Consider the following 72,089-nt stretch of genomic DNA (forward strand, 5'->3'; position numbering starts at 1 on the left):
TTGTAGTGGGAACTATCCTTGAATCAGCATGGTCTGCAAAATAAATTGTTTTTCATTTGCATCTTTTGTAAGAATGCTATTTTATTCCTGAATTAGTTTGATACCTCTTTCTGCAATATCATTCACAACAACTCTGTCCTCCAGTTTTTTAATTGCACTTTTGTAACCAGCATTATTCTTTCATATTGAAGGGTCTTTGTCGAGGAAATCGGTGCTGATAGAGAATCTCATAAAGAAAGTTTTAGTCACGAGAGTTACAAAAGACAAAAACTCGTTGTTTGTAGAGGGAGAACAATTATTTTGATGCTCTATGTACCTATTTAGTTAATTTTTTCTTCTTCCTCTTCTTAGCCTTTATCTGCTTCTAGCATAGCTTGAGTAATATTTTTTTAAACTGTGATTGGAACATTGTCATAAAATAAGGATAAAGCCACAGTTTTGGGAGCTAAGAACTGCCGATGGTTTGAAAACGTTTTAACTGCGGCCTTACTGATTTCTGGATCAATATCCTGATAATTTAACAATTGATGCATGAATAAGAAATTGTGATAAGGTGCTTCTGATGATAGAAACCATGCTCAAAAGTAAACTCCTGCAAGAAAAATTCATAATGTTTTTAAAGACGTCTTCTCCTCATCAGGCAGCTGGAATTGATCTTGAAATAGGTAAATCTTGGGTAAATAAATCCACTTGGCCATCCACCTAGCATGACTCACAGCTCCTGGTTTATGAAATGATATCTCGCTCTTCGCAATACCACCAAGATAGATCATAGTTAACTCCAACAATTCTTGGTAATCATCTATCTCGCTGTTGTTTCTGCTCATAAAGATGGTTTTCAAGCAATCCAAGAATGGTAAAGTGGACATCATCTTTAATCTCTAAATCTTATGAAAAGCACCATATCTGGACCAGAAGTTGCACCCATCACTGAGTTGACACAGCTCCTCAAAACTAACTCATAATTATGATGACGGCAAGAGGAACAGAATACGATTGAACATTTTTTTTAGATTTGTGCAGGCACCATTTATTCTACCTGTGTTTCTTGCAGTCGTATCACAGCAAAGTACCAGAATTTTATCAATTATACCCCACTTCTCTACTGCTTAGTAAACAGCCATGGCTTGCTCTTCTCCTGAAGATTTTGGGATTTCAGAGACTCCCAACAGTTGCTCCTTACCTTCAAAAGTTACCATTATTGTCAGCCTATCAATCTTTTCAACACTTGCAAGTGCTGGAAGTAGCTTTCCATCCCAGTACAACACTAATTCTTGGCAGTCGTTGCCAAAATCTTGTAACAAAAATTCAACAAAAACTTGGCAACAAACTCCGACAACGTCAACAAAAACTTGGCAACATGCCCAAAAGCTTCTGCAGCAGCCATCAATATGTAAACCCCATATCTATCAGTGGTTTTGTACCTATCAAAAACCTCAGAGAAACAGGAAGTAAAAAACTGCAATGTACCTTGAGTTTCAACTCATGTTGCTACTGTAGTTGCTGCTGTTATTTGATTATCGATGGCGGAAGAACTTTCACTGTCATCATCACCATGAGTACTTTTGCTGCAAATTGATGTAGAATCATCAGTTTTGATGTCTCAAAAATGTCATTTCATTTCTTCATTAGTTCTTTTTTTCCTGGCAGCTTCTATTACAGTGTCCTTTAGTGCTTTTCTTCCTTGTGTTTTAGTTTTTGATCTACACCAAACATGGAGCCTGGTCGTCCTTTTTGGTGCTGAAGCATCGAGAAATTTTTATCCTCTTCATTTTTCATTTGTTCCAAAGCATCTGAATGAGCTAGGTCAAACAAATCATCTAGAGTTTCCATGAAAAGATTTCTTTTTTTTTCTTTGCCTGTAATTCTAGACAAATTTTTCTGTAAATGATATCATTCATCAAAGAATTTAACCAACTTATCAATGCAGTGGTCAATTCTTAAAGTAGGAATTCGTGCTTTTTGCCATAAAACACAAACTTCTTGAACCACCAATACTGCACTTTCTTTTGTTGTAATATTTACCACTCTTAGATTGTAGAAAAAGACACTCAAAACCTGTCTGTTTGAAGGAAGTTTGGCTTTAACGATTTGATTGGAAATGTAGCCAAGAAGAGAGACATAAAAATCTTTTCTTAACTTGTGTGCTGAATGACCTGAAGAAGTTGATGCCATTTTACAAGTCTAGGAAGAATAATTCATAAAAGTCACCTTATACCAGCAGCATAAACAGTTCTGAAATGATAATTAAAAAATCAATTATCATACTTGGTTGAAACTAAATGAACAAAGCACACAAAATAATAGTGTAAATTTATCTTTATTGATAAATCACATGACATAACTCATGCGGCTAACATTTATTGATTTTTTATATTAACTTAGTCATAGAAAATGGCATGCTACGGCAAAAAATTACATGATATATTCCAATTTTCAATAATTTCCTTTTCTAATTGATTAATAAAATCTGACAAAATAACAAGTGACAAAGCTAATCCTCCAGAAAATAAAATAACTAAAAAAATATATGAAAATATGACATTCTGAGCAAAAATTTCAAAACTTCATGGTCAATGACAGTCGACTCATAGTCATTCGATTGAGCTAAATGTTTGCACATATCGTTTTTTTATTGTTTAAAACAAGTTTACAGTACAGTAACATTACAGCAATGGCATCTTGTGTGCCTCTTCCCTACCAGAACACAAACTGATCAACCCCAAAGTAATCATTTTCATTGCTCTCCATCCACTTATTGATGATCCTGATAACCTCTTTAGCTTTACATGAAACAAACTTATTTCTCTGTAGCCCTCACATATGGTTGTCTCTCCCTTTTCTGGAAAACCAACTAACAATGATCTGATGAAATCTTCCAACCGAATTCCTCCTTCATAAATGTGAATTAGTCTATAAAAACTCTCCCTCCTACATTTTTCTAATCCTTTTAGTAGTTTCACTGGAATGTTCTCTACCCCCATGTCCTCATTTGATTTCAAATCCAAAATGCCCTTTTAATCTCATCATCAAGTATATCTGAACATAAGCTATACTCATCTATGTCATATTTTCCTTTAGCATCTAAAATTTCTGGCCTAATGTCTTTTCCATATAGTTCCTCTTTATTTTCCTTCTAACTCTTGAATCTTTTCTTGTTCAAATCATATTTTTCTTGGTTTATCTTTGATTGCCAGAATAGATCTTTCTTTTTTACTTTCTTTCAGTGATTCCATCTTCTTTTATGTGAATTTATTTCACCCTTCCTTTGTAAAATTTTCCTATCCTCACCCTGTATCTTCCACTATGATGTTTTTGCTCTTTGTTCCCTGTCTCATTTAATTATTCAACTCATTCTTTCATCTACCCATCTCTTGGTTTACATCCTCCCATTTTTTCCTCTGGCATATCTTTCTAATCATCTCATCAATAATCCATGGTTTCCTTGTCCTTTTCCTATTTAGTGTTTGTATAGTTTTATTTGTGGCTTTGAGTATCCCCTTTTTGTTATTATTACATTTTTTCTGTGTATTACCCAGCTTCCAGTCCTCACTCATAATTTTCTATAAAGCCTGCTGATACCCATTTTCTTAACATTTTTGTTAACTTGTTCAATTTACTTTTCCTAAATTGTGCTCCCAGTTTTGTCTTTTGGAATCAGAGGCAAATCTCCAATTCCTTATTTTGTTCAGAGTGCACATCTACTTCTGGGAAACTGCGGGAATTCAATATTATGTTCCAAAATATGCGCTCCAGCACAGAATACCTTAATTTTTCTTTCTTAATCTCCAGCCACTGTCCATGTATGACTAAAACTACTGGGGTGTTTTCTTCTATGGGGTTATAGTGAAATGCTTTTTTAATGATAAATCCATGCTGAACCGGCCAATGGTGAATAAAGCTATATATAAATAAATATGAGCTAAAATAAATCTTCATATTTTGAATCATAACCTGTAGATAGCAGTTTATACTAAGTTTCCTAACATGTTGCTTCCTATCCTTTGATGTGTTTAAGTATGTTTTCCACTTTACCAACAAGGAAGCAATTATATGTAAATATTTCTTGAAATCAGATATTACTGTTGGCTCAGGTCATTTGCAAATGGAGTGTTGAGTTTAATATTCATATCCTAGATTTGTGTGTTTGACTTATGAATTCTCTATGTTCTTCAACTCACACCTCAAATGGAGTTTAGTTTAATTATGCAAATCTTAAATTGTATAGGGAATTTGGAGCACCAAAACTAAGAGGGAAAATGAGGGAAGAGACTTATGAATGTGGAAAGGGGCTAAAACAGTCTGCAGGGGTTGGACTGGATGGGAAAAGGCAGGACAAGGGTGAGGCAGAGATCATTCTGTTAGCAGACCCTGGAAGGGATGCAGCATCATGGTAGACATGTATTTATGTATGCACATACTGTGATAAATAAGATACAGATGAAACTGAGTTTCAATCATGGATATTTGTAGCAATTGAAAGGTTATTCCAAGCATTGGCTGTGAGTCTAACTTTTTAACTTAATTCCTATTTGCAGACTTTAGCTTGGCTTGTATAAACTCCATTTAGAATCTTTTATTTATTAAAAATTAAAATGACTTCATTATTTTACATTAGATCCATTTGGACCAGAGCCTGCAGAGAGTGTGGCCTGTGTTTTCTGCCATGCTATTATTTCAACAAGAGTGGAACACGTAAACACATCATACACACATTTCATGTGTTTTGAACTCTGCCTTTTTGGGTAAGTAAAAGAGGCCACTCCTTTTGATCCTTTGGCAGCCTTACCATTGTGAAAATCAAGAGTTGAAGGGAGAAAAGAGTGCAAATGCTTTGAACACTCATATTAATGTGATTTTACCATTATTTCAGTCCACTAGCATGGGCTTACATTACCATGTTTTCGTAGTGATAGGGTGAAACTGGTTTAACATATAATTACTAAGTAGATACGCTGTCCTAACAAGGTAATTAATTTTTCCCAGTCTCATGAAATTGATCCTTAAGTAGTAAAATCTACCAATTGAAACTAATGACAAATGACTACCTAAATCTGCCACATTTTATACAATCCTAAACGTCCCATTCCCTGAGGCTCCAAACCACTGCAGGTGGTCATCCCATACAGTGGAAGAAATGCAGATTGATAAAAAATGGCTCTTATGTGCTGCAGAGTCATCCTGTTCTCTCCTCATTCCCCTAGACTATTTCAACAAATACATGTGATTCCTTATTTAGTCATTTGGAGTTAAGTTGCTTTGGTAGAAAGTCTTCAAGTGTGTGTACACTGTAAAGTTACTGCTAAATAAGAGGAGAAGTTGCAAATGCCACAAAGCATTCCTCTATCCATCACTGGCAGAGGTATTCCTAGGAAGGGGTTGATACATTGATGATCATCTTTGGAAAAATATTAAAGAGGAAACTTGATATTAGGTACTTCAATAGAAAAAAATTCACACATAGGAATTCAAAGGTTTTGCCTGAGATTGTGCAATATTACTGGTTATTGATTCATATTGATTTATGTTAAAAAAGAAAAAAATGGTGTTCCAAAAAACGGTGGTGGGGTAGATAGACATTTGTCCATGCATATCACCTTTTGGTATAGAAACAGAATAGGTAGTTATCTTAAAGTATGCATGTAAAAAATACAGTTCTCCCTGGTGTATTGCCTAGAGTAGCTGACTTGACTTGACAGCTAACAGTGCTTCATTTTATTCCTCAAACTTCTCTTTATTGCTATAGGAATTAACCTAACTTTGCAACTGAAGGTTGGTTTGTTAGACATGATTCACTTAAGTTTGCCAGCAGATTGAGATCTTGGTCTGATTTGGGCCAATAAATAACTAATATAGCCAAATATTTTGTATTCATAATGTTCATGTGGCCTACATGTAGTGGACTACAGAGTGGACTGCAGGTAGAGACAAAGAGTGGACTCTTTGAGGACATATTCTCTTAAAATCTTTGGAATAACTACAATGTTTCCCCACATGATTCAACCCTGCTCAGCAGTAATTTCCTTTTTGTCTTGAAAGTATGACTTAAATTCATTGAAAATCTCATCTGGTCACCCTGTCATATAAAATTCAATTAATCTGGCCAGACTTATATCTACTCATGACTATTTGGATAGCATCTAGGAGTGTATGGGAAGAAACTCCTCTTTATCAACGTCTAAGTAAGAAACTTCCTCTATTTTATCCCTTTATTGTTCTAGGGGAACCCGCGGCAGACTATCTACCAGGTTATATCATTGCATCATCCTCTAAAATAAAAAATAGGCACTAAGCAGCTTAAAATTTATTTATATTATAATTTCAAATGCATTTCTTTTCCTTCACCTCTACCCTCTCAATTTATTTCCCATTGCTGGCCATAAACAACTTGGAGTAACATTTTTTCACTAGTTGTGTATTCTGGGTTAGATCAATAATATTACAACTAATAATTGATAAGAATAGCATATGAATTATGTCTTTTTGAGTAGCATAATCTCATAATTTCTGTGATGGCAAGATTATATCTTTCAAAATGTTGTTCTTAAATTTTTATTGGCAAAGAAAGGTCCGTAGAGAAGCAGTGATATCATTTGCTTTCTTTATTGTGATAAAACAAAGGATGGGGAGGTCCAGTGAGTAGAGTGGGTTCTATTCCAAGTGATGCCTCTGCCACACAGCTTCACCTAAACTGTGTGAATATTCAGGTACCAGATCTTCACAGGAAAACAAGGGGAGTACAAGGAAAAAAACCCCTTACCATGATTTCTGAATTTCACTTGATGTTGGGTTTAGTACTTGGACAACTCTACCCTCAACTGTCAAATCAACCTTTGCGTAGAAAACTATGTTTTTGCTATTATGATAATGCATTGTTATCTTTGGGTAAGTATAATGAAAGAAAGACTCGTACTAAAGACTATTCACTAATATAGCTACCAACAATGGTTTCAACCCCAAACTAGTTGACACATTACTACGGAAAAAACAAAAAGCAATGGCCATAAAAAGCATTTTCGTATCTCAGCCCGCAGTATCTAAAGATTTTAAGTGGTGCTCGATCCCGTTTCTGGGAGATCTTTCATATAGGATTTCCAACTGCCTACCCACCTCACTCAAAGCAGCCTTCTACCCACCCATAACCCTCTCCAAACTTCTAGCCAATGGAAAAGACACCCAGGATAGCCTTCTCAAATCAGGCATTTATAAACTGAAATGCGAGGATTGCAACAGCGTTTATGTCGGTCAGACCGGCAGGAATATCAAGTTACGAGTCAAGGAACACGCTAGGTGTCACAAAAATCAGAATAACAACTCTCTCTTCGCCAAGCATTTACTAGAATTCAACCACAGCAGCGACTTTGTCCCAGAGATATTACACACACTCCCAAAAGGATTAAAAATGGACGCTCTCGAGCAATTAGAGATTAGAAGGCACTTGGTGAACCCCAACACGACACTTTGTAATGAGCAATTATTCCCATACCCCTCCCCACTCCTCTCCGAGAAATTAGCCTGGAAATGGTCAAAACAATCCATCAACGCACCTGCGAGCCCCCACCCCCCTCAAATCCTTCCAACCCTCCCCGCCCCCACTCTGTCCTGAGGGTATATATGCTTGCTCTGTCTGTTTTGCAAATTTGTACCTGATGATGCCGCAAGTCGGTGAAACGCGTTGTACCGTATAATAAAATCTGTGGAAAAGTACGAGCCTTTCTTTCTATTTTAATAATCGATATCAATTACTTCCACGAAGTGAAGCCTGAAACAATAGAATATAAGTATAATGAATTTTATTATTTCAGGCTTTGGCCATGCTGCCTACTTCCATATTTCCTGAAAGCATGCCGTGATACCATTCATTATTGTCCTGAATGTGGAAAATACCTTGGGCGCTTCAAAAGGAATAGGGAGGTAGATGCTACAGTTTGATCAATTTTTTAAACCAATTACACTTTCAAAGTGATTTTGAAGTTTTGGTTTAGCCTCATTAGAGGGCCACGTTTTTTCTTTGAGGAGGTCATAGCAATAACTATTTCATCTCCATTCCATTGCACAGGCTCACTAAATTGAGAATGTCTGGATTATTTTATTATCTGAACAGTCATTAAAAGAAGATCTTGGCATCATCTCCTGCTTTATCCTTCCCTATGAGCCTCCTCATCCACTTGAGGAGACAAACACTTGCATGCTTTCTGCCCAGGTGCATTCAATAAACTGCATACTTGTCAGTAGTATTTTCATTAATATGCAGATACCCTGACTATTTCACAGATACCCTGACTATTTCACATCAATTAGGGATCATTTTGATCCACAGTGATTCATAAATTATCGTATTTCCTTGTTCAATTGATGCACTTTTTCGATACCAAAATGTGCTCAAAAATCAGTCTGCAACTTATGGGCTTAGAGAATATGAGTTTAACTTTGCCATATAAGCAAAAGCCAATTCGATGGAAAAATACTATTAAGTATTTTTTCCCTCTTCAGGCATAGGATTATGTTGCCTTCATTACGAGTTTCAATAAAATCACTCTTTTGAACCAGTAGTAAGCAATTAGAGTTTTAATATTTCCTTGAAAGAACTTACTAAAATAATTCCCAAATAAATTTCAGGGGATGTCGCTCCTCTGCTAATAGATTGCATTTATCCTGATAAAAACTTTGTGCTCATGGACACCTAAATGCCCAAAGCTGGAGTAACATATTAAGAACTGGATAATAAATGACAGAATGAATGGGTTTGCTGTTTCAACAAATATGACATTAAATAAAACAAGATTAGCAACAGGTATTTCCATTGCTGATTTTTCTGGAATAACATCACAGTTGGAGTGATTCATGAAGGGAAATGATCTGAGCATACATACCAGTTCTACAATACCATAAAAAGGGCTAATTGAATACAAATGCCGACCCCGGTGGCAGCGGGGTAACGTCCTCGGCTGCCATTCTAAGGGTTGCGGGGTCGATTCCCGCCTAGGTGAGTTTCCCTCCATCTAGGGCTTGAGTGTTTGTAAATGTGACCATTGTTATCGTTGTTAATAGTTCGATGTAAAGGCCAAAATGTGCTGTTTTCGGACTAATACTGAATAAATAAATAAAATATATAAGGCATCAATTCATGGTGTCACACCATTGGAAAGAATCAAATGGTCATTGATTTCTAGTGTCTCTGATTGGTTGAAAGAGTCCTGGTAGGAAGTTAACAGTCATAATGACTTTTTAAAAATGTGGAATTAGCAATGTGCACAATGCAAGTGAAGATGAGCAATAAGCTGGATGGAAGTGATGGGAAATTTATGGAATTCTGCAGTGAATAAATATTGATATAGCTGCTAATTTTTTTCTGCAAAAATTCCATTTTCTTCATATTTAGTGTTGATATAAAATATTTTGATTCTTTCCAGTCAGATCCAAATATTTTTTGTAAATTCTAACCTGGAAAATTGCAGCACGTCTTATATACTTTATAGGCTGGGATATACAATTATTACTTTTTTGTATTCTACCTTTCAAGGTAGGATTTGAATTGGCACAACTGCACAACAGTACAATGATACATTTCCTTGCCTCTCCTAAAAAAATGCACCCTGATATCCAAATTTACAATACAACCTTCTTCAATTCTGCATACTTCCTTCTTCTCTACATAGATTCCAACATGCCTATCCTATCCTACCCCTACCCAGCTTGCCTGGTATGAATGAAAATGTGTACATTCTAGAGAACCTTTAAATGCTAGAACTGCAGTTTCAATGTTCAAATATGATATACAAGTTGGAAACTTTTTCAACAGAATTCATGATAAATGCATTTTGTCTCATTTCCCTAACATCCATTTGATGAGGTGTGTGAAGCTGACTTTGAACTAACTAGAAAATTTTGCTGCCCAAGAAAATGTTTCAAAAGTTTCATATTTAAATTTGATGATGTAATTGTGAAAAATGTATTAAGAATCATTGTGAATTGCTGAGTAGATGGCTATGCAACTTGTCTCCAACAGAAGTTTGACCATTCTCTTAGTGACATTTTCAACTCTGAATAACTTCCCATTTAAATCAACTTTGAAAACATTCCTGATTAATCATACATTGTTTTATGCATGTAGATGATACAATTCACCTAATCTCCTCCAAGAACCTAAACCATGCTGTAGTTCAAAGTAACATTGACTGTAAGAATAAATGTTGTGAAGGTAAATTGGTATTCATGAGCATTGAGAAAACAACACTTATCCAATTTCATCCCCATCAAAGGAAAATTATAGGATTAATGGGTCATTTCTTAAATCCTGGCAGTGCATATCCATGAGATTATATCCTTGGAAACTCATGTTGGCAAAATAGGCTCTGAAGTTGCCATAAGAACCTTGTATGTGATCATGGATGATGATATTATGGTTCTCTTAGCTTATCATGCATTCATTCATTCATAGTCAACAGAAAAATAGAATTGCCATTAGGAGGCACTCTTATCATCCCATATACCCCTTAGAGCTGCATAAGTGGACAGTGAGAATCCTAGGTAAAGTTCTAAGGGCATTTAGTTGTCAAATTTAGTTTAAAAAACTTAAAATTTTAACTATTCGCTGTATCTATATTTTCTATGCTATTATTATTGTACAGCAAAACAAAGCCACGTATAATTTGATTACCAATGCTGATTTATGTAGGCACAGCACAAGAGGGTGTAATGACTTAAGGGTAACTACTTACAACTCGGCTATGTTTGCTAAGAACTCTTGCTATTGCAGTTACAAATTCCTTAAAGCATTACCCAGAAAACTAAGGGAAATAGAAAATTTGTGGTAATTTATATCTTAACTTTATCATTGTCTTTGCTATACAGTGGATGAAGTCATGTCTCTCCCTTTTGATACATAATTTTATTCTTATGTATGCTGTTTATGCTCATGTTTACTGTTTCTATTTGTGAGTATCATATGTATTCAAACTCCAACTGCATTTGTATTTGTGACAGTCTGGAATATTTGCAAGCAATGTGACAAGTTCCATAAATGTCTTTTAGGAACCAATAAACATCAATTACTTCATTAATCAATTTAATTTATCTTTTACTTGGCCATCATTTTGCTCTATCATGCTACAAGCCTACATTTTTTTGTAACATAATCAGAAAGGCAACAAATTTTACATGCAGTAGTTTTTCTGGACTGTTCACCTACAAACTAATTAATATGTTCACCTGAATTGCGCTGAAGCAATTAGAAATTCTTCAGCACATGGATTACGGAGATAGTCTGACCAACGAATTTCTTTACCCTTCACGTTCCCCGTTATTGTATTTTCCTTGCCCATCTGCCAACTAAACTGACACTAAGCAAAACTTTTTCAGCAATATATTAAACCCTCCCAGCCTAATTACCCAGTGCCGTTTGCATTACCCATTCCCCCACTCCCCTGCCAACTAATTGACGCCAAGCAAAACTGTTTTCAACAATGTAGTTTTTTTTTTCAAAGATGTATTAATTCCTTCTCCCAGCCTAATAATTTATCAATATTACCAATCCTCCTCCTTTGCCCCCCTTCCTACCACAACCAATCCTTGCTTTCCTCCTTCCCTCCTCTTCCCCTCCATCCAGAGCTATATCTACTGTGTTTGACTTGTATTTTTACCTGATGATGTTAAACCATAACGAAATCTAGGTCGTAAATAAAAATTTTTCCATGTGGAAAAGCCAAGTGGTTTAATTTTAAGTTCAAAATGTATAATTCATATTTAATTCTTGCCAGAATGAAAACCAAAGGTTTTTCATTGAAATACCTAAGTCTACTGTTTCTCAAAATGGAAACCCAACCAGTTACTTGGACTCAGGGATAAATCTGATCTATTTTCTTTTGGTTTTACTGTTTAATCCTATCTCATTCCATTGATAAGGTAGCAGTTTTTGAATACAGGTATTATTTATAGTATATTATAGGTAGCAAGCACTTTTTATCATAAACGTCCTTTCTGGTTCAAATTTCCTTGTGCTCTTGCAATTTCCATTATTGGTAGTGACCTATTCAAATGGGACAATAATGCATAATAATCTATTGCTCTGACAGCAACGATTATGATAAAATGCAGCCTAGCCAAATGGGTCACCTATTTCCGAATCTCTATTAACGTCAACGCGGCCATGGGAATGGAGTACCTCCTAGGGGAGACAGTCAGCACAGCTGTAATGGGCGTCTACTGACTCGAACTAGTTAAAATTCCGGTCAACTTCTTCCTCTGAAGGTTCTGCGTCTCCGAAGTGATCCTCTTCATTAGTGACGACGTAAAATTCAGCTTTTTAGAAGCAGTTCTGCATCTTTAGCGGCGTTGTTTTATCCCACGGCTCTAACGAGATTTGTTAGACAGGATCTCGGAATCACCAACAGATGTCAGCGCATGCACAACGAGTTTCCCATGAAGTAATAGGTAATACTTTATGAGCAAACAACTAACGCGCCGCTGCTCTGGGAGGAGATCTGTGGTGCGGACGCCTCTCTGTTGTTGTCTCCGTCTAGTGATTTGTGAATATGGAAACATTAAGATTCGAGCATGATTAAATACTTAGTAAAGAAGGGTATGAAAGCAAAGAAAATTCATGCCAACTTTCAGAACAATCTGGGGAACCCGGCTCCTTCATATTCAACTGTTGCTAAGTGGACTAACGACTTCAAGTTTGGTCGGTATGGCTTAGATGATGATCCGCGTAGAGGTCGACTAAATTGTGCCACTATTCCAGAACTCATTGCAAAAGTGCATAAAATGGTCATGGAGGATCGCCGACTGAGAGTACGAGATCTCGCTGAAGTTGCATGGATGACATCTAAATGAGCACATCACAGTTTAACAGTGAAATTGGATATGAGAAAATTATCTGCTAGATTGATACCGCGACTCTTGACGCAGGATCACAAACGCATCAGAATGGAAATCTCCGAACAATGTTTGACCCGTTTTAAGAGCAACTAACAATTTTTTTCTGAGCCGGTTTGTGAGTACTGATGGAACTAGGATCCAGTACTGTACTCCAGAGAAAAAACAGCAGTCGAAGCAGTGGAAACATGTTTAATCCCCACCACCAAAGAAAGCAAAGGCCATTAGGTCGGATGGAAAGGTGATGGCTTCAGTTTTCTGGGATGCGAAAAGGATTCTGCGGATAGATTATCTACCCACTGGTCAAACAATTACCGGACAATACTACGCTAACCTCCTGGACCAACTGCGGTAAAATATACACGAAAAAAGGCCAGGTTTGGCAAGGAAGAAAGTCATCTTTCATCAAGACAATGCACGCCCACACACAACTGTCATTGCCATTGAAAAAATATGTGAACTATGATACGAATTGTTGCCACACCCGTCTTTCCACCATCATATTTCCATCTTTTTCTCAAGCTCCGAATTTTCCTCGGTGGACGGAGATTCTCTTCAAACGAAGACGTATAGCCGAAGTACAGGGTCCGTACAATAAGTATCGTGACTGGTTCGCTGTAGCCTTAGCGGAGCGGTGGGTGTGGGTCCGACCGGTGGGCTCGGTTGAGGGATCCACCACCACTCAGGCGCACTTCAGTTCAGTCGCCTCCGAGCGTGCGTTGAGAAAGGGGGTGTATTTTTGTGACGTGTGATTGTTTGTGGTGCCGTCGCGCCAGCATGGAGCGCACCGTCGAGCAACGCTGCGCTGTGAAGTTTTGCGTTAAACTCGGAAAATCCGCGTCGGAAACCCTTAAACTCATTTAAAAGGCTTATGGGGATGATGCCTTAAGCCGCACAAGAGTTTTTGAGTGGCACAAAATGTTTAAGGAAGACGAGCACCGCATCGGACGCCCGACGTCCGTTCGAACCGATGCTCAGGTGGCCAATATGAAAAGTTTTGGTCTCTGACAGGTTTTTAACCATTGTCCTTATCAGTGAGGAGACCGGCCTTTCAGTCGGAACCGTTCACACTATTTTAACAGAGGTTCTTGCGATGAGGAAAGTATACGCGAAGCTGGTGCCGAAAGTCTTGAGCGAGGAACAAAAACTGTCGCGGGTGGAAATTTCGCAAGAAATTTTGAACTGCGTCCAGGAAGATGAAGATTTTCACGACAACGTTATTACCTCAAATGATAGCTCAAAAGGAGATCAAATGATATCGATTCAACTCCATCGAGGTGGTTCAAGCGGCGACGACAAAGGCTCTCAACAGTATTCCGGAAACCGACTTCCAGTGGGCTTTTGACGAGTGGTAGATGCGCCGAATTAAGCACGTATAGATGTAAGAGGAATGTAGTATGAAGATTATTGAGTAATTGTAATAATAACTGCAATAAACTTTGATTTTTGAACCAGTCCCGATACTTATTGTACGGGCCTGGTAGATGGATAATTTGCAGGCCTAAAGGAATAAAATTTTCGAGATGGGATGAAGACATTGTAGCATCTCTGGACCAAGTGCATTAGTGTAGAGGGAGACTATATTGAAAAATAAAAACGTTTCACTGAGGTAAGCCGTTTATTTCTAATCCATTCCGAGAACTTTTCTAGCTACCCTCGTATCACAAAGAAGGGAATATAAGAGACCATGTAGAGCCTTAATTTTTTAAAGATTCTTGGTCCCTATCTCAGGTTTCTTCAAACATTCACTGAACACAGTTCCAGACATCCATGCCTTGTTTTGGTGCTTATATTGACATGGAAATGAATTTATATTCTTTAAGCACATACTCTTGGCGGTTTTATCAATATCAAGTAGATTTAACTTCTCTGATCTGTCCATATTGCAGCATAGAAGAACAATGACTCGCGCTTTGCTGCGTTTACCTCCTTGGCACGACTCTGTTTGGAACGCCATGCTCTTATCAGAAATAAGGTTAAAAAAAGTCCCACTTCATCTGTATCCGTTGCCACCAGGACAACGGCCTAATTGCAACGAGATTTATATATTATAATAATTGTACAAGTGGTGTCGGTAACATAATCTTCCTGGAAATCGAGGATTTACAGTAAAAGAATCTTAACCGATCCAGCCAATTATTGGTAGCCACAAATCCTTAAATATACAGACGACTGCGGACTATTTTCTCCGCTTTTTATTAAATATGCTGACCACTAAGATGGTTACCGTTGGCTCTAGCATGATAAAACTATTCCGCAAGCACGTCATCTAATTTGTGATTCTTCCCTATTTTTATTTTCTTTCTTTTAACGTTTCCTTCAACTGCAACTCTTTTTAGCGAAACGCGGTGGAAACGAGAGTAGCCGAAGAGATCTTGTATTTCATTGCTATTTTCTCATTTGAAATCGTAGGATTATTGTCCACGTTGTTAAGAATTTGCAACCTTCACTTCGAAGAATAGAGATTTTCTCTTAAGCTTTATATTTTCAACTTGTAGCACGCCTATATTAGTAGAGGGAGGAATATGTGTGACTAGGGTTTCCAAATTCCCGACATTTTCTAACCTTCAAAGAATCGGAGCGGGAAAAGAATTCTCGATAATTGCCGAAATAACCTTTTTTATGTAATTTTCATTTATCATCTGTAATAATGGCTGTAACAGTAAATGCTAATAAACAGAAAAGCTGTAGAGAAAGTGGGGTAACCAGGTTCCTGGGCCCGGCGCAGTCTTTCAGAGGTTTCTGGTGAGTTCTATATGTAATAGGCAAACGCAAAATCTGAGTAGAAAATTATAAATTATAAAAAAATAAGAGGTATCAGAAGTCATCTTGAGGCGAAATGACTAAGGAACTCTAATGTCATTCACCTGAAGATGAATTTGTTGACAAATCCTGGGTAGTGAAAATAACTAGTTCTCTGTGTAAATAAAAACTGTTTTCCGTTCTCAATGATCAAATGTGCTCGATTTACTGCACTTGGGCTAAAATATGATGGTCATGTGATATCTGATTCTGGAGTCGCGCATGCATGTCTGGTGGTGTGTAAAATTGTAACTTTAGGCGGCGATAAATAGGAAAATGTCTACATTGATCTTGTGGGTAGTGCGTTTATTTCTCATAGTGGGTATTGATCTGTTCAAGAAGTTGATTTTCCCAATTTCCCGACCAACTTTTCTCGGGATTCGGAACCAGGAAAGTGAAACAATTCCCGAGAACGGCGGAAAGGAATTCCCGCCCGGTAACCCAATTTGTGACCGATCAGCGTTTTTGGCCTCATACTATATATCAAGTTTCCTGACGTGTTCTTTCAGTTCTTTCTTACAATTTGCATATGAAAGACTGATCTTGGTTGGCACGACATAATTCTTCACTTCTGGTTTGATTTCCGCATTTAAAAGTTTATTAAACAAACGGTACCTGTAAAATTCACATGTAGATTTCCAATGCCATAGCCCACGCGTGAAATGCAAATGGCGTTACACTACGTAGAGATAATAAACGGATATCCATTTTATTATTTTGCATTCCCCTGCCTGATTGACGGCCCACTGGCATGGGAGGAATCCTTGTAAACCCTGTACGAGTGAGTGGATGCGATTCACAAAGGTCTAACAAAACCAAGTGATTGAGTGACTGCGAACGTGAACTTGGGCCTCTCTTTATTGTTTTTTTTTATTTTAATTTGTTTTCCGTTCCTGTGTGAGTACAATGAGTCCCTGACATAAAAGATATCCTTGCAAACACTGAGTGTGTGTGTGAATACGATTCACGGAAGTGACTATTATTCTTACACACCCTAGTGATCGAATGGTTGTCTGTTTCCTTATATATTTTTGCACTGTTTGTATATGAATGAGGAACACGTCAGTCACTGTTTGCCAAACACACCCGAGTCTGCATTTCCCATCTTCCCCTCACTCGCCACTTTGTTTTTACCTTCCCCCCTTAAACAAACTCAATCCTAATCAAGTTTACGGCCACGGCTATTTCGTTTTCCATATAGAGATCGTGTGGAGAGGGGACTATCTATCCATTTCAATTACTAAAAGGATGAGAGCAAGGCAGGCTCATACAGCAGAAGACGCGGAAGACATTTTTAATTTCTATCCATTCAGAATTAAAATTCCAAAACAATACTATGCTGTGAGACAAAGTAACATAACAAAGTATATTGTTAAGGATCTATTGCGTCTATTCAGACGATTAGCGGCAAAAAAGCCTACGATCCTACAAAGTACACCACAAAAAATGCCTCAGTTCGAATACAACGAAATCCAGTTTATAACGAGGTGGCTGATTCCATCAAATTCGTTTTGAACAACTTTTACTGTACTTATGGTTTTCCGCTGGTATTTTAAACCTTCCAAAAAACTATTTTGTCGTGAAACTTTCAAAATTTAAGTCAAAGAAATAGACACTCCCTAAAAAACATCAGTAGGTTAACCGACACAGGCAAAAGAAATGAGACTCCGAAGCCAAGTGTACATGTAGACACCCGTTCTACCTTCGGCGATAGCCGTATGACCACGGTAAAACACAAGGTGGAAGTTAAAATGCATAAATTTTAGAGTATAAAAATCATTCACCTTGACCGACACTCTGAAATTGTTGCATTGAAATGCGCATATTGCGAATGATTCCGTTAAATGTTACTGTCGCGGCATCTCCCGCGTGTTCTTGGAACAAGATGGAAGGACCTTTGTGCACTATACATAACACGGAGACTTCACAGAATAATGTTATTGCATCATACCAGATAATATGATTTATTCTGCAAATATCATTATGTTAGACATGAACTGAAATGGTATAGACGCGAATGTTCGAATGAAAATGCTCATAACGGTGACTCAGCTATTCTCGAAAGTCATCAATCCAAGCCTAAAGTATTTAGAATCTTTCCACCATAGAAGACAGAGTCATAGTGAGAACTTATCTTGACCCTTGGCATTGTCAGTCAGTTTTTTAATCATGAAGGACGATGTTTATTCGTTCCTCCATTAATGCTGTTTGTTTCATTGCGTAAATGAGGAACTTTGCTGGGGTATTTCATGAATTGAGAGCTTATATTACAAATTATTGCAAGTGAACTCAAATATTAAACTATATCTAAATTTCAGCTTTTCATTTTATGATTTTAATAGATGGATGGTGAAGATGATTGATTTTTATACATAAATGAGTCATCATCTTCAAGTAACATCTCAGAGCCATGCTCGCTCGTACCAAGCACGTCCGCAATCATCACCTCTAATTGTGTGAAGTGGTAAAGAAGCGAGGGCAGAGTATGAGTAAGCAATCGTGTACGATGAGTGAGCGCACACCGAGGGAGCACTTAAAGAGGGAAAGGTAGGGACCTAAAGTGATGATGCAGTCGGGCAGCCATTTGAGTGGGTAGTGGTTGGTTAAAACATTACTGAGGAAGGCAACAGGAAACGTTGTCAGTTATACCAACCCTGATTCATATAATATTATCAACATACAATAAATCCTGGCAACTATAGGACTCAGCCCACTGTGCTAGGTGTCTTCTCTGGCAGCAAGGGGGGCAGGGTGGCCGTCGTGACACAAAACCCTTGCACTACCTACCTGAAAGTAGACGAAATGAAGACCCAGAAGATAACTGTAACTGTTTGGATAGACAGAAGAAATATTAAAGCGGCGATGAGGACAACGAATCTGAAAAACAACAAAAGAGAAATAGAGAAAGGATATACAAATATTAAGTTTGTGTGAGGTAAGCTGGAGAGATATACGTAGCGTGGATTACTGAAGCGATAGATACGAAGTCATTTATAAATGAGGAGGGTCCAATTGGAGTGACGATAGCAAGAAATAGGGAAATGTGGAGAGGGGTAGTGAATATGGAGCAGGTTAGAAAGAGTGATCTATTGATAGAGATTTAAGGGAACCCGACCTATCTAGTGGTTATCTAGGTGGACATGCTGGCAATTAGTCATCAGGAGGAAGATGTTGTCCCCATAGAATTATTATAATTTTTGAGAGAATGGAAGGGAGGAGATTACAGGCAGTATTTTTGAAAACGGAATTAGGCCTGAGGATTCCCTTTGGTCAAATTTGAGCCACATACCTAAAAAGATTATTGTAGCTTTAGAGATGAATAAGAGGATAAGTGTAACTTAACAAAAGGAAAAGGAAGTTCTGAGTATAATCGATGGAAGGCTACAAAATAGTGCAAACGACTACCTAGGCGAAGATCAGTTGGCTTTAGAGAGGAGGAGGAACGTATATGGGGCGTTGTAGTGGTAATGGACATTGGATTTGATCAACATATTGAGATGAAGGCACATGAAAAGGTGTGTGCCAATTAAACGAACTTCAGAGGTCGATCCGATGATTTTTACCGATTGTGGTGTGATTGGTGACGTCCCAGTTACCAAAGTTTCTGGGAGTATGACCAGGCATAAGTATGTTGGGTAGGTCTATTGATATGAGGAGATAAATAACTTCCCAATTAAGTTATATTATTTAATTAATTTCATGTTTTTTTTTTATTTTCGCATACACTGCAACTATTTTTGATGGGAAGAATTTCTTTCAATAACAGTTTGCACGGTTTTGTAATAACTTTCGACATAATAACTCCTATAAATCACATTGAAATAAAATATTCCCGGTAAGTAACTCCTAAGATAAAATACTTTTGCCTGAAAAAATATGATATAACAGTAGCATACCTGTATTTGACATATAAAGTTTTTTAAAAAAATGGGCAATTCGCTTATTTCGTTGAATAGTTACATTTATAATTGACATTGTTTGTATATTTATTACGACGATATAATGATTATACCTGTACTACGAGTAATACATGCCTATGGACACGAATCGCGGGCGATTGCGGAATAGGAAATGTTGGGAGCTTTTGTACATAAATAGGGAATCGTGGATCAAATGCACGCATGAAATTACTAACGGAGGACTAACTTCCGTGGAGAAGAGAGATGTTGTCAGAGAAGAGCGATAGGAACGTGAATTGACAAGAAGCCAATCGGGCCAATTTCATAAATTAGCTTGCTGAGGAGGAGGGATGCATGTGCAGGGAAGGACCTCAAAATGATATCCGCAGATAACACAGCAGACTTGAGAAGTGAGATCGGAATAGAAAACAGAATAGGAATGGGGAAACACATTTTTTTTTAAATTACGAAGTGATATTCGACCTTTGGACTTGGATTTAAAAAAGAGAATATGAAGTCCATTACTTTTCAACGTGTGGTGGTAAATAGTGAAAGAAAATTACGGGAATTGAAATTTTTGTGACGTGAATATGGGGGCGAATGTTGGAGAAGGAAATATAGGGTAAAAAATAAAATGGTATTGGAAGAGGTCAAAGAAAATAGAAAACTTTTGAGGGAACAATAAGGAAGAGGAAAGTGAACTGGATGGAACAAAAGGTAAGAGGAAATGGTTTTTCAATGAATGTAATTGGAGAAATGGTTTGAAGGAGAGAAGAAAAGAGGAAAATTAGAAGAAGAGTCAAGTTGCTGGACGACTTGAGAGGAGGAGCTATTACGATGATGGTGATCAAAGCGAAGAATTGTCTGTAAATTCAATATCCTTATAGAAACAAAATTAGAGAACTGTGTTATATACGTAAATCCTAATACTAGTCACCATTGATTATGGAGCCTATTACTTACCTTTCAGCAAAACTCTTTCCAAGCAAAGTTTGGTGGTATTCCTTTCTAATAATAAGACAACTCTGGCATTGGACAACAAAAATATTTTATTAATACTCTATGGAACCGAGTGGTTACACACGAAATACATGTGTGGTGAGAGAGATTCTGAAATGTTTAATTCAAAATGCATGATTTGAGGGTATGATGACCCATTTCATTGAATTGGAATAACCCATACGGCTCATTACACCGTCATACCGTACGTTAATGATCTTTCAATATAAAAATCACATGCGCTGTACATGCCGCCAATCCACACATCTGAGCGGAAGTTAACTTTATATCACCTATGCTATAACAGGTATAATTTGTGCCCTATTGTCACTTTCACTTCAGACTGTGAGTCTCGAACACAATATTGAAAATTCCTTGATCACAATGAAAAGGTTACGTAATGTGTTGCCCAAACGTAGAAAATTGTGTCCATCCGCGCCGTATCATCCGACCCGTGCCTCTCGTTCTTCATCCCGCATCATCTTGCCCGCATTATTGGCACTTCTAATCTGGGACTCAAATCCTGTGGTTCTTGCCTGGCGCATTCCACGGATTACTCGTGACGTGTTGGCTTCGTTATCCCTTGTAGGTGCCCAAGAAAGCGTTGCAGGTTGGGCAGTAGTGGTTTGCATTCTTGCAGCTGTTCACGCAGTATGGGATGACACAGCAGGGCCACAGTCTGGAAATAATCAAAGGTATCAGTGTTAAGTTCAGAGGGTGACTGATTAAAAAGAAAATTGAATAAATGTCCTTGGAGCATTGAGGGTGTCGTAATAAAACGATACAAGTTTTGTATAAAAAGTATCGGTGCCAATTTTTTCATGACGTGTGCGTGATGTGCTGAATTCAGACCGTCAGTTAAGTGTGCGCATGATCGCAGATCGTATTTGCATTGATAAGATGACCAATTCAAACCATTATCACTGAAAATTTAGCGATGCGAAAGTTCCGCGCTAAACTCGTCCCGAAGGTCTTAAGCGCTTGAGGCTCCAAGGTAACCAACTATCTGACGATTTTCGTCAGATAGCAGTCGACGAAACTATAGCAACTGTAAATAGGAAAACGAAACTGACAATTGAAAACTAAGACTGAAAAATTACAGACGACAAAATGAAAAATATAAACCTAGGAAGGAAATGGAAGACTGTAAAAACAGAGATATGCAGAAAGAAGTATAAATTGTCAAATAACTATCTTATGTAGGAAACTGAGTGAGAGAAACGATTTGGAAGATGCATTGCGAGGATATGGAAATATTACAGAGAAAGGGTGAAATTGGTGCAGTATTCAGAAATTTGAAAGCACTGCCAGAAATTAAGAAAGGAAAATTCATACAAATAATCAATGATAAGTTAGGAAAATTATTAGTAGAGCCGGAGAAGATTCAAGAGGGATGGAAAGAATGTATAGAAAAATAGTATGGTGAAGAAGCTGGGCCAGGAAGGTCCAAACACAGAAAGAGAATATAACGTAGATGAAGGACCACACTTACTCGGTGGCGAGATAGAAAGTGTATAAAGAGAACTGAAAACAAATAAAGTCGTGGGGGAAGACAACATTCCTGCGGAACTACTTAAAGGTTTAGGATAAAATGGGAGGAAGAGTTCTTATGGACTAACTCGCAGCATTTATGAGATAGGAAATTAGCCGGCATACTTTGTGAGATCAGGGTTAGCTGCTATTCCAAAAAAAAGGGATGCTATAGCATGTTAGGACTAGCGAACAATTAGTTTGATTTCGCATGCAGCTCAAGTGATTCTCAAGTTCAAGAAGGGAATGGAGAGCAGAGCAATTGATTACTTAGGGGATGATCAGTTTGGGTTTAGGAAGGGGAGAGGCACGCGTGATGCCATTGCAGTAATGAGGTCACTGGTCACAGGAACAGAGAATGCAATCAGGATGTGCATGTCTTTTTCATAGATTTTGAGAAATCGTTCGGAGTGAATAAGGTAGAATTAAGAAATGTACTGCAGAAAATCAGAATAAATTGGAGGGATAGGAGACTAATCCGCAACCTGTGCATGTTTCAGACTGCTCCGGTGCGAGTGGAGGACAGTGTCCGGATGGGCAGTGTTAGGAAAAGGAGGCAGGTTAGGCAGGGTTGTCCATTATCACCAGTGCTGGTCAACTTACACGTGGAGGAAATGTTTAAAGAGGCATGGGAAGAACTGGAGATAGGAAATAAAGTGGGCGGGGAATTCATAAATTCAGTTAGATTTGTTGATGATCGAGCTTTGGCTTGTTAGTCTGCCTAGGGTTTGGAAGCATCCTCAGTGCATTGGATAGTCAGTGCGACAGATATGCTATGAAAATAAATGTGAGCAAAGGAAAGCTTTTGCGGTTTCGAGAAAGAGAAAGGCCAATTTAAACGTTAAAATAGGAAGGTAAAACTAGAGCAGGTGAGAAAGTTTACGTATCTCGGAAGTGTTATGGACCAAAATGGCCAAAGTCGTAGGGACATAAGGAGAAAAATTTCGTTATATAAAGAAGCTTTCACAAGGAGGAGGGAATTGATGACAGGGGCGTTGAGTGAGGATATTAAGAAAAGGCTCGTTAAAAGTTGGATGCGTTGCGTGGTTTTGTACGGCGCAGAAACATGGTAATTGACGCAGGATTTTTGGCGCCGATTGGAGTTGAGATTTTGAAACGTGGGTGTAGAGAAGGTAAAGTGAGCTGGAAGGAAAGTAAAAGAGGAAGTGGTATTTTGGGGAAGGTGAGAGAATTGTTGGGAGAAATCCATAGGGGGCGGAAAAGTGGGATGCAGAGAATTCTGATTGGCAAGGGGATATTGAAGACTGTGCTGGAGGGGAGAATGTTAGGCAAGCGAGGTAGGCATGCTAGACGGGATGGAGGGAAGTAAAATGCATGTGGAATTGAAGAAAGATTTATAATGTTATCTGAGGCCATGCAGTGTTTTGCTTAGAGAGGCAAGAAAATTGTAGTTTCGCCGTTTGGCAGCGTGTGTCAATCCATTAACTGCCTTGAAGAGAAAATTACCGATACTAATAATATGTACTGTGAGAATGGGTGCATGAACTCAAAAATGTGAGACATATCTGGGTGTTTTACTGTTTCGTTACAATTTCAAGATGATCCATCATTTTGCACTGATTACGATTTAAATGCAAAAAGGAAGCATTGTATATTCGAAAATAAACTTGACTCGCCAACTTCACCATTTCTAAGCTGAAATGAGTCGTGCAAGGTTGCCCAGATTAAATTATAGTAAAAATTACATAAAAATTAGGAATACAGTATGAACTTAGAATACTTGGCGAGAAAGAAAATTATATATTAGGATATTTTATCCCTCATCATTGTATTCACGAGCAAATTATAAGCGTACTCCCGAGCCTTTAATTTTATAAGGCTGATTATAAAATAAACTTCCAGTTGTCCTCCACGATGTTTCCTGCAAGTTTGTTTCCCTACACGGATGTGAACTTTTCTTTTGGCCGATACCATACTTACGGGAAATGATTGGCATATTAAAGTGGAAACGAGGAGAACATATAAAAAAATCTTTCGGCAAAGTGGTTATTTTGGACAAGGGAAGGGGTTGGTGTGCCGTGGCTATGACGTGGTATGATGAAATGATATTTGTATATGATGATATTGTCATATTGCGATCAATTTTTCCGAAATACTTAGAGTACACCCATATGACTACACAGGAATTATATACGCTCATAAATATTTAGTAAGTCCTCAATTTGCCCCTGGGCGGTAAATAGTGGTGAAGAACACCAATAATGGTGTCGCATTTTCAGTTTTTACACAGGGTAGGTCTGGTGAAAAGTGTGGTGATTATTCCATTTGTTCTCGTTCGGCCCATCAATTATTGGCAAAGCTATTAATTTTATTCATCACAAGTTAATGTTAAATAATTTTCAGAAGGCATTCTATGTACTTCCGAGGTAATATTCGGCAGGTACCAAGTTTAAATTTTAATGGTTGATGAATTCCGCCCCTTGTTTAATCTATAAACTCTAACCACATCTGGAATTAGAAGTTCAATAGTAATATTAAAATCTCCTTCGAGTTAGTTCTCAATCTGCTAAACGTTATGACGGAAGCCATGAAGCGTTTATTGGAGTACACTCTTTAGATTCAGTGTTGACAGCATTAAACCAAAACTATTCGCCGAAACATTACGACAAAAAACTACGAATATGCCTCCGGTAAGAAAAAACCTTGCATACTTCAATTTGTTGCTCTCGCTCGTCCCTAAATATTACAACTGTAACTTGTGTATGAACCCTTTAGGGGAAAGGTGTAATTTCTGGAATGTAGAACACTTATAACCGAGCGTTTCTAAATAACATAGCGAAGAAAACCGGGGCATAATGTCCCATACCCCGGTGAGGGAAATTCAGACGGATTCAATTCCCTTTTACGGAAAAAAATATCTGATTGCCCGATTTTCGTGTCGAGTTCATAGCACTTTGGGTATACCTCATTTTTCCTCCCATTTCCTCCGTTTCACTAATTTCCTTCGGTTTTTTGACGGAAATATAAAGCATCGCAGTTCAACAAAACTATTTTTGATCATTTAATTCAGCAAATGACAATAAATATAAACTACAAGGAAAGAGGGGCATTCGTAGAGCAAAAGGAAGGCATGGGTTCCGGAACAGGCCGACGAGAGCATAATCCTTGAGTGATGCGGATAGTCGGCGCTGAGGATAGGTTGTCGCAACGTGGTCAGAAATTGCAACTCATCGATTAGGTACTCACCCCACGAGGCACAAAATGAGACAGATGATGTGCGTCTTTGTGGTGTTTTCATGGACCACTTTGGTGGCGACGGATGCCCGGCAGGATGGGCACGTGATATGCGCGGCCTCGGGTCCCAGCGGGATTGCGGCTGCAACGAGAGAGAGAGGGGGGTGTGGGGGCGGGGAGGGCGGAGGAGTGGTTGGATATCAATAAGGGAGCGCAGTAAGGATGACCATGACATAAGCGTGCAATGATGAGCACGCCTAATGTCATTTCTTCCCTATCCAAAGAGCACACACCGCGAACAGTAGGTAACATTCTTTTCCTACGACTGGTGGAATTTGATATATTTTAATAATTAATTCATAGACGTTTGATCATTCAAGAGCTTTCTTGGTTCATGAGAGGTTTATTGAAAGAGGGAATATTGTATCATTTTCAACTGATATTTAAGGTGAAATTCTGCTCTCAAAACGAGTAATCGAAGAATATTTAAAAATTTATCCCAAACATCTCTGAATTTGCTGGTATCTTCGGTGAAAATAAAACGTTTTTAATGTGAAGAAATTATCCATTTTTATAAATATATTTAACAAATCGCTAATAGCTAACAAAACACAACCAAACATCCTACTCTAAAACAAGGCCCATTTTTCATCCCCGTATATTTCCTTCCTTCCTTTATCCCGTCCAACATCCTTATCCTATTCCTTACCATTTTTCGCTAGCCTAACATTCTTCCCTCTATCACTGGTGTTTTAACCTTCTATCATAGCGCACCAATTTCTTCCTTCTACAAACTTTCCATATCGTCGCACTGCGTCTTCCAACAGGCTTCTTTTGCTCAATTTGTTACCCGCCTCAATTTATTATTTAATTATTTGTACTTCCTCCTGATTTACTGTGTATTTAAATTCTTTTTTACCTTCACTCAGAAATCTTTCCAATCATCTCATCCGTAACCCATGCTTTCCTCATCCTTTTCCTATTAACAGTTTGTACAGTTTCTTTCACTCTTTCCGATATCCCTTTTTTATATATTTCCATTTTCCCTCGATAGTACTTCGCTCTTTCCCTCATTCGTGATTTTCTCTATAGCCTGCTGATACTCCTTCCATGTCTTTAATCGGACGCTACACTTAATAAGTACTAAATTATTATCAGAGCCCGCATCTGTCCCCGGGAAACGCTGCGCTGTTTCTAAATCTGTGCCCTAACATGTATAATCGAACTGCTACCTATATGAGCCACATGGTATTTTCCATGTATATTTACAAGTTTTGTGGTGACTAAATCAGGTGTTCGTTATCATATGACCCCTGTCTCTCCCAGAAGTCAATTAATTTATCCCGCAGTCATTCCTCTTATCTAAACCGTAGTCCTCCACTTCAACGCTATCTCTTCCTAATCCCTAACAAATGTTTCCCAGCAAGAACACACACGATTATGTCCTTCAACTGATCGTATACCTTTTCGACTTCTTCTTTCTTATGATTGATTGCTTGGCGGCATGTTTACCTAAGCAATGACCAAGTTCGTCAGTTCTGCTTTTATCTATACTAGTAATATTCAATCCGTTGCTTGTTCAGTTGACTACGCTTTTCTCTACCTTTTTATTCAATATTACGGCAACCCCTCGTTGACTCTCGTCCCCTCCGCTGTATATTACTCTAAAACTATCACTCCAGTAATCGCCGCTTTCCCTCAATCTCACCTCGCATGGACCTAAAAAATCTATATTTCCTCTCCCCATCTCTCGCTTTATATTCCCCAATTTTCCTGTCCTCAACACTGTACTAACACTTAAGTTCCTATTCCAAATAATTCGGCCTTTTTATACGTCTTCTGAGCTGCCGCGGTTGGATTTTTTCTACGCAAGGCTTTTGTGAGATGGCGACCGCGGAAACCTTTCCCCCCTCGCTGCCGGAATGTCGGCTATTAGGGAAGTGCTGATCTCATCCGTCTACCATCTTCGCTCCGCTTTCATAAATCAGGCCGGCCCGCGCCTCAGGGCGGACCCCCTCACATGGCCTCCCCGAGGGGCCCTCCTCCACTCTCGAAGGCACAAGGCAGCTCCCCGGAGCACAATACGGTTATTCAAACGCCCAAGGGTGTCGTGAGTGCAACTGCGTCCGATGTCAAGGAACACACTTTCGGAGGAAAGTTGAGAGGGAAAGTCGTTCTCGTGATTACACTTCGATTGAGAATTTCACGCATGGACGTGAGAATGAAAAGAGTTCGCCTAATTATCATAAGAAAATATCAAATATGATGATTTTTTGCAACTGCGCTCCCCATTATCCTCTCTTCCAGTCTCTTCACATCTTCACAATTTCTTACATTGGCAACCTCATGAAGTCTCACGGCATTTGATTCTCTTTGCTATTCCTCTCCATTCAACCTTTCCTCGGTTCCTGATTGTTTTTGGCTACGCATTAAGTAAAACCTCGCCTTAACATTTTTTTTACTCTTCTTCGCTATATTAAAAAATCCTCATCCTATGCTATTCCACATACGACCTTCAATTGGCATTCAACAATCTCCATTTTATACTCGAACTTTTTTCATCTGTAGTTCACCACGCTTCTATTGCTTTCAAATTCCTCCTTTTACCGTCTTATTGTCGGTGCCACCACCACAGTAATCAACCAGGGGGCCAATTTGATAGTTGATGGTAGAGTTCACCCATTACTAAGCCCTACTGCGGGGAAAATCGCACATCAGGGTAATTGAGGGGGGGGGGTTCTTTTCCCTGTGCCGGTTATGGTTTCCCTGGAAGATGAGGAACCCGAAAATTTACACAGCTTGAGTGCAGCACAGGGTACCCAGGACCTCGGTCTTCCGGTCAGTGCTCGAACACTCTGTCCACAGGACTGTCACGTGAAGCTATTTCCCGTGGACATCTTTGCATTGAAAATTCCGATTGGCATATCTACATTGCTTCCACAATCATTGTGATATTACTAAAAAAAGTGAAACAACCGCACTAATCAAGTTTTCACAACCATATTCTTACGTTAACGTTGTCTTCTCTTATTATTTTAATTTTTAATACATTGATGGTCAATTTTTATTTCTTTAAATTTTTTGTAGAAGTCAAAATCCAACTCGGATATATATTTATTTCAGGAAAAAACTGTTCAAGGAATAAATTTAAAAAAAACAAGAATCCGCTTGCATAATCCATTTTGAGAATTTTCTTAATTTTTCTTGGTTTTTTAAATAAATGACCCGGGAATAATCAAGAATAAATATGCAAAATATAAATAAATACATGAACATGGATTTGCAGTTCACTTTCGGTATACCAGTGAACTCCAAAAGCTCGGTTGAAATAGTGAAACAGTTCCGGGAGAAGAAAAATATTTAATTAAACGTTGTTTAGTGTTGTGTTTTCATAGCACGAAAAGAACGCTTCATTCTCACACAATGCATATTCTTGAGGAAATATATAGTATATAATATAGTATAATGTATAATTAGAACTAAGGCATCTTCAAAAAAATCTAGGTAGAATGAGGAAGGAAAATATTTAACAGGACAGTCAACCCTCTCCAAGAAACTCCTCTCGCAGCGACGAACGTAAATTTCAAAGATTTAACTGATTAATTAACTCAAGCGAATCGTCCAATGACCCCAAGAAGGATCACTTAGAGTTCACTTGGACCTCTATGGCGATTCCGACGACGCTCCTGCATAAAGAGGCAGAAGACGGAAGAAATTAACTTAGGCGGAGTCCGTAAAGGATGTGAGGATGGCCATCGTAGTGTACAGTTTATTTATTTATTTCTCAGTTTTTCGTATGAGCTTGGGCTAGCGTGAGGAAACAAACAAATTAGAAGCGTGAACCGACAGAGAAGACTTTCTTGTGAAAGGGTTTGCAGCTGGACCAAAAAAAACATGCTAACAGCAGACGACTGCCTCTTGTTTTTTTGCCTCCGCTCCCAACTGCCAAGTCGCCGTTCCCACGGGCGCCCGAAGACCAAAGTGGCTGCTTACGAATGAAAAATTAAGCAATAACGTGGCATTTTCATCTTCAATTTCAATTATAACGATAAATAAATAAGGAACCAAAAATTAGCAATAACATATAGCTTGAATACATATATAATATAAAGGATTTACATATACCTTATGATTATATATTTTTCAATTATTTATATATCTGAATGGATTTGACGAGGGCACGCGTAGGCGGAAGGGGATGCTGTGCAGGACAGCAGGCTTTGCTGTAGTCATTTATTATTGTTTATACCAATAGAGTTATCAAAGTTAGGTTTTTGTTGGACTCAGGCAAACTACGATACATGATGTCGTGGTCGTCCTTTTCAATACCAACTGCAAAACATAGGCTCACTTTCTGCGGTATAGACTCACGGCTGTTGCCAAAATCGTCCTCTCTCCATCACAGTACGCGGAGTCAAAAACGCGGAACATTTTCGATGCCGCACTTCTAATTCGCGATTTTTTTTTCCTCACTCTCGCATGGAGATCGTTTTCGATCAGTACTCGCCATTGATCTTGCGATAGTGTATGATCTAGTCGAGATCGAATGCATCCTTACCGTGATCAAGAAGATGGCCTTCCCCTAGTACTTGACTTGTGCCATCTCAACAATGTAAACCGGTACAACGTCTATGACTAGAATAAAGAATGCCACCTCGACGCCCATTCCTGTAAGTAACTCCGTTCGGCAGGGCTGCCAGATGTCAATGCTGCTGTTCGCCTTTGCCTTAGATCCCCTACTCTGAAGACTGCGGGACAGTAGGATCGGGGTACGCAGTCATGGCGCCATCTGACTGGGGGTCAATACGTTGACGGCAAAACACTCTTAATTGACGACCCGCCCCACATGGCTCTCGTTCTCTTAACATATTATGAGGTTGACGGTCTCTTCCTTGAGAGCAGGAAATTAATGTTTCTCCTGCTGAAGGGCGACAAGCCCCCGACCTCCGTCGGTTGGCCAGAAACGTTCTCCCATAAAATCTTTGCGCTCTGGTGGGAGAAGGTATTGACTCCCTCGATTGAGCGGATTGACTGTGCTTCATAGCCTTTTAACGATCATTTACTACTATCTATAATGTTCCCTTGCTAATTTAAATCTTCCTACTATTATTTGTGAATATTTCCTTCGTATATATTTTCCCACAGTATTTGCAATGGTAATATATATGTATATATTACCATTGCAAATACTGTATATATATATAAGTATATATATATATATATACATATATTATAGAGGCCTTCATCAGGTCAGACCTGGGTCTGACCTGGGTCTGACCTGAAGAAGGCCCCAGAGAAGGCGGAAAGCTCAAATAATCTACAATATGACTATCCTTATATCTGTTTTCTGTTTTATTTTGGGTTCTATTGTGCCGTTATATATATATATATATATATATATATATATATATATATATATATATATATATTTATATAATAAATTTGACAGCAACAAACAATATAGAAACACATAAAAAGATCACTCACATGCTATTTCTTGATCATTTCGACGGAATTCTGCTCCGTCTTCATCGGAAGATATGGAAATAATGATTACTTCTATATCTTCCGATGAAGACGGAAAAGAATTCCGTCAAAATGATCAATAAAAAACTTGTGAGTGATCTTTTTATGTGTTTCTACATAGTTTATTGCTGTCCAATTTATTATTCAACACTTCCGTGTTACGTCGACGAAATCATCTATATATATATATATATACTGCAAACACAGTAATCAACCCGAAGGTCGGTTTAGCAGGTGATGGTAGAGTTTACCTAGTATTAAGCCCTATACGGGGTGTGAAATCCACACATCAGGGTAGGGGGGCCAGTTCCTTTCCCTGTGCCGGTTATGGTTTCCCAGGAAGATCTGGTACCCGAAAAATCGCATAGCTTGGGTGGAGCTGCAGGTGGCCGGAGTGCCTTGCCCGGGAATCGAACCCCGGACCCTCCAGTCAGCAGTTCAACGCTCTACCCACTGGACTACCGCGACCCACACACACACACACATACATATATATATATATATATATATATATATATATATATATATATATATATATATATATATATATATATATATATATATATATATATATAAAATATCTTCGAAATGGAACGCTCATCGGCGACACACAAATATATATATATATATATATATATATATATATATATATATATATATATATATATATAAACATTTGGATGGCACAATAGAACAAAAAATAAAATAGATAGCACGTAAAAGGACACACAAGTGTCTGAACGTTTAAGCTTTCGGCCCTCTTTGAGGCCTTCTTCAGGTATGCTGTGAAGGGAAATATTGATGGTGGTTAACGGTGGGTATTTCAAAAGATCTAAAAGCTATAACGTACACCGATTAGTGAGTTCTCACCTCTGTACCGGCGGTTAAATCAGGTAGGGATTCTAGGGTGGTTAGGGAGAAACACTGGTCGAAGGAAAGGTTGTGGGAATTTGCGTGTGGATTGATAGGAAGAAAAGAGAGTGAGGCAGAATTACAGGAGTAGTGGTGATTGTTCATTTAGTACTGCATTCGCCCATTTGAAATTAAGAGCATTGTTTGCATGACAAAAGATATATAACGTTTTTGGAGAGGAAATTATCGTGAAAACGAGGTGGGGGGCATGATGGGTTGTGGGGAAAAGGGAGCAGTCTGATAAGAAGATATTTTTTACATCGGGGGCGGTTGCAAGTTGGGGAAAGATGAGGAAATTTGTCAGTTGGGGGCGCAAAAGGGTTGGTGGATCTCAGAAAGTTATTGAGATTAACGGGTCGTCTGTGTGCGAAGAAGGGCATTGGGGTAGTAAGGATGAGGTCGCGTCGTTGTCGTGTAAAATAGGGAAAAGGTCTTCAAGAAAAGTTTTCGGTCTCTAGGATCCGGGGAAAAAGTTGTTGCGAAGGTTGAATCCTGAGTCAAATATGAGATTGTTTTTCTGTGGTGTGTAAGGTCGGGTGGAGCGGCGGCGGATTTCATATTGTAGAAGCTTTTTTGGATAATCGCGTTAGTGAAGTGGATTGTGTGTATATATTGTGAAGGTTTTTGATGAGGGAGGCGGTGGTAGTGCAAATCCAGTGTCCGCAGATAGAGAGAGAGTTGGGAATCAAGCTGTGAGTAGGGTGGCAGCTGCTGACACGGCTAGTGAGTTTGATATGTAATGTATGCATTGAGTTTGTTGTTGCGAAGTTGGATGCCTGTATACGGAAAGGTGATGGTGGAGTAAGAAATGGAAGAAGTGAATTTAACAGTGAAAGAAGAATTTAAGACCGATTAGAAATTGTTGAGGGGCTTAGAGCTATGTGTCCAGAGAAAAAAATGTCTGCGTAGCGAACCCAGAAAAGAGGTTGGAGTGATTGTTGTGAAAGGAAAGTGGCCTTTGGTTTATATTCTTCTCGGTTGCTTTCACAAATTTCACTTTCAATCATATGATTCCTAGAAATGGCGACAATTGAATCATTATATTGTCAACAACTCTCTGTATGGCAATTGAAGGGCCACTTAAATGTGACGGTTGTGCAAAAAGTGTTTGGATTCACTTTACGTAGATAAACATTTTAAAACAGCTCTCTTAAAGCATCTTGTAGATACCTATAAGCGACACGTGCCAAGTGCTTCAGGGCATTCATATATCTCTTCATAAATACGATGTTTATATTAAAAGTATCGGCAACATTTTTTCCTGACGTTCATTGCGTAAAGTGCTGAATTCAGACTGTCGGTTAAGTGTCCGCATGATGGCAGATCGTATTGGCATTGATAAGATGACAGTGCACACCATTGTCATTGAAAATTTGGCGATGCCAAAGATCTTCGCTGAACTCGTCCCGAATGTCTTGACCAAGGACGACCATAAGCAGAGTCGAGTGTTTACTTGCGAAGACCTTCTGCAGCGGCATTGCGACGACTCCTCAACCCCCTTACAGTCCCGATTTGGCACCAGCAGATTATTTCCTATTCCCAAAAGTGAAATCCATCCTCCCTCCATCACCATGACCCCCTAAGTGCCGTCAAAGAAACTTGCACGCGTATCCTTAAGGACCTTCTAGAATCCGCCTACCAGGGAGCCTTCGAGGTGTAGAAAAGCCGCTGGCAAAAGTGTGTCAACGCTCAAGGGATGGCTCACTCAGACGAATTTTGAGGCATTGTAGCAATACCTTAAATAAACCTTTTTTACCGAAACTTTTTATACAAACCATGTAGCTATGTATAATTCCATTCTATGTATTTACATCCAAATTATCCGCCGGATATTGGGTGGGGTGTGATGTTCCAAAATCTCGTGTACACGTTTTCACAGCGAGCGCGGTTCTGTGCGGGGAGAGGCAGTTAGGGGGTGCTGTGTGTGTGGGGGGGGGTCGTCAAGCGCCACCCTCTTCCTTTCCCTTCGCTCCATTCCTTTCTTCCCCTTTGACTTTCTCAGTTCTTTCCTCCCACCCTCTCCTCCTTCCTCCCCCTCCCCCTTCCCTTCCCATGCCCCGCCCCACTTCTAAATTTAGAATGAGGCCCATACGCTCTTCCCCGAGGCGCCGCTCTTGCCACTGCTCCAGGTGCTACACTATCGTACTCTACTCCTCCCTTCCCCTCTCTCTCTCTTCCTCTCTTTCTCTCTCTCGGAGAAAACCCGCTGGACTCGGTGGACCGAGGGCCGGGACCTCCCCTCACGGGCGAGACACTCCCGAAACCCCGGTGTAAACAACGGGTCGGGCGTCACAAATCCATTCTATATATTAATGGCCATCCAACATTTAGTCATGGATAACGAGAAAAAATTGTATTACGGCTTCAAATCAACTCTTCTGAATTACTTTGCAGATAAAAAGGGAAATGTTCCGATCAGCACAAATGGAAAACCTGTGACGCACTGATGACTCGACCACCTCTAAAGTCGCTGCTATTCAGTGACGCCGGGTCTCTGCAAGTTTCAAGTAATCACGACGAAAATGTCTATGTATCTACGGCGTGCCGTTGACTAATGGGCTGTGGCGTCTAAAAACAGTCGAGGAGGGTTATTCCGTGGTGCCGAGACTGAGGATTGACGTCAACTCTCGCTCATTTGTAGATAAAAGAATCGTCATGTGTGATAATTAGTCTCGATGGCTCGTGGCAATGATGACCTTGTGGGTAGCCCACCTGCGCGGTACGCGCGCGTAGTGTGAATACGGGAGAATGAAAGGGCCATTGGCGCTATTATCACCGTTTAGGAATTTCTTGTATAGACGCACTGACCAACAACCACTACTCTTTTAAGTCTTGACTAATCCCCTTCCGAAATTACACTTTCTTCAATCGCGCATATCGTATTTTCCGCATGGCTTCCTTTCATGCGACGTGCCTATTTTCTTCCTCGTAGTATGAGGCGACGTCAAATATTCGCTTTTATTTCGTCCACCGTGAGAGGGGTCATCGCGCGGCGATGCTTCTGGCCCTGTGAGCATTTCACGTCTGGCGCGAGATGAGCCGGATCCACTGACTCCTATCACTGCTCATTCGGACTCTCCGTCCCATACTTGCACCTAAGCTGTCTGAGACATGTACATATGTATATGTTGCGGATTAGTCTCCTGTACCTCCAATATATTCCAATGTCATGCAATATATTCATCAGTTTTCCGAACATACTTTATCAAGGCCCCGGCGGCCTTAACGTGAGGACGTTACCCCCGGTGGCGGTAACGTGCTCATCTGCCAACCCAAAGGTCGCAGGTTCTATTCCCGCCTAGGTGGTTTTTCCTCCACCCACGGCTTTGGTGTATGTAATTGCCAGATTATTATGCCAATGTTTAAAGCCCGATGTAAAGGTCGAAGTGCTGTTTTCGGTCTAATGCAAAATAAATAAATAAATGCCTTTCCGATATCTACGAAACAAGTAAACACGCCCTGGTTGTATTCTATATTTCTATCTATTATTTCCCTGGTTACTGCAATGTCCGCGTGTTCCTTGTCCTTCCTAAACCCAAACTGATCAACTCCTAAGTAATCATTTGCCCTGATCTCCATCTTTTTTTGATGATCCTGAGAACCACTTCAGCTGTGTGGGAAATCTAACTTATTATCCTGTGGTTCTCACATGAAATAGCCTTTTTTGGAATAGGGACCAACACTGATCTCACAAAGTCTTTTGGCCGGATTACTTCCTAAGAGATGCTACGATTCAGTCCATATAGGCCCTCCCATATTTTTCTAAACCTTTCAGTAGTTCCGCAGGGATGTTTTCTACCCCCACGGCCTTATTTGATTTAATTTCCCTTAATACACTTCCTATCTCATTGTCGAGTATGCATGGACCTAAGCTATCTTCATCTATGACATATTCTCTTTGTTAGCCTAACCTTGCTAGCCTAAGTTCTTTACCTCACAGTCCTTCTATATATTCCTTTCATCCTATCTATACTAATGAAATCGATATTAATCTATGATAATTCTATCTATCATAATAATAATAATATATATAGTTCATTTAGACAGCCAATACAGCTCAATTAAATACTTAGGCATTACCCTCACTCACGGCCTCTCCTGGCTGAAATATAAACAGATCATATTTGGTCAAACTGGAAAAAAATTAAGATTTATTAGAAGAGTATTGGGTAGATGTGACCTCAATTCTCCTAATCATTTCCTTCCTCCTTGTCAAACCTTTTCTACCTTATGAAATTCATCTTATTACGTCACTTCTGCCCACTGTTTTTTTCGCCCAAACTCTCCGGAATTACTATTACAGGAACTTTCGGAAAATCTCGCAAGGTGTAAGTGGTTGGTACATCTCCACCCTGGGTGAAACTACAAGTAGCCTGTGCAGCCCCAGTTGATGGTTGGGACGCACGTGGGTAACTACTCACCGGTGGTCTGAATCACGGCGATCGTGGCAGGCTGCTGGCCAGGCGTCATTGCGGAATGCGACTGCAGCGACGCGTCGTGGCCGTAGGCCGGCGGTTTAATGCCATGCTGTTGCGATTGGCTTTCACCGTATTGCGGCGGAAGCGGGGGATAACTACCACCTATAAGTGAAATAAGTAAGGGGGGAAGTAGTAGCAGAATTTACCGTGAAGGCTCTCGAAAGCTATGACCGTCATTAGATTAAATGCTATATTTATTAGTTTGCCATTTGTTATTTTGTTATTTTAGTACCATGCACTCCACCGCTAGGGTGTGTGGCAGGGGATGAATGCACACAAGGTGTAAGAATTGAAATAAAATTTAAAAAAGGAATTACATAATAAATGATGTAATTAATATATTTTCTTCTAGGCAATAACAAATGCGACGGAAGGTTCAAGAAAAATAGTTTTGCTATTTTCATATTGATACTTAGTTCGATAACCATTCCATCGATTACATTGAGTGAATAACTGCTAAAAGCATATAGCATAGATAAAAATATCCGGGGTTGGATTAAAGACTTTTTGAATGTTAAGGTTGAACAGAGAGTGATGTGTATATGGCGTTAGCTCAAATGCAGTGGAAGTTACTTCAGGTGTTTCCCATGTAAATGTTATCGGGCCTCTTTTATCCTTACTTTACGTTAATGACATTCTTTCCGTAGTCACTAGTAAGCTACAACGATTATTTGCCAGTGATCCCGTGGTTTACCATAATATCCGTGATCTTGAGGACGCAGCAGCTTTATCAGGTGACCTTAATGCTATGCAACAGTGATTCGGCACTTGGCAATTAGAATTAACCTTAAAAAAGTTGCGTGGTGATAAATGATTGCAAAAAGAGCAGTTCCCTTCCGATTGCCTACTGCATCGGGAACACCGAAATGTAATGTGTTGACTCAATTAAATACCTAGAGTTTACCCTCACTCACGACCTCTCTTGGGTGAATCACACACGGGGATAAGTGAACAAGCTAACAACAAATGAGGATTTATTAGAAGAGCACAGGGGAAATGTGGTGAAAAGGTTAAAGAGAAATATTATCTTTCGCAGGATAGGTTTAATTTAGAATAAGCTGCTAGTATATGGAATCCTCACGAAGTTGGATTTATTGCCGAATTGGATAGCGTGCAGCGTAGAAGAGCTACTTCCGTAAAACGTTGTCATCATAAACTTAGTAGCGTATTCAAAATATTAGAGGAGCTAGGCTGGGAATCACCCACAGAGCGAAGGTTAAATTACAGATTAAATCTCTTGCATAAATTGGAAGGACGTCTCTTTCGCAGTGACTTTGAAAATGTATTATTGCCTCCATCGATCAACGATAGCAGAGATCATTTCAATTAAATTAAAGATATTAAGTGTAGAACAGATAGATTTAAGATGTCCTTTTGCCCACGAACTATAAGGGAACAGAATCACATTTTCCGACCGCGCTTGGCGTCATATTCGGGTCAAAATTATTTAGGTGTGTATTCACCCGCTGCCACACACCCTAGCTATGGTTTGCAGGGTATTAACATATCTAGTAATATCAGTATCAGAACTTCCGGCCGCTGTCGACAGAATCCAGCGTTTGAATCCGAGGGATGCCTTGTTGGCGGAGGAAATGTGTGGTGCACGAAACAGGAGAAAAGATTGGATAGTCATTCAGACCTCACTAGGATTAAAAAAACTAAATGATTCTCTATCTAACCATATGACTCCCTCAAGACGGCCGTCTAGAACAATAGATGAGGGAGCATTAGACCTCATACTGGAAGGTTATCATTACTGTCGCATTCCGTTATCTCCCGGCGAAGCTATTCTAGGAGGGTTAGTGGCCATAGTTCAAATCTTGGCATTGGATGAATATCCAATCCCTACCTATAAATTCACGTAGAAAGCCGTCGGCAAAACAAACAGTATTCATCCCCTGCCACATACCCTAGCGGTGGCTTGCAGGGGGTACTTATATAAATAAAATAAACAAATAAATCAAATTTACGAGGTTTATCCAGATAATGACTTTTATTTTGGCCAAGCGTGACGGTGGGTCGGGTTAGGCCCACCATCTTGGTGTATAAACATCCCTACACTCAGCACGCATCCCGCTGTGGTAGTCTGCAGACTATGATCCTTCTATTTCGGTCACTGCGAACATTTACAATGTGCGTTTCAATGGAAAATCCCGAGAGATGTATCATTAGGTTTTCCTGGCATAAAACCACAATCCAATTGAAGTTCTTGGGCAATTCAATGTGTGAAATGTACGGAGAGGGAATAATCAGTGAAGGAGTAGTGAGGCAGTGGTTCATTCAGTTTAAAATTGGCCACAGCAATGTTCATGATGACCGAAGTGGTCGGCCTAGCCTTGCCACAGATGAACGGACGGTGAAAATAATCGAAAAATTCGTGAAAATTGCCGATTTACGAATATGGATCTCTCGCTAGACTTAACTCGCAATACAGCGCTTTGACAATGACGCAGAATTGCATGCTGTTGTAAACAAATGTTTAAATTTTAGGCGGTAGAGTTTTTCAGGGGCGGATTTGAAAATATTGTGCATCGCTATTTAAATATATACATGTATATAGTATGTACTTGGTTGCATAAAAATACATTTCCTAGATATCTTAATGGTTAGAGCATCAGCCCGGTAAGTCGAAACATCCGGTGGTCATGTCCCGGTCAAGGAAATATTTTTGCGCCTGTGACCTTCTTCGTCCTTCATATGTGTTCCTATCCCTCTTCCTTATATCTGTTTCCATATTTGTTACATTATATATATATATATATATATATATATATATATATATATATATATATTCTATATACATAATTTCCTGGAGCTGTGCTGGCGGGAGTAATAAAAATTGCTCCTCTTAGGGTCACCCATGCCAGATAGGTCGAAGGTTAGGAGCCAGACGAAAGGTAGTCCACGCAGCGTCTGTTCCTCAGTGGGGCGGTCAGTAAGTGATGGTGTCCCGTTAAAAACACTATTGAGGAAGGCAACTGGAAACCACCTCAATTATCATTCCCAAGAAAAATATGATGGACTATAGAGATATTGTGAGTCCTGGCAACCACGGGGCTCGGCCCAATCGGCCGTGTGTCGTGCCCGGCAGCGGGGGAGGCAAGGCTTCCGCGGTCGTCATCCCACGAAACCCTTGCAAGGGAAAACCAGCGGCAGCAGGACAGAAGACGCAGAAGAAGAAGACCACATTAGTTAGAATAGGAACGTAGAATGTTAGAACAATGGTGAGGACAGGGAAATTGGAGAATGTTAAGCGAGAGACGGAAAGGGGAAATATAGATATTTTAGGTCTATGCGAGGTGAGATGGAAAGATAGCGGGGATTACTGGAGTGATAATTATAGAATAATATACAGCGGTGGGGACGAGAGCCAACGAGGGGTTGCCATAGTATTAAATGAAGAGGTAGGAAGAAGTGTAGTCAACATAGAGCAGGTAAGGGATAGAAGAGTACTAGTGGAGATAAAAGGAGAACCGACGAACTTTGTTATTATTCAGGTATACATGCCACCGAGCAACCATAAGGAAAAAGAGGTCGATAGGATATACGATCAGTTAGAGGACATGATCGCGTGTGTTCCTGCAGGGAAACATGTGATAGTGATGGGGGATTGGAATGCGACGGTAGGCGAAGGAAGAGATGGTGATGAGGTCGGGGACTACGGGTTAGGCACGAGGAATGACCGTGGGGAGAAAGCAGTTGAGTTCTGCAGGAGACAGGGGTTAGTCATCACCAACTCTTGGTTTAGACACCACAAAAGACGCAGGTATACATGGAAAAAGCCAGGTGACTCAGGAAGATATCAGCTAGATTACATCCTGGTTAGAAACAGGTTTAGGAACAGTGTGATAAATTCCCACAGCTTCCCGGGAGCGGATGCGGACTCAGACCACAATTTAGTTGTTATGAAATGTAGCGTACGTTTCAAAAAGATAAGGCAGGGGCGGCGAGTTAGAAAATGGAATGTAGAAGCATCAAATGGGTTGAAAAAGAAAGAATACAAACAGGCGGTAGAGAAAATCATGGAGGATGGTAAAGGGCTTAGTACTATCGAAGAAAAATGGTAAATGATCAAGGAAGGGTTGTCTAAAGCCGCAAAAGACACTATTGGAACCGTTAACGCTAAAAGGACTAGGAAACCACGGATCACGGATGAGATGATTACAAAGATGGATGAGCGGCGAAAATGGAAGAATATAAATACAGAATTAGGCAAAATGAAGTACAAAGAATTGAACAATAAATTGAGGCGGGCAACAAATAAAGCAAAAGAAGCATGGTGGAAGACGCAGTGCGAGGATATGGAAAGTCTGAGGAGGAAGGGTGAAATCGGTGCGCTGTACAGCAAAGTTAAATCTTTATCGGGAAGTAAGAAAGGGAGATCAACGATAGCAGTTAGAGATAAGGCGGGTAAGGTAATAGTTGACGCAGGAAAGATCCAAGAGAGATGGAAGGAATATATAGGAGAACTGTATAGTAAAGAACTCAGACCAACAAAGTTAGACATTGAAAAAGAAAATGACGTAGAGGAGGACAGCTTAGGTCCAGGCATACTAGACAATGAGATAGAAAGGGCATTAAGGGAGATGAAACTAAATAAGGCCGTGGGGGTAGATAACATTTCCGTGGAACTTTTAAAATGCTTAGGAAAATGTGGGAGGAAGAGGCTATATGGGCTGATCCGTAGCATTTATGAGGAGGGAATCTGGCCGGAAGACTTTGTGAGATCAGTTTTAGTTCCTATTCCGAAAAACGTAAAGGCCACGTCATGTGAGGACTATAGGACAATTAGTTTGATATCCCACGCAGCTAAAGTTGTTCTCAGGATCATAAACAAAAGGATAGAGAGTAGGGCAAATGATTACTTAGGGGATGATCAGTTTGGGTTTAGGAAGGGGAGAGGTACGCGTGATGCCATTGCAGTAATGAGATTATTAATCGAGAGGAATATAGAACACAACCAGGAGGTATTTGCCTGTTTCGTAGATTTCGAAAAAGCGTTTGATAGAGTGAATTGGGATAAACTAATGAGTATATTGCAGAAAATAGGAATAGATTGGAGGGAAAGGAGGGTAATCCGCAACCTGTACATGTCTCAGACTGCTCAGGTGCGAGTGGGAAACGGGGAGTCAGGATAGGCAGTGTTAGGAAGGGGTGTAAGGCAGGGTTGCCCATTATCACCGTTGCCGTTCAACCTGTATGCAGAGGAAATGATCAAAGAGGCATGGGAAGAACTCGAGGTAGGAAAGAAAGTGGGCGGGGAATTCGTAAAATCAGTTAGGTTTGCTGATGACCAAGCTCTAGTTTGTCAGTCAGCCAAGGGGCTGCAAGCATTGCTGAGTGAATTGAAAATTCAGTGCGACAGGTATGGGATGAGAATCAATATTAAGAAAACAAAGGTTATGCGATTTTCTAGAAAGAAAAAGGCCAAGCTTAACATTAAAAAAGGAGGGCAAAAACTAGAGTAGGTAGAACAGTTTACGTATCTCGGTAGTGTTTTGGACCAACACGGTCAAAGTAGTAGGGACGTAAGGAGAAGAATTGCGCTAGGCAAAGAGGCTTTCACAAGGAGGAGGGAGTTGATGACAGGGACTTTGAGTAAGGATGTTAAGAAAAGACTCGTAAAAACTTTGATATGGAGCGTAGCTATGTACGGTGCGGAAACGTGGTCATTGAAGCAGGAGGATAGACGTAGATTGGAGGCTTTTGAAATGTGGGTGTGGAGAAGAATGGAGAAGGTGAAATGGACAGAGAAGAAAACAAATGATGAAGTACTTGGTATGGTGGGCGAAGAGAGGGGTTTGTTGGGAGCAATCCTATGGAGGCAGGAAAAGTGGATGAAGGGGGTTTTGACCGGCAGCGGGATTTTGAAGACCTTGATAGAGGGTAGAATGTTGGGCAAAAGAGGAAAGGGAAGGAACAGGATAGGGATGTTGGACGGGATGAAGGGAGGAAGAAAGTACTCAGAGATGAAGAGGGACCTGATATAGATTAGGATGATGGATTTTGTGTTTTGTTAGGAGTAATAAAATATTTGTTTGGTAGTTATGTCCATCCAAAAAACCTACCTTAACCGGTAGATTACCTTAAAAAAATATATATATTTGATATGGAGTGTAGCTATGTACGGCGCGGAAACGTGGTCGTTGAAGCAGGAGAATAGGCGTAGATTGGAGGCTTTTGAAATGTGGGTGTGGAGAAGGTGAAATGGACAGAGAAGAAAACAAATGAGGAAGTTCTTGGTATGGTGGGCGAAGAGAGGGGTTGTTGGGATAAATCCTATGGAGGCAGGAAAAGTGGATGAAGGGGGTTTTGACCGGCAGCGGGATGTTGAAGACTGTAATTGAGGGGAGAATGTTAGGCAAACGAGGAAAGGAAAGGAGCAGGACAGGGATGTTGGACGGGATGAAGGGAGGAAGAAAGTACTCAGAGCTGAAGAGGGACCTGATGTAGGGTAGGATGTTGTGTTTTGCTAGGGGTCACAAATCATTTAATTAGCAATTATGTCCATCCAAAAACCTACCTTAACCGGTAGATTACCTAATAAAAAAAAAAATATATATATATATATATATATATATACAATTTATATTTATAATAAAACTTTGCTTTTTCACTTGGCTCATATTATATTTCGACACATAAGTTTCCTTCTAGACAGTCCACATATAATATTAGAATTTTTCCTGTAAGCATATTGATGCCACTATTGTCTCACTATTTTGTCGTTACGATTCAGTTGCTCTCCCCCTTCTTTCGGGGGGATCTTGGTTATTCTTTGGCGTAAACGGGGATCGCCCTCCTATCTCCCGTCCGCCAAGGGAATAATGGCTTTCGGGCGCAATGGAACCCTCCCCCTCCCGAATGGTGGACTTGCCCGCCGCATTCCTCCCTCCCTCTCGGAGATATGGGCGAGGAGCGCCGGTCGGCTACACCCCGCGGGGGGGGATTCCCTTCTGCGTGGGTGGGTGGAAGGGGGGAGAGGGGTGTGCTTCTTCGGATCAAGGCCGCAGAAACAGACGCGCACTTTGGCGGCGCGAGGGGGCGATGCTCCCCCCCCCCTCTCTAGCACCCCGCCCCTTCCTACGGGCGAACTGAAGGTTCTAATCGAAGGTTGTTGAACGCAAATGCGAAAATGTGTCCTAGGATACGAAAGCTAATGTTCACACGATAGGCTCGTAGTATCGGTACAATCACAAACAAATAAGTCTATAGGAAGTCAGGCAGCGAGTAGATAATTGAGGAAATGGAAAATATTCGTTATGTTGGCAATCGATGGCTACCAGGCACTGCGGCCGCCTAGTACAGCGTAGAATTCTCGCAAAAGAGGCAAAAAATATTGGGGACTTGTTTAAAGACTTGCAAACTTGAAAGTTTGCAAGTCTTTAAATGTAAGACTTCTAACTAAAGTTTATGCCTTCAGGTGGACGTCATAAATATAATAAAACGACATCATAAACCTCACACGACCATGGTGGAACAAAGGAAAGAAAGAGTGTAATGGATGAGTTGGTGGCATTGGATGTCATTGGCCATTCAACGTACTAACTGGCAATCCTGCTTTATGTGGATAGTTTTCTTAAATGCAAAAATAAAATATAAGGTCAGTCCCAAAAGCAGTATCACTGAGTCGACTAAAAAAAGTATTGTCAGAAATGATACATTCACTCAGAAGTCTTCGAAATAGCACCCTTGTGCGTCCACATATCGCTTGCCAGCGGGTTTCCCACACCTCGTACGCCTTCTGGAAGGCGGCGCCAGGAATGCAGCTAAACTCCCTCGTCACGGTCTGTTGTTACGTTTCCACCGAGCCGTGGTAACGTCCTTCCAGTACGGAATTGAGATGAGGGAAGAGAAAGAAGTCTGGTCATCTATAAAATTTGAATCCTCACTCACATGTTCGAGAAGTTCTTGACAGATCCGCGCGGGAGTTACCTTTTATTCGTCCTCGAGCACTCGCGGCACCAACTTTGCACACACCTTTCTCATGCCTATGTTTTCAGTCACAAGTCGATGCACATCACCTTTAGGGATACCACATTCATCAGAAACCATGCGAATACTTAAATCTGCGATCCCTGTGAAGCAAAGCCATCACTCTTGCAATATTTTAGTCACTTTTTGAGGTCGAAGGACGTCCTGAACGTTCGGCGCCTTCAACATTTTCTCTACCCTCCCGAAACAATTTAATTCTCCGTTTGCGTTGCAGGTGGTGTTGGAACTCCAATTATAGGTGATATGCCGAGGCAAAGGGAGTGAAATAATGGACTTGCTACTGTTTCCTTCGCTTTGAGACGTGAGTGGCAATAGTGCAAAATGACGAAACAAAAGTTGATATGTGTTCCTTTCTTTCCTTGCTGAAAGTTCTTCTAAGTGTCTCCTTTTTCCCTTTTCCTAACCTCTTGAACACATTTCCTCTTCCTCATCCCGTACCCATTCCACCTGATTCTTGCTCCCCCTGCCACTCACCATTTTGATGGATCGCGAGGTATTTGTGAAGATGTAGGTGTAAAAATGCGTTCATTGGACAATGTATATCTCTTTCTTTGTCCGGATTGTGACATAGAGCGTCCGCAAGGTCCCCACAGGTTTTCCACTTCCATTCCTACGTGCTTGGATGAATCTTTGCATTCTTCTGCGGAAGATTTTTTCCACGGTCTGGGCAGCTTTTCTCCACGCCTCACAGATTTTCCCTCGCGCATTTAATGGGTGGTTCAACCGGCGAGAGAAATTCCTCATTTCCCTCGCGTTTCTGCCCGCGTATTTTCCAGTATGCGTTTCATGAATGCTAGTTACTACAGGGCTCCGCGCCGTCTCACATTCACCCATGCCACACACCGTCGTAGCGTCTTGCTAGGGAAGATATAGACGTGCTACAAACATGGTTTGTATAAAGAGTATCGGGAAAAGTTTATGAAAAATAGATTTATTTCAGATATTGCTGCGATGCTTCAAAATTCTTCCATGTACATCCCTTGAGCGTCGAAACACTCTTGCCAGCGGCTTTTCCACGACTCGAAGGCTCCCTGGAAGGCGGATTCCGGAAGGTACTTAAGGGTACATGTACAAGCTTCTTTAACGGCACTTAGGGTCCCATGTTGTCATCCTTTGAAGAAGTATTCCGCTTTTGGAAATAGGAAATTGTCTGCTGATGTCAAGTCGGGACTGTAAGGGGGTTGGGGAATCGTCGTGATGCTGTTGCAGAAGGTCTTCCCAAGGAGACATTCGACTCTGCTCTTGGTCTTCCTTGGTCAAGACCTTCGGGAGGAGTTTAGCGCAGATCTTTCACATCGCCAAATGATGATGGAATGCAATGCCATCTTGTATCAATGCCAATATGATCTGTGATCATGCGCACACTTAGCCGACGGTCTGAATCCAGCTCATTTTCGCCAAAAAGTCAGGAAAAAATTGTTACCGATACTTTCTATAAAAACCTTGTTTCACATCATACCCACCGCACTTAATCATTGTTTATGTTTAACATAGCCTGCACGAGTACCCATGCCACTCAGTCTAGTGGGGAGGAATACACTGCACGGTTTACCCATATAGCTTGATTTTTTTCTTTTGCTTCCATTGGTGTGAGTGGAACGGAGGGTGGGTGAGGCGCTTGGGTGTGGGGAGCGGGTGGAGGAAGCGATCGGAGGTGACTGTGCGACACGAATCGTGAAGGTGACATCATTTTTTACGCTGGTATTTTTAGGCTCAAAGAATCGCCTCTCCACACTTCAGTGGCCGCCACCGAAGGACGAGAAAACAATATCATGTAAATAATTTAAAGCCAATGATTCACAAATTTTTTTGACTTCATTTGCGAACACGCGAGCACTTCCTCACGGTCGGCTCGTCTCCAATTTGAAGAGACCATCGCGGAATATCAAGAACACCATTACCACGCTAATTATTCGCCATACTGAGACACTTCGCCCCGCGCCATGATGATGAGATGTCTGTCTATGGCCCATTATTTGAATGATTTTACATATTTATCGTTAGCTAAAAATTAACAAAAACATTTGATATTTGGTGTTGCATACCTGGTGCGTGGTAATCACCCCCTGTCACAAACCCTATCGGTGGCTTGCATGGTACCTCTTAGACGCACATGGAGTTCCATAGACATTCCTGATACGAATGGACTGAATGCCTATTTCTCCTTACTTTTTTACATATTTTTTCGAGGTGAAAGCTGAAGACATTGCTTTAGTCTGTTAAATGTAAAGGAGATAAAACAAAGGGTAAGATTACGGAAACTAAACGAAAACTGAGTGTTGACTCTAAATCTGTCCACCAGCAGCGTCCGCTGTGCTCATGTAGTGGAAGAATTCGACTCTTAACTCTCACCCCCCTCACCGGGTCAAGTAGTCTCGTCCACCATTGTCGGTGCCCCACTTGCCACTTACAGGGCACCAGGCTGAGGGCGATACCTCCAATTGGTTCACGGGCGACGCCTTAGCTCAATTACTATCGAATTTATTAATATATTTACTTTATGGCCGGAATCGAACCCGTTCCAATTTACAATAGGATATGGCGCACGGATTAAAGGCTTGCAAGAATTATTCTGCCCCCTTCTGAGCGTCGTCAATTGCACCCCTGCTTGCTCATTTCCAGATTGCAACCTACATAACCTCATTGCGTTATCGAATTAATTCTTGCCGCGTCGCAACATCGGAGATTGGTTTCTTTCGGCCTCGCTAAGAAGAGATAGAAGCAGGAACTAAAAAGGGTCGTCCTGAGTCGGCTACGATACCTCCTCGGCCTGCATATACTAGTATAGTATAGTATTCTACATTTTCATTCTACATTCTAGTATTCTATAGTAATAGTATTCTACATTTTCATGATTATTCTTACTTGAGTTAGACATTTTAGTTATTTTAGTTATTCTAGTTATTCTAGTTATTCTAGTTATTCTAGTTATTCTAGTTATTCTAGTTATTCTAGTTATTCTAGTTATTCTAGTTATTCTAGTTATTCTAGTTATTCTAGTTATTCTAGTTATTCTAGTTATTTTAGTTATTTTAGTTATTTTAGTTATTTTGGTACCCTTCAAGCCGCCGTTACGGTGTGTGGCAGGGGGTGAACACACACCAGAATAATTTTGACCCGAATATGATCCTACCGCGGTTGGACAATGTTATTCTGATCGCTTGTCGTTCTTGGGAAAAATGAAATCTTAAATCTATCTGTTCTACACCTAACGTCTCTAATTTTATTGACATCATCTCTCCTACCGTAGTACGATGGGGGTGATAATACATTAACAAAATCATTGCTAAAGAGGTTTCCTTCCAATTCATGCAAGAGATTTAATCTGTAATTTAACCTTCGCTCCGTGGGTGATTCCCAGCCTAGCTGCTCTAACATTTTGAATACACTACTAAGTTTATAATAACAACGTTTTACAAATCTATCTCATGTACATTGCACGCGATCCGATTCCGCAATCAATCTAATTTGGCAATTAATCCAACTTTGTGAGGACACCATATACTTGCAGCATATTCTAAATGAGGCCTAACCAGCGAAAGATAACATTTCTGTTTACCCAGTACTCTTCGAATAAATCCTGATTTTTTGTTAGCTAGTCCACATACTCCTGGTATGTAATTCATCCAGGGGAGGTCGTGACTGAGGGTATCTCCTAGGTATTTAATCGAGCCTATACATTCCATTTCGGTGTTCCCGATACAGTTGGCTTTCGTGAGGGAATTGCTCTTTATCCAAAAAATGTGTCACTATGCACTTTTTAAGTTAAATTCTAATAGTTAAGTGTCGCACCAGCATTGAAGTCATCTGATTAAGGTGCTGCATCCTCAGGATCACGGATATCACGGTAAACCACTGCATCGTCGGCAAATAAACGTATCTTTTAAGTGACTACAAATGACTTCTGATGAATGAATACTCGTAAAAGTGACTTCTGACGAAGATGAAAATATAATTAGCGTGGGCCTCGAGCTTTTGAGGAGTTTTGTTAATGCATCGATTTCTATCAGTATTTACTTCGCTCTGTTCTCACACCGCCTCGCTCAACAAGTAACGATGTCCGATATACTCGTATATAATGCCGGGAGAAACAAATTACCACGCCCCATACTTTAAAAAAATACCATGCATTCGTGTCCGTCGATTGATTAAAAAAAATGGTGCTCAAATTATCAGGGGAAGGGACTTGGAGCATTTATCATTTAAACATTGAATGTTGTTCAATATTTATGCCACCGATTGGCGATTGAACTACCGGTAATTCCATAAACTCCTACGCAGAGGATTAAAAGAAACATTCGCAGAAATTCGCCATAACCTAAAATTAATTCAAATTTATAGAAATATTTCTTTTTTAGTTTTGGAACCATTATTTTTATAGTAGACTAGTCCTGGGTAAAGGAAGTTTCATCTTAAACCCTAAATATGTAATGCACTTTATAATGACTTTTTACTTGGCGGTCGTGTTTTATGGAAAATTTTGTGGTCCTTGGAATAATTTCACAGAAATATTTTCCTCGTATCCAGTTTTCAATTGAATCCGATTAATCATTCGATCCAAAACAGAGCACGCAATGACTTTTGAACGCATAATGGTTCGCATGATTTTTCATAATTAGTGGTATTATCTCTACTGGACGGGAAGCTGCATGCAAGCAAGGTGGTGCCGTCTCTTGTGCGAAGCAGCATCGCGAGGGCCGCGAATTCAGTGCCATCAGTCGTGAATCGTGTTCTCCGATCACGCGCCTCATTCGGCCGCGAAAGAGACAGCAAGCCTTTGAGGTCCACGCTCACGCATTCCAATTGGCTGAAGGCGTTCCCACTCGCCCTCTCCCCCTCCCATTCTCCCTCTCCGCGCGGAATGTGAATTGCATATTGAAATGTTGGGGGGGGGGGGAGGATAGGGGCGTCACCGACCGATTAGGCGTCGGGGAGTAAGGGTTACCCTAAAGCGGTTCCACCCCATCAAGGACCGCCCTTATATGTTAAACAAGGTCAGCTTCAACTATTTTTTACTTATCCTTTGCAAGGAGCCGTAAGATAGTAATTACGTACGTACGTTAATACTACAAGCAATATCAAGCAGGCGCTTTTTTCTAAAAAAAGATAAAAGGGTAAACATAATGTGTATAAAAAATATCTGGAAAAGTTCCAGATAAATTGATTTATTTCAGATATTGCTACAATGCCTTAAAATTCTTCAAAGTACATCCCTTGAGCGGCACTTTTTTCAGCGGCTTTTCCACGACTTGAAGGCTCCCTGATAGGCAAATCCTGCAAGGTCCTTAAGGGTACGCGTAGACTACTATGCACACAGATTTAAATGAGTATCGTTTCTTCTCCTTGGCATCAGAATTTGTGGTCCCAAAAGGAACAAGGTTACATACAAACTATTATCTAATCTATCCGAACTGACATATCTCAATCTGAACCATTATCGAAGAACCAAATGGTAATTGGATATTATCACCAGGAACCCATATAATTCATTCGAAATGATAATATAAAGCCTGAATTATTGACACCTAATTTGATCCCGTTTAGCTGATGATATGGCGCCAATGCGTTGAAACGCGCACGTTGTATGTTGGAATAAACAAGTAGGCACTGCAAAGCATGTTCATCACTTTGTACTTAATGCCACACCTCCTCGAGGGGCGCCTCTCAGGATAACAAGTGATAATTGGCGACGAAGCGACCCCAGAGACCCCTGGGAGGCGGCCGGGGTCAGTTTGGAGTAGTTTGGACAAAATCGATCACCAACACAATCAGTCCACGCGATAGCCGTGGAGCCAGCAGTGAACACAGATAATTTTATGTGGCACAAGTAAAAATTCTGAACCGACAAATCGTACGGAAGTTGGGAGTCCCGAATTCGGTGCGGGGACTTCAAAGCGCATACTAGAACCTCGCGTAGCGCGTGGGGAAGTTCACGTTACTGCTCGCGCAGTCAAACCGTGAAGGCCATACCCAAAGCCCAGCTTACTCCTCGAGTGAACGGACATAATTCCTCCATATTGGTATCATTAAGGGTCTATGATACCCAAAATAATGTGTACCAACGTAGAAAACATAGGATCATCTGCATTTATTGGCGCCATTCTTAAGCGCTTCAAAATAAGTAGAATATAGTATCGGGGCGATTAAAGAAAAAAATAAGGACCTAATTCCTGTCTAATGCTAAAACCATGGGTCATCGGCGGAAACAAGACCAAATAAAAGAGAGAAAAAGTGCAAAAAGGCCTGAGGAATGACAAATATGGTACTGAAAGTTGAGAAATTAAATTAACAGAGAAGATCCAAAGAAGAATAGATGAAGAACCTGCATGAACAAGTGCTGACGCCTCACCAGATATACGGTAGACCTCAGTCGCTGAGGTACCAAAAATAAAATTAATAATACTGGATATCTTGAGTTTGATAGTGCTCGGACAAACTGTATGGAAATTCATGTGGAAATTTGAAAATAAAAACTTTGCCAGTTCCACTAACATTTACTTAAAACGACCGATTTCGTCGAACGGTCGACATTATTGACACCTGATGACTGTTAGAGCAAACCGTCGCCGCCTTAAATGAATGTCAGTGGAGCTTGAAAAAAAATTATTTTCAAATTTCTCTACTGATCTTGTCCAGAGAAAGATTGAAGCAGAACAGTGAGACACCAAGCAAATAAATTGAGAGCAGTAATATCATTGTAATTCAGAATAGTGGCGGTGAAAATATTACTAAAAATGAAGACAAAGTGAAGAGAGAGAGAGTAATTGGAGAATCTTATGATGTAAAGAAATGCATGCAAGGAAAATATTGAGAGGATTGTGTTCAGTCGTTGGACAAAACCTGGCAATAATAAGACATTTTTTTACCTCTCCTAACCGAATGCAACCTGACTTTCTACTCTTCATCTCCGCATAATTCCTTCCCCCTTTCTTACCGTCCAACATACCATTCCTACTCATCCCTCGTTTGCCCAACGGTCTCCCCTCTATCAGTCTTCAACATTCCACTGCCGATCCATATGCTATAAATCCATTTTTCTTGCCTCCTTATGATTTCTCCCTCTCCTCCCCACCATACCTAGCACTTCCTTATTTGATTTCCTTTCTCTCCACTTCACCTTCTCCATCCTTCTCCACACGAAATCAAAAATTGCAAAAGCCTCCAATCTATGCCTATCATCTTGCTTCAATGGCCACGTTTCCACGTCGTATATAACCACGCTCCATATCAAAGTTTTAACGAGCCTTCTCTTCACGTTATTACTCAACGTCCCTGTCATAAATATCCTCCTCCTCGTGAAAGCCTCTTTGCCTAATGCAATTCTCCTCCTTATGTCCCTACTGCTTTGAATATCTTGGTCCAAAATATATCCTAGATAAGTAAACTCTCCTACCAGCTCCAGTCCTATTTGCGGAGGAGCGCTAAATAAGCTATTTTTCTTTAGTAAGGCCTCACATAGAGTATGCGTATGAGATCCATTAAAAAAAACATTTATTAGAGAATCGAATAAGGTACAGAGAAAGATCTCTATGTTCGAGGAAAATTCGTACGAGAGGACAGAAATCGTAACACACTTAATACGGAATGTGGGGTGGGAGCCTTCAGATATGGGAAGATTCAGGGTTTGATTAGACTTATAACAAAGATATTAAAGCGTGTAGTTTTTCATCCGATATTGGAGACACAATAAAGCCCCCTAATTACGTTGTCAGGGCCGACAATTGTCAAAAAAATAAGAGAGTTCTGTCCAACGAATAGATTAAAGCATTCGTTTTTCCCACACACTATTCGCGGGAGCACCTAAGCGAGTAATCGGTACGTGCTCTCAAAAATAGGGGCATGCAAGTTTAAACTCCCACAAAACACTCTCCAAGTCTGGCGTCCTAACGCCCCCGCCCAGCACCCTTCTGCCTGATGGGGTGGAGGTGAATGTAGATAAAGTCTTACACGCCCCCCCACCCCTACGCTGCTCCCTTCACACGCGGTTTTTGGTGGATCGCCAGGTGTCATGTGCATAAGGAAATATAGGAAATATGTGGATAATGGCTGGTGGCCTACCACCCCCTGTCACACGTCCTTGCGACGGCTTGCGGGGTATTACGTAGATGTCTTCAGCTGTGGCGTACGCACCCAATTTTAAGCACTCCGTGAATGGAAGGGTTCTCTCGACTGATGGAGATCGAGGGGGCAGAAAAGGATCGCTGGGCGACTCATTCGCCTTCTTCCCTCCCTGGAGACAACGAGCACCCCCTTCTCGTTGACTGCCATAGGTCGCCGTTCGATTAGGTTTGCGGCTTGGAGAGTGCGCCAGGTCCAGCAATGAATGCAATCCAAACGATAGATGCCTCCGGCACCTCTTGTTCGAGCTATTACAGTAGTACGTAAATCAGCTGAGAAATTGGAGCCATGTGACCTCGGCCGGTGGAGCGATTTTATGATACTCAATGCTTCGAGTCGTTTTCCATTACGATAAGAAGAGGAGTGTGAAGGGTATTTTAGAGGGATTAGGCTGGGAGCCGCTTGAGATATGAGGAGAACAAGCGAGACTTAGGCTTTTAGAAATGTTCAGAGCAAACGAGTTTAATAATGGCACTAACGTCATTGTTACGGCCCCACACTATTTAGGTAGATCAGACTACAAAGATAAGATAAGGGAGACTGCAGTACAGATAGATACAAATACTCGTTCGTTTCCCGGGCAATCAGGAACCATATTAGCCAGAAATGAAAGTCATTATAGAAATAGTAAATCGATTTACTGATCAGGAAAAGATGAAACGCTGCGTAGACATGTATTACATTCGTAGGTACATGTGCATGTGTATATTAGATGATTGTTTATGTGTTTGCACGTGTGTGAGTCAAAAAGGTTTTTGCATAAATATATACGCCTCTTTTGGAGTAAATTTGCATGAATTTGTTTTTTTGCATGTAGTTTTATTCTCTTTTACGGGTGGTGATCTAACACCCCCCGCCACACGCCCTTGTGTTGGCTTGCGGGGTATTATTCACCTCGACATTCTAGCCTTGTCAGTGAAACCGGGACAATCAAAAGTTTCATAAAAGTCTTACTTCATGAAACCACGGTGCCGGTACTTAAAACTACCTCCAGACAGATAAGAGAGGGGTTCTTAAGGGAAACCAACATTGACGTGAGAAGGAGGATAAGGGAATCAGAAGGGGGAACTTGAAATTGACTTGAACTTCACTTAAGAAAGGCGTATTCGGGGAATGGAGTCTTTGGAGACTTTCAGCATTCTGCAATATCCGGCGTTCGATATTCATCATCAATGTGGGCAATATTTTACACGTTAATCCACGTAGTTTCCTCAATCGTAAAATATATTGAACACATATCCTCCATCAGTTATTAGGGTGCGAATAAAACCAATATTCACATCATTCCTTGAGTTGAACGTTGAATTATTTGAACCCAAATCAGCAGTTGATGATAAGATCTGTGGTTAAGTACAATGACTTCAATTCTAACCCCACGGAATGCGGAATCACACCACACTGTCAATAAACCACTTGGGGAGCCTAATGCAAGGTAATTTTTAGAAGACTCAAATCCGCTGACGTTGTGAGAAATAGTTTACTCTGACCCTTGTCTGTAGCATTAGGCTTCCTGCGTGTTTTTGTGTTATTTCTTGATTATGTGAGATGGAGGAATATTTTCCCCAAAAGCACCGCAGCAGTCAACTCGAGCGCTGGGCTTGAGAGATGACGGTAGAACTAACTCCGCAATACATAATTCAAATCTGTACGGTGTGTGGACTTCGCAATGGTAAATGTGGTTATTTTTTCAAAATATTTTAGTGAAGCTGACTGTGGTAAGAGTTGTCACCAGGATTTTTGTGCCCAGACCTCCCAGTATCTGAGTGCCCTACTACACCGAGCTACCCACTCCTCAATGGCAATAACAGGTTAATGACCCACAAGATGTTGGAAAATGTTTAGAAAGTCTGTTATTTTTAGTTTGTTCGTCGATGACTCGTATTTGTTACTCATTTTTTTAGAGAACAGATTAATAATATTTGTAACATTTTTAAATAAAGAGCATAGAAATAATGGTGAAACTGTTTCGTCGTTGGCGCTACTCTTTCTTCGTGTGACGGCGAGAAATGCCTTAAAATGTCCCCATACCACGAAAAGGCTGGAATATAATTATTTCCAGTTCTTCGACCGGCTATCTACGGGATTAACAAAGACCGCCGACCGGGAAACCTACCTCCGGAGCTCATCCTGACCGATGAGTGCGAGACGATGGAGTGAAGAATTGCTGCTTCGGAATTGAACTTCCCTGCGTCAAACTGTGCCTGGCTCTTGAGCCAAGGATCTTTCCCGCTTCGCTCCTCCTCTAGGACACACTGAAGACGATCGAGCTCCTCCACACACCAATGGCAACTAAGCGAAGCCCGGGGAGCTGCTAACTGGCCCCTGCCCCCACCCCATGCGTTCGCACTCCGCCCCCCCACCTCACTCTCCCTTTCTTCTCCCCATGCACACTCCCTCTCCTCACCCGCCCCTATCGGCTCCCATACATAGCGGGCATTCCCCCCTCCCTCTGTGGAGGGCCACCGTCCGCTCACCGCAACACTCAAAGCCAAAAACCTTGGTCGGGCCCCAAGAAACATGTCCATTCGCAAATCCTTAATGATTCTCGTCACAATGTATCGCGTAAAACTCAAAGTATAAGAGGTCTATCCAATAAATACGCGAACTGGAGCAATCTGGCGGCCATGATGTGGACTATAGCCCTGCCCAATAACGGCGCCTGAGACCCAATGAGCAATCTGTGCTTGGCGGATCGTCGAGCTGTGCGCATGGTGCCATTTACGTTATTTTCTGTTGTCCTTGTTTTAACTGTTTGTCGAAAATGGAAATTGACGAAATCACGGACCAACGAATCAACATTAAGTTTTTTGTGAAGTGCGGTAAAAGCTATCAAAACATTACTGAAATGTTGACAGCTGTTTACGGTGATGATACTCTGAAGAAAACATCCGTTTTCAAGTGCATTAAATCAAACCAAAAAATAAAAAAAAAACTGATCGAAAATCAAAGCCATGCTCCTAGTTTTCTTTGATTTCAAAGGTGTTGTTCATCATGAATTTCTCCCTGAAGGACAAACAGTAAATGCTGAGTTCTCAAGCGTTTGAGAGATCGCGTGCGTCGTGCGCGACCAAATTTGACTCCAAGGCAATGCACCTGCACATTCAGCATTGATTTTTCGCCACTTTCTGGCAAAAAGTTCAATCGCCATCCTTGATCATCCTATTTATTCGCCAGATCTTGCCCCCTGCGACTTCGATCCACAATTCCCAAAATGCAAAAATGTGATGAAAGGAGTATGTGGACACAACAAAGCAAGAAACGATGAGAAAACTAAAAGTCTAACTGCCGAGGACTTTCAAGGGTTAAACAGTGGAAAAGAAAATGGAATAAGTGCATTGCAAACGAATGGAGAGTACTTTGAAGAGGACAAAATCGATGTAGACTAAATTCTGCAAAATAAAGTTTTTACGGTCTCAGTTCGCGTATTTATTGAACAAATCTCGCATGCGAGAAAATATTATGTATAGAAATAATTGCTACAGGTTAAGAAGTTTGTGTTAAAATCGCATGCATTTTTGTTTGGTCACGAACATTACTGCGACTTTAGCATAATATGCATCGAAGTACCAAAAGAACACATAATCTTGCAAATATAAACGAAAAAAAGAATGCATAAGCCTGTCTTATGACATAGGAAGAACTTGGAGAGTGAATTTGGTAAGTCCTGACTTTAGCAACTTCTAACAGACGGTTTTATACCGATTTCGATCTTCACATGTTTTTGATATGTCAACTCAGGTCACTTATTCCTTACGCGCTGTGAAATTTGAAACAGATTTGAGCGCCGCATTAAAATCTAAATAATTCGCAGAGATTTGAAACATACATATTTGAATTCATATCATTTCTTCTTATTCTTTCTTGAGTAGAATCATCCAGAGCCCACGTGCCAGTTTCAATTCCTCCTCCTTCGTGGTACTTGTTCTTTATATTCTTTCAACTTCCTTTATATTGAATCTTCTTTCTTTCTTTATATATATATATATATATATATATATATATATATATATATATATATAGAAAGAAAGAAAGAAGATTCAATATAAAGGAGTGTATATATATATGTGTGTGTGTGTATATATATATATATATGTATATATATATATATATATATATATATATATATATATTATATATCTGTGTATATGGGTCGCGGTAGTCCAGTGGGTAGAGCGTTGGACTGCTGACCAGAGGGTCCCGGGTTCGATTCCCGGGCAAGGCACTCTGGGCATCTGCAGCTCCACCCAAAGTGATTTTTCGGGTACCAGGTCTTCCTGGGAAACCATAACCGGAACAGGGAAAGGAACTGGGCCCCCTACCCTGATGTGTGAATTTTCACACGCCGTATAGGGCTTAGTACTGGGTGATCTCTACCATCACCTACTAAACCGACCTTCGGGTTGATTACTGTGTATATATATACAGTAATCAAATATATATATATGTATATATAAAAGACGTTTGATAGATTGAACTGGGAAAACCTAATCCGCAACCTGTACATGTCTCAGACTGCTCAGGTGCGAGTGAGGAACGGGGAGTCCGGATGGGCAGTGTTAGGAAGAGGTGTAAGGCAGGGTTGTCCATTGTCACCGGTGCTGTTCAACGTATAAGTGGAGGAAATGATTAAAGAGGCATGGGAAGAACTGGAGGTCGGAATGAAAGTCGGAGGGGAATTCGTAAAACCAGTTAGGTTTGCTGATGATCAAGCTCTAATTTGTCAGCCAGTAAAGGGGTTGCATGCTTTGCTGAGTTAATTGGAAATTCAGTGCGACAGGTATGGGATGAGAATCAATATTAATAAAACAAATGTTATGCGGTTTTTCATGAAGAAAAAGGCTAAGCCAAACATTGAAATAGGAGGGAAAAAACTAGAGCAGATAGAACAGTTTACGTATCTCGGAATTGTTTTGGACCAACACGGTCACATCAGTAGGGACTTGAGGAGAAGAATTCCCTTAGGCAAAGAGATTTTCACAACGAGGGAGTTAATGACATTGATGTTGAGTAAGGGTATTAAGAAAAGACTCGTAAAAACTTTGATATGGAACCTAGTTATGTACGGCGCGGTAACGTGGTCACTGAAGCAGGAGGATAGATGTATAATGGAGGCTTTTGAAATGTGGGTGTGGAGAAGAATGGAGAAGGTGAAATGGGCAGAGAATAAGACAAATGAGGAAGTACTTGGTATGGCGGGTAAGGAGAGGGATTTGTTGAGAGAAATCCTAAGGACGCAGGGAAACGGATGAAGGGCGTATTGATCGGCAGTAGGATGTTGAAGACTGGGATATAATGTTAATGATAAGAGATGATAATGTTAGGCAAACGAGGAAAGGGCAGGAACATAATAGGGATGTTGGACGCAATGATGGGAGGAAGAAAGTACACAGAGATGAAGAAGGATTTGATGTAGACTAGGTTGCTGGATTGTGTTTTGTTAGGAGTCACAAAATATTTATTTGGTTGTTTTGTCTATCCAAAAACGTAATGTATACAAAAATATATATTTGTTTTATACTGTGCCATCCAAATGTTATATCTATATAGATATATATGCCATGCATACATAATATACAAATACGACGGCGCCGATACCACGGATTTAAAAATGCCTGCTATTAGAATGGTGCTGATCTCATCCGTCTATTATCTTCGCTCCACTTTCATAAATCAGGCTGGCACGCGTCTCTGGGCGGCCCCTCTCACATGGCCTCCCCTAGGGTCTCTCCTCCACTCTCAGAGGCACAAGGCGGCTCCCCGGAGCACAACACGGTTATTTAAACGCCCAGGGGTGTCGTGAGTGCAACTGCGTCCGATGTCATGAAACACACTTTCGGAGGAAAGTAGAGAGGGGAAGTTGTTCTCGTCATTGTACTTTGATTGAGAATTTCAAGCATTGACGTGAGAATAAAAAGAGTTCGCCTAATCATCATAAGAAAATATCAAATATGATGATTTTTTGCCACTGCCCTCCCCATTTTCCTCTCTTCCAATCTCTTCTTGTCTCCACAAATTCTTATATTTGCACCCTCATAAAGTCCCACAGCATTTGATTCTCTTTGCTCTTCCTCTCCATCCAAGCATTCCTCGGTTCCTGATTGTTTTTGGCTATGCATTAAGTTAAACCTCGCCTTAATATGTTTCTGCTCTCCTCCGCTACATTGAAAAAAAAACCCTTATCCTCTTCTATTTCACATATGACTCTCCGTTGGTAACTAAAACTCAATATTTTTTCTTCTGTGGTTCACCACGCTTCTATTGCTTTCAAAATCCTCCTTTTACCACCTTGTTGTCAGTGTCACCACCACAGTCAACCAGGGGGTCAGTTTGATAGTTAATGGTAGAATTCGCTCTCAACAGCGAGTGAAATTCACACATAAGTGTAATAAGAGGGGCCAATTCCTTTCCCTGTACCTATTATGGTTTCCCAGGAAGGTACACTGATACGAGTGTAACAATAAATAAAATGAAATAATGCATAAATATAAAACAGCAAAAGCGTTAGCAAGGGAAACACGTCGCCAGGCGTTTACAAAGTTTAAAAATAAAAATTTAAGTGAATATTTGGACAATATCCCAAAAGCGTTCCTGTCATATGTACGGGTGATTCAGAGATAAAATTCGGAAGTACCATTTCTAAATACCGACGGGCAAATACTTACCACTAGTTTAGAAGAAGCTAGGTTATTGAACCACTATTTTCATAGCGTTTTTAATAATCTTTCAGAGGAACAATGCGAGTCACTACCCGATCGCTCCCATAACCCTATGTCTGGAATTGAAATATCTTCTCTTGACATCGAACGCCAATTGATAGACATCTGCCATATTTAAAAAAAGGCAACAGAGAAGTTCCGAGTAATTAACCAACCCATCTCTCTCATTTCCATCTAATGCAAAACTTTAGAGCACATAATTGTAGGTTCAATCATCAAGTATCTCGATTCTCAGAATTTACTTACAAAAAACCAACACGGTTTCCTAAAGGGAGGATCTTGCGAGACCCAAATGGTACTTTTTGTCCATGAAACGTATACATTTGTCTCGGAAGAAAATATGTTCAGGTCGTTGCCATATTTCTAGATTTTAAAAAGGTGTTCTACAAAGTCCCTCATTCGACATTGCTCCAAAAGTTCAGAAGTTACGGGATTGAAAAATGAGTAATTGACTGGGTTAGATAATGATTAATAGGCCGCGAGCAAAGAGTCGTAATAGACGAAGCGTCATCTGAAAAAAATAAGCGTCACAATGGGTGTCCTACTGGGATGTGTTATCAATCCGCTATTGTTCCTTTTATGCATAAATGACATGGGGTCTTAGGTTTCCAGTAAACTTCTTCTATCTGCTGACGATACAGTGATATATAGTATAAGGAAATATCCAGTCATGAGGATAGACTATCATTAACTAACGACTTGTCTCTGCACTTACGGGTTCTCTATCCGCGGTAGTTGTCTTCGGGGGACGACAGTTTCGCTGGCCATCCTACCCATGTCTTCAGGTCGAAGGTGAACTAACGACATAATGCAATTCAAGAGTGGTGAGATACTTGAGAACTAGAATTAAATTTGAATAAAATTTGTTTCGATACATTTTTGGAGGAAAAGTATTTTACCGAAAACACACTACGAGTATACAGGGAATCGACATAACAAACGTTGAATCGGTAAAATGCTAGGGAATAACAATAATATATATGTTCTGGGGAAAACTCGTCCGTGAAATTTGCGGAAAGCCAAATATAAAGTTAGGATTCATAAAAAGGATACTTGGGAATTGTAACGAGAGGGTCAAGCAATTTTGTCATTTCACGTTTGTTAGGTCTCACATAGCATAGAGTATGCTGCGGCTGTATGAGATCCTCACAAGGCAGGCTTCATTTTGGAACAGCAATTGAGTGGAACGTAGAGCAGCTAGGTTTGTGAAAGTTGTTATGAAAAAGTTAACAGTGCCACAACACTATTGGAAGAATTAGGATGGGAGCCACTAATTGGCCGAAGGTTTAAAAACAGGTTAGCACTACTGCAGGTGAATTATCTAAGGATGTTAAAGACATATTACAGGCCCAAACTTGCTATGGCACATCAGATCACGTATCGTACGTAATATCAGGGAGATAGATGAAAGAACGGATGGATTTAAAATGTCGTTTTTTCCTCATACCATTAGAGATCAAAATAGACACGACAGAAATTGCGTAGGAGATAATTAATTATAATTGGCATTTTATCTATTTTGTCCATATACTACGTGTTATTTTTTTAATCAAGATAACCATATTGTTAACAGCTCTACAGCATGATTTGAATATACGTATCAGTTGTTGATTATTTTTGCATGCAAGTGCTTAAGCTTGTGTGATTTATATCATATTTCGAGTGCATGATCAAAATAATATTTGTGTAGAGGTGAAATGATTGGGATTGGTATGGTATTGGTATGGTTGGTATTGGTATTATTGGGAATACACGCCCTTGCGGCAGCTTGCGGTGTATTGTGTAGTAGGTGTATATTTCTTCCACATCTCCTGATTTTCATCATCATTCATGGTACCCTGTAAGCCACCCGGCAATTCAACTTTCAACTCTTTCGGCTTATAAGTCTTGTACCTTGTACCGTAAAAGACTTGTACCACCTGGGGTAGTGTTGTATCTAATCTAAGCAGAATTTCCATTCCGCCATTGATGTTTTGCTAAAGGGAGGGAAATAAATTTCGAGATGAGATTGGATTGTTTGTTGGACAGTTTGATTTAATATGAAGGTTGTTTTGATGGGGTTCTTTCTCTCTCTCTCTCTGCCGTTTCGAGTTCCTCTTCCGCCTTTGGCAACGTCGACTGGGTTTCGCCCGTAAGCCTTTCTGGGCGCCGAAGCTAGATGAACCCTGGTTTCATTGATTAGGTCCGTCATCCTCCACTTCCTCCTTCCGTATCTGATACTTTTATTATTTTCAAAAACAAAATTTCGAATAAAATGTATGCCAATGAGCCTCTCTGGGTGTTACTCTCCTCAGAAATCGTTCCATCTTACCCATCATATCCATCCCGCCTGTTATGAAATCTGTCCGTGGTTGTATCAGCGCGTTAGTGTGTTGTTAGCGTGTCTGTTGTCTGATGTGGACAAGCTAACAACAAATTGGGATTAATTTGATGAGTACAGGGTACATGTGATGGAAAGGTTAAAGAGAAATTTTATCTTTCGCAGGATATACTTTATTTAGATTAAGGTGCTAGTATATGGGATCATCAAGAAGTTGAATTGATTGCCGAATTGGATCGCGTGCAACGTAAAGGAGTTATATTTGTAAAACGTTGTTATGATAAACTTAGTAGCGTATTCAAAATATTAGAGAAGCCAGGCTGGGAATTACTCACGGAGCGGAGGTTAAATTACAGATTAAATCTCTTGCATGAAATGGAAGGACGTCTCTTTAGCAGTGACGTTGGAAATGTATTATTATCCCCATTGTACAGCGATAGGAGGGATCATGTCAGTAAAATTAGAGAGATCAAGTGTAGAACAGATGGATTTAAGATGTAATTTTCTCCACGAACGATATGGTATCAGAATAACATTGTCCGACCGCGGTAGGGTCATATTCGGGTTAAAATTAGTCTGGTATCGATTCACCCCCTGCCACACACCCTAACGGTGGCTTGCAGGTTATTACAAAAATTTTAAAATGTGCCAGAAAATTCACCTATCTCATGAACTGGGGCCTCTCTTCCACGTTCCACAAACGCATCATCGAATAGACAAATCGAAATACCTCTGGTTCCCAAGCCGGAGGGCTCTTGCCGTTTCATTCAGGAGCTACCCTCGTGGACACGCCATGCATTATGGATCGGGTTTGGCTTGTTTGGTCAAACGCGCGCTTTACCATAGTTATGTAATTAAACTTTTAAGCGCGTTCCACCAACTACAAATAGATAACCACTTTTGGATGCGCCGACTGTTGGTTGCACTATGGTTTCCGGTACAGAGGAAAACACACGCGTTTGCCAAATTACTCCTTAGCCCTTGTATTCTACAAAGCTGGGCAGAAGATGTCAACCAATATCTATATCATATCATTATCCGTAAAATTGACCGGGGGATATTTACTCCCAGGTATAAGGAAGAAGAGAGTTGCTCTAGTGAAGCCCAACCCTAAAGCGATTGTATACAATATTGCTCAAAACTTCAGCGTCTTAATATATCATCATTTAGTGTCTTTTATATTTCTAGAACATAAATCCACCTATTTCCAATTTTTCCGCACGCTTACCAAGCCTTTATACGGGGCGCGCTAAATGGCTATAAAAGAATTCAAATAAGCGTTATTTCCCGTCATCGCGTTTGCAAATTACCAACTCAAGTTAATACTAAGCGGAATGTCTCAGCGAAGCAATTCACTGTCGGATATCCCATCGCACGGTTTTCATGCCCCAAGGTCGTGTTTGTGATGTTCACCAGAGTCTGTGCAGACGCAGCTGAGTCGGGTCAGCTGCCAACACCAACGAGATAGTCCATATCACTTGGATCTGAAGGCGAGTCTACCGGTGCTAGACGCCCGCGAGACTTGCCCCGCGCTCCGGGTGCTCGAGTCTCGATACGGATAGTACGAGCCGCTACTGGCGTTAGAAAATAATTAATTTACACAATTCGCTTTTGGGAATTTTCCCTCTGCTTTGGATTCAGTGAGTATTACCACCACGTTCAGAAGTGAATGTGGTTTTATGAAACTCGAAAGCTGAAAGTGTTTTCATTTTGCATACAGTATTAAAAGCAGCGCACCCTTTCTTACGTGTTTCATTCCCATCAGCGATAATTTCCCTAGTTTATCGATACAGATTTCTCATATGGAATAATTAATCGAGGTGTTCGTAAGTGCACTTTGCATCTGTACATATATTTTATGGCATTTCATTAACCTGAGCTATACATTTATGCAAACTTCTGTTTACGCTTGGTGCTTACAAGAAATGGATTTGAATAATTTTTCGGCTAAGGGACTTAATTGATGAAGTACGTCCTTTCGGAACGCTGTTAAACACGGTACGAGATATTTTTATTGGGAAATGTATTTCCCAATGTATCAGTGATACATTGATTTGCACCGAATAATATGGACACGCGGTAACTACTATTTAAATAACCGCCCATGTCTTTGCTTCATGTATGAAATATCATTTTTTTAAGGTAATCTACCGCTTAAGGTAGGTTTTTGGATGGGTACAACTACCAAACAAACATTTTATTACTCCTAACAACACACAAAATCCATCATCCTACTCTATATCTGGTCCCTCTTCAGCTGTGAGTACTTTCTTCCTCCCTTCATCCCGTCCAACACCCCTATCCTGTTCCTTCCGTTTCCTCGTTTGCCTAACATTCTTCCCTCAATTACAGTCTTCAACATCCCGCTACCGGTCAATACCCCCTTCAGCAACTTTTCCTGCCTCCATGGGATTGCTCCCAACAAACCCCTCTCTTCGCCCACCATTCCAAGTACTTCCTCATTTGTTTTCTTCTCTGTCCATTTCACCTTCTCCATTCTTCTCCACACCCACATTTCAAAAGCCTCCAATATACATCTATCCTCCTGCTTCAGTGACCACGTTACCGCGCCGTACATAACTAGGTTCCATATCAAAGTTTTTACGAGTCTTTTCTTAATACCCTTACTCAACATCAATGGCATTAACTCCCTCGTTGTGAAAATCTCTTTGCCTAAGGGAATTCTTCTCCTCAAGTCCCTACTGATGTGACCGTGTTGGTCCAAAACAATTCCGAGATACGTAAACTGTTCTATCTGCTCTAGTTTTTTCCCTCCTATTTCAATGTTTGGCTTAGCCTTTTTCTTCATGAAAAACCGCATAACCTTTGTTTTATTAATATTGATTCTCATCCCATACCTGTCGCACTGAATTTCCAATTAACTCAGCAAAGCATGCAACCCCTTTACTGGCTGACAAATTAGAGCTTGATCATCAGCAAACCTAACTGGTTTTACGAATTCCCCTCCGACTTTCATTCCGACCTCCAGTTCTTCCCATGCCTCTTTAATCATTTCCTCCACTTATACGTTGAACAGCACCGGTGACAATGGACAACCCTGCCTTACACCTCTTCCTAACACTGCCCATCCGGACCCCCCGTTCCTCACTCGCACCTGAGCAGTCTGAGACATGAACAGGTTGGAACAATGGCATCACGCGTACCTCTCCCCTTCCTAAACCCAAACTGATCATTCCCTAAGCAATCATTTTCCCTACCCTCTATCCTTTTGTTTATGATCCTAAGAACAACTTTAGCTGCGTGGGATATCAAACTTATTGTCCTATAGTCCTCACATGATGTAGCCTTTACCGTTTTCGGAATAGGAACTAAAACTGATCTCACAAAGTCTTCCGGCCAGATTCCTTCTTCATAAATACTACGATCAGCCCATATAGCCTCTTCCTCCCACATTTTCCTAAGCATTTTAAAAGTTCCGCGGGAATGTTATCCACCCCCACCGCCTAATTTAGTTTCATCTCCCTTAATGCCCTTTCTATCTCATTGTCTAATATGCCTGGACCTAAGCTATCTTCCTCTACATCATGTTCCTTTTCTATGTCTAACTTTGTTGGTCTAAGCTCTTTGCTGTACAGTTCTCCTATATATTCCTTCCATCTCTCTTGGATCTTTCCTGCGCCAACTATTACCTTACCCGCCTTATCTCTAACTGCTATCGTTGATCTCCCTTTCCTACTTCCCAATAAAGATTTAACTTTGCTGTACAGCACACCGATTTCACCCTTCCACCTCAGACTTTCCATATCCTCACACTGCGTCTTTCACCATGCTTCTTTTGCTTTATTTGTTGCCCGCCTCAATTTATTGTTTAATTCTTTGTACTTCATTTTGCCTAATTCTGTATTTACATTCTTCCATTTTCGCCGCTCGTTCATCTTTGTAATCATCTCATCCGTGAACCATGATTTTCTAGTCCTTTTAGCATTAACGGTTCCAATAGTGTCTTTTGCGGCTTTCGATAACCCTTTCTTGATACTCTCCCATTTTTCTTCGATAGTACTTAGCTCTTTACCATCCTCCATGATTTCCTCTACCGCCTGTTTGTAATCCTTCCTTTCAAACCATTTAATGCTTCCACATTCCATTTTCTAACTCGCCGCCCCTGCCTAATCTTTTTGAAACGGACGCTACATTTCATTTCAACTAAATTGTGGTCAGAGTCCGCATCTTCTCCCGGGAAGCTGTGCGAATTTATCATACTGTTCCTAAACCTGTGTCTAACCAGGATATAATCTAGCTGATACCTTTCTGAGTCACCTGGCATTTTCCATATGTACCTGCGTCTTTTGTAAAGTCTAAACCAAGAGTTGGTGATGACTAGCCCCTGTCTCCTGCAGAACTGAACTACTTTCTCCCCGCGGTCATTCCTCGTGCCTAAACCGTAGTCCCCGACCTCGTCACCATCTCTTCCTTCGCCTACCGTCGCATTCCAATCCCCCATCACTATCAAATGTTTCCCTGCAGGAACACACGCGATTATGTCTTTATGCTCTATGTTGACTACGCTTCTTCCTACCTCTTCATTTAATACTATGGCAACCCCTCGTTGGCTCTCGTCCCCGCCGCTGTATATTATTCTATACTAATCACTCCAGTAATCCCCGCTATCCTTCCATCTCACCTCGCATAGACCTAAAATATCTAAATTTCCCCTTCCCATTTCTCGCTTAACATTTTCCAATTTCCCTGTCCTCATCATTGTCCTAACATTCCACGTTCCTATTCCAACTAAAGTGGTCTTCTTCTGCTGCGTCTTCTGTCCTGCTGCTGCTAGTTTTCCCTTGCAAGGGTTTCGTGGGATGACGACCGCGGAAGCCTTGCCTCCCCCACTGCCGGGCACGACACACGGCTAATGGGCTGAGCTCGGTAGTTGCCAGGACTCAAAATATCTATAGAGTCCATCATGTTAATCTTGGGAATGATAATTTAGGTGGTTTCCTGTTGCCTTCCTCAATAGTGTTTTTAACGTGACACCATCACTTACTGGCTGCCCCACTGGGGTCAGACGCCATTGCAGCCGCCTCACTGAGGAACAGACGCTACGTGGACTACATTTCGTCTGGCTCCTAACCTTCGACCTATTTGGCATGGGTGACCCTACCAGGAGCAATTATTATTACTCCCACCAGCACAGCTCTAGGGGTCATTTGAATGCACAAGCCCTTCCACCACGTCAAGGTTGTAGTCCGGGGAGGGTAAATATTATTATATCCTGATTATCTTTTTATGGAGGATGGAAACATCAGTGCCTTAATTCCAGCCTTCGAGCTTCCAACTACTTTTGACAGTGGCAATTCGTAGGGAACAGCATCAGGGGGTGTCTGCAAATCCTTGGATTCCAAGGAAACTTAATTTTAATATCATATAATATCCACACACAAGTCTGTTCTTTTGGACTTATTATGCAGTCGATTCAATGGAATGGTCGCATGAAGTTTTCTGCAATGATATTACTTTTCTAGCCAACAAAGTAACAAATAACAAATTTCCTCTATTTATTATTACCAATGATAAATGGTAAAATTTGCAAAATAGAATTTCAAATTCTCTGAACAGACTTACTTATGAATTTTTCTTGCAACATACAGGTATTGGGAGTTATGTCTTTGTGATAGTCCTTTTGAGGAGAAAAATAAATACATACAGGAATATCAACACATACCTGTATATTATGGAGGACTTAAACTCTCTATAAAGAGGATCCTGCATTGTCTCACTTTCTGAGCGAAGAGACAGACTTTATGGATGAACTGCCTAAGCTAGAGACCGATGAGCTCACTTACTAGCACATAGTTTGTTGCTTCTCACCCATTCAATGACTTTGGAAATATGTTATCGTATTTGTTTACTAGAATTAAGGTTAAATTGAGGTATGACCTCAAATGTCAGAGCACTTTATGAACTGTTTCTATATTTTCAGTGACTAAAATAATAAAACTTTATTCATTTCAAATAATAAAACTTATTCAAAATGGTACAACCATATAAAATGTCGTCAATATAAATATCATTTAACATATAAACATACGTTCTTAAATGTGATGAAGATTGTCACAAAAGAATTCATCCAATGAGTAAAGTGGGTGAGCAAGTAACCAGGTATATACCCTATTCTTCTAACTCTGGATACTGTCAGATTTCAAATGAGTAGGCAGCTAGTTATACAGTATGTTTATGTTATGAAATATGTTGTAAGTTGATGACAATCTACAATAAGTAGTTTTAGATTTGATTTACCTCTTGTGGAATAGTCATGGATGTTAGATCTTAATTAGTAAGTTTCTAGATTAACTTTCACATGAATCAGAGCCTTAAAGATATATAAGCTACATACAGTCATGATCCCATACTTTATAAAACAGGTTTACAGGAATCATGTGGTGGTATATTAGCAAGAGAGCAAATACCTTTCTTTTGCAGTAGCAAAATTTGTTTAACATGTGGGGAATCACCCCATAACTCAACACCATAATTCAAATGATAGTGACAGAAGGCATGGCAAAGCGTTAAACAATACTCATTTGAAATGAGAAAGTTGAGCTTTCTTAACATATAAACAGCTTTACTCAGTTTATTACAGGCCTGACTGATGTGAGTCTCCCAGTTAAGTCTTGTATCAATATAAATTCCTGGTATTTCAGCAGTTTCAACATCAGTTATTTTTGATTTAAGACTACACAGAATATGCCGAGTTTTGCTAGTATTTACATGTAAATGATTAACATCAAACCATTCCTTAGGAGGTGCTTGGGTCTAGTGCTACATCGTGCCTTTGCATCTTCTAGATGTTGACATTTTTGCACAAAAGTAGTGTCATCAGCATATAAAACAGATGTAGGTTTCATATAACAGGGCAAATCATTAATCATGATGATGAAAAGTATTGAGCCAAGCACAGAGCCCTGAGCCCTGAATCACATTTTACTCTAAGAGCTGTAGATCAACACCAATCAAGTTCAACCAATTGGTGGCGATCATCCAAATATGACTTCATTAGTTTCAGTGCAACTCCCATAATACCATAATATTCCAGCTTTGTTAGTAATATTGAATGATTAACACAGTCGGAAGCCTTACTAAGATCACATAGTGTCACAGAGACTGACTCCTTCTCTTCAAATGCATTAATGACATAATTAATTATGGACTCTACTGCAAAAATTGTAGATTTCCCAGATCGAAAGCCATACTGTGATTACTGTCACTATAAACTTACGTTGAGAAAGAGGAGCACCACCCAGCTAAAAAGATAGAGCTTGATGATATCCATAAATTTTAAACTCTTAAGCAATGTAATTTTAAGAATTCTGGAAAATGAAAAGTTAATAATAACAACTTTACAAGTTCCAATGATTTTTATTTTAAAAATGACCTGTATGGTCAAGTAGTCGACATCATCAGGTACAATATACAGGGCAATCTGACATTTATATATGCATGGATGGAGTGATAGGGGGTTTTGGGTGGTTGGCAGGTGTGATGTGGAGGGGGTGAACTTGGGAAAAAGGGAGGGGAGAGGATAGTGACCAACCAAGGAAGGGGGGAGTGGAAGAGGGTATAAGTGAAGAGTAGAGTGGCAGCCATGAATGGTTGGCTCTCTGCAGGGGGTTAGAGGTGGTGCTGGGTAGGGGAGAGGTGAAAAGGAGATGAGAGGTAGGGGGCAAGACCTTTGGGTAAGAGCAATTTCACAATCAACAATGACATTTTCCAAATCATTGAAAACATCAAGCAAAATTAGGGCAATTCCAGCTATCCTGGAATCTTCATCCCCGTTATAACAGAAGAGTATTTAATTTATCAGGAGTGGTCCTACAAAAAAGTGATATTAATTTACTTAAAAAAGGGCTTCCGTATATCCCCAATCTTCCAATTTGTCCCACAGATTTGGAAAATGTTATTGTTGATTGTGAAGTTGATCTTACCAAGAAAGGTAGCTTCCTACAAATTATCAACTGTATTTAAACAAAATATCTATAAAAATGCAATCCAGTATGATATACATAATACATACAAAGGTCCCATTTTCTCTGCCAAAAACCTTTTGAAATTCCACGAAGCAAAAAATAATTCTTCCTTTAGAATATCATATTTCTCTCTTATAATGGCCTCATTTATGTTGTTGCATCACCCATACCCCTCTCATTTCTGGAACCAAATTGATAATCCCCTAAATAATCATTTACAGCAATCAATGAATTTTCTGCATCTTTTGTTAATGACCTTATTTTCTACTTTGCTGAAGAAAAAATGTAACTTATTGCCTTTTAATTCTCAGATATGAAATATACTTTCCATGAAGGAGGAGTTGACTGCACTTAAGTCTCCCAGAATCCCACCCCAGGCATTTACTTGCCTCCTCCTCCAATTAAGGAGATGATTTAGTAATCATTCTGTTTCTCACAATACTTCCCTATTTTTATTATTTCTCCCTTTTCTGGCTTTTAGAGTTCCAAACACTTCCTTACCACTTGACCCTCTGCCTACAGATGTGCTTTTCCTTTTTTGGGGTGGGAATTTATGTTGATCATAATTATTTTGGGCCAAATTTTTCTGTCATAATTGTGCGAATGAGCCCATAAAAAACTTTCACTGAATTTTTCTCAAACCCTTTACTGGGTCCTTATATTTCTTTAATTCCCTTTATCTTTTTCTATTTTAGAACGTTTTCTTTATTAACTTTTTTAGAGATAACTTCAAGTGGAACCGATTGCTCTCATGCACTCAGCTACTCCATTCCAAAACCATACATAAACTAGCCATCATCCTGAATGATAACTTGTCACAGAAAAAATAAAATGACATATTTCAAATCAAAACATAATGGCATTTTACAAATTTAAGGGGAACAAAAAGAGCATAACCTTTGGCTAATTATAATGAAAATTCAAGATTACCTCAGCCAACACTATTTCAACCAGTGACAAAAATCATTAAATTGAAACTATATGTACAAGCAAAAATAGGGACTTAAACTGTGTAAAAAGGAAATTCATTCCACCACATTGATGAAGGCTGGTTGGTGAACATGCAGCATAATTTCAGGTTTCCTTCCCTCCCTTCCATGATTTCCAATCTTCTGCAACTCCGACGATATGAGAGTAAAAAGAAGAGAAGAAGAATTTATTAATTTCACTCTACCTAGAAGGTTGTTCTATTTAAATGATCTTTAAGGCGAAGTCTAGGAATGTTGACCTTAAATATGGGGATATAAAAAGAATAGAGAAAATCAGAGTGTATAAAAATCCAAGTTTTAACAATTATCCACCAAAAAAATAATCAGAAAACACCCATCCATAACAAATGTACACTGGTAGAGAGAACTTTCTCTTTATTTAATATGTGATAACTCAATTGTAATTATGGGATTCATAACATCTTGAATCATGAAATAGCAGTCATCATATAAAAATATACCACTGTGAGACATATACATGTATTTCCCTTTTGGCTCTGCTTCATGAAGACAAAAATGTTTCATTCCCATGCATAAATTTCAAAATATATATTTCTGGAATTCATTTTTAAAGGAGCCAACTTTGATATATCATACTTCTTGCTCCTTCCACTATGCAATGTGGCAGAAGAGATCTCTAAATGAACAGAGCAATTTCTCCATGGACTCTAAATGTTCCATAATTCATCGTTTCCTATTGAATAGATTTTACACCAAGGTTGATACACACTGTTTCTGTATTACTTCTGAGACTGGGTGATCTCAGATGCAAACATACATGAGCACACATCCCTGACCTAATTGTATGAGCACACTTGGAAATAATATGTAGTACCCATGCATTCAGCAAGTTATCCATTCCATTGCAAGACGATTCCCTTTCATTCCCCTTGGAGACATCTAGGCATATCTCATGCACTCACTCCCAGGACCAGAGACTTATACACCATGATTACTTCAACAAGCTACTTTTGGTAGATTTCCCAATGCATAGCGTCACTGGAAGGATGCTTCCTGCCCCATGAGCCCATAGAGATCGTCTACATAGATGGGGAGATTATTCATTTCTTCATTTTCATAGTGCCCTACAAGCCAGGGGTCAGGCATGTTATATAATTACATGCGAGAGAATTTTGACCCAAAATACTTTTCCCTCCTAATCTGGTCAGACAACATTATTTTGATCCCATATCGTTCATAGAAAAGAAAGATATCTTAAATACACCTGTTCGACATTTAATCTCACTTATTTTATTGACGAGATCTAGCCTACCATAGTATGAAGGGGGTAATAATAATTTTGACTAACTATGGTCAGATAAAATTGCCTTAGAGAACACAGCTTTTCCTCAATAACACTTGACTATCTAGGTGTCTTGCTATTGAACTAAAAATTATATTGCATTATAACGGCTTGCTACTTTATTGCCTTTATCATTTTGGACTGAATTAACTGTAGCCTTCTTTCCCAGAATCTCTTCGACAAAGACCAAAATACTTTTGGATTTTCGCTTATATTTTCAGATACTCTTATCCTTTTGAATTCCTTTAATCTTCTGAAATAACAACAGCCCTGCTGACACAAGAGTTATTAACAACAACAACAAGAGCATTGCCCCCAATTCCATTTCCTCTGTTATTTCCATAACCTAAAAATGATTTTGAGAAAATTTCACTGCTGGTTATATCATCAGTGAATAACCAGCTTTCAGTTCCAATAATTATATCTGCGCCTGTGCAGGTAATGCT

The 72,089-nt window shown here is 40.1% G+C and overlaps 1 protein-coding gene across 1 annotated transcript; it reads right to left on the bottom strand.

Moving 5' to 3' along the window:
• Positions 1 to 20,620: 20,620 nt before the first annotated feature.
• On the bottom strand, positions 20,621 to 54,605 carry LOC139692162 (lipopolysaccharide-induced tumor necrosis factor-alpha factor homolog). The gene is made up of 4 exons (XM_071590225.1): positions 54,444 to 54,605; positions 36,161 to 36,319; positions 25,314 to 25,443; positions 20,621 to 21,255 (listed from the first exon to the last, which is right to left on the bottom strand). The coding sequence occupies exons 1-4, from the start codon at positions 54,454 to 54,456 to the stop codon at positions 21,153 to 21,155; spliced, it is 405 nt and encodes a 134-aa protein (XP_071446326.1). The 5' UTR covers positions 54,457 to 54,605; the 3' UTR covers positions 20,621 to 21,152.
• Between the last annotated feature and the right edge of the window lie 17,484 nt (positions 54,606 to 72,089).

Source organism: Hetaerina americana, unplaced genomic scaffold, assembly GCF_022747635.1.
Source record: "Hetaerina americana unplaced genomic scaffold, ioHetAmer1.1.p SCAF_4, whole genome shotgun sequence".
Taxonomy (NCBI): Eukaryota; Metazoa; Arthropoda; class Insecta; order Odonata; family Calopterygidae; genus Hetaerina; species Hetaerina americana.

Bases quoted from the DNA above. Each gene is read 5' to 3' on its own strand.
- LOC139692162 (XM_071590225.1), bottom strand. The intron at 25,444-36,160 runs GTGAGTAGTTAC...CTCTCGTTGCAG, and splicing joins CGCCGTGATTCAGACCACCG to CCGCAATCCCGCTGGGACCC. The intron at 21,256-25,313 runs GTGAGTACCTAA...GATTATTTCCAG, and splicing joins CTCATTTTGTGCCTCGTGGG to ACTGTGGCCCTGCTGTGTCA.